General features: G+C 35.6%; 2 protein-coding genes and 1 long non-coding RNA gene across 4 annotated transcripts; all 3 read left to right on the top strand.

Annotated features, from left to right (window-relative positions):
• The first annotated feature begins 6,946 nt into the window (after window positions 1–6,946).
• On the top strand, window positions 6,947–10,510 carry LOC126715732 (probable alpha,alpha-trehalose-phosphate synthase [UDP-forming] 11). The gene is made up of 3 exons (XM_050416498.1): window positions 6,947–9,218; window positions 9,320–9,593; window positions 9,920–10,510. Exons 1-3 carry the CDS (start codon window positions 7,180–7,182, stop codon window positions 10,214–10,216), a joined length of 2,610 nt encoding a protein of 869 aa, XP_050272455.1. The 5' UTR covers window positions 6,947–7,179; the 3' UTR covers window positions 10,217–10,510.
• Window positions 10,511–19,855: 9,345 nt separating this feature from the next.
• LOC126715737 (uncharacterized) lies at window positions 19,856–21,839 on the top strand. 2 transcript variants are annotated; one of them, XR_007651905.1, is made up of 3 exons: window positions 19,856–20,350; window positions 20,546–20,609; window positions 21,596–21,839. It is a non-coding gene; the product is annotated as an uncharacterized LOC126715737 (long non-coding RNA). The 2 variants fall into 2 exon arrangements; XR_007651904.1 differs by lacking the exon at window positions 19,856–20,350 and having other exon boundaries at window positions 20,357–20,609.
• Window positions 21,840–23,945: 2,106 nt separating this feature from the next.
• Window positions 23,946–40,965, top strand: LOC126715734 (receptor-like protein 46). The gene is made up of 2 exons (XM_050416499.1): window positions 23,946–26,005; window positions 40,136–40,965. The coding sequence occupies exons 1-2, from the start codon at window positions 24,355–24,357 to the stop codon at window positions 40,888–40,890; spliced, it is 2,406 nt and encodes an 801-aa protein (XP_050272456.1). The 5' UTR covers window positions 23,946–24,354; the 3' UTR covers window positions 40,891–40,965.
• Window positions 40,966–55,789: the final 14,824 nt, after the last annotated feature.

Raw genomic sequence — 55,789 nt, forward strand, 5'->3', positions numbered from 1 at the left:
GCATGCTTCTTTTTGGTGTTTTGGTGGAGCTAAAATAGTTATATAACTATTTAGTTCCACTGTTGCAAATGCTCTAAGAAACAACATCTAAATACTATAACTAAGTCTTATCCATCTAAAATAATGCTTCAATTGATATACTAGTAAACTAGTACCGTAATAAAGCAATCAATTCATATATCTTATATGAGCCAATGCAACCAAAGATGCTCGACCGTGGTGTCAACAAGTGCTGGATATGTTGCTCCTATACAGGAGCAAGCAATAACGATACCCACTTCTTCTTGTTCCAACAAATGGAGTCACTGAGTAGATTTTTTTTGGGTGTGGTAACGATGGTGATATCAATGAAAACTTATGTTACCAACAATTGAAAGACAAAGTAAAGTCTATAGAATAAGGTGTTCCTCAAATACCGAAGAATCGTGAGAACAACATAGTGAATTGACCGTGGTGTTTCCATGAACTGATTGACAATATGAATTACATAAGAGATGTCTAATCAATTAACTGTGAGATAAATAAGACTCCCAACTAGTTTCTTGTATAGTGTAGGGTGTAGCATCATGAATACGTTCTTCATGAGCATGTAGAAGAGAGCAAACAAGAAAGTGAGAGAACTTGAAAGCTAGAGAGAGAGAGAGAGAGAGGTCCCAAAGAAACAACCAGTTCTTTCTCCTTTTTGCTCCTGTGTGTTGCAATCATGGCTCGTTCCTTTGCTTTTCTTGAGTTTATGTGGCGCACTAGTCTTAACTTTTTTTTAGGTCCTAGTGTTGGAACGATGGTTCATTCCGTGAGCCAAGAAAACTTTACCCAATTCATATTTTAGAAATGTATGATTTGAATCTCTTCTTAAAAAAAAAAAATAATAAAATGTATAATTTAAACCTTATAATTGTGATTGTTTTTTATTGCATTCATTCATATACATAAGTTTACACACTAGTTTCAAGGATAAGGTTAAAATTGAGGTGATTTTAGGACCAAAGATTTGTGTTCAATTATACCAATCCAATTGAAAGAAAACAATCACTACCCATTGAATAATTTTTCTATATTTTTTTAGAAGGCAACTAATTTTCTCTCATAATAAGACACCTCATGTGGACCTATACTTCAATTATTTCATTGGACCTATACTTCAATTATTTCATCCCTTGGTGTAAGTAATCTATTGTTGAATAAGTGACAAAAGCGATAAATAGTTAAATACTTCAATTATATATAGATGTGAATTTCGAACTAATCTGAAAAAAATAAAATAACCTAGAGCACCTAGGTCTTAGTCTCTTAGATGATCCCAAGGGCCAGATAGCTTTTTTTTTTTTGAGAATCCCAAGGGCCAGATAGTACATTATCCAAAGTACAAAATCTTACACCATTAAATAAAATTGAAAAAAGAGGGTTCCCCCTTTAAGCTAGCTCATAATTGTCTCTACTGCTTTTTTGAGAATTTGAATGGTTGATACGATGCTTTCGTTACAAATTGTAGCAAAATATTTTCTAGGTTCTTAAATGAATTCATTAAACGTAATTAAGTATAAGCTACGATTCTTTAAAAAAAGAAAGGAAAGTATGAGCTACAAAGATTGGTGTCACAGTACCATGACTCACTAAGTCTAATTAAAATTGCGTCATCAAATTACGTCACTAGGAGGTTCTAGAATTCAAATTACAATTTTCTTATTAAATGCATCAACAACTGCATTAATTTTAGCAGGACTCTCTTGTTTTAGCAAATGATTTTAGAGTTTGTAATTTTGTTTGTATCAAACATGTAGGTAACTCGGTTGCCCATTTTTTTTGTCAAATGTTCTAAGTCAAGCAATGAACTGCAGCCTGCAGGTCTAATTGAGGCCATTCTTGAGGGTATAGCTCCTCTTGTAAGGAGAAATTCATTGTAATTTCTCTTTTTCCTGTCTTATTATAGCTTGGCATCCATTCTCATCAGAGAAAAAAAAAAAACAGTACATGCATTGCGGCGTGTCATATTTGAAATTATGTAATTAATAGAAAAAGTTCTATAAAAAAATTTTAAAATAATAAATAAAAAGCAAGCAAGTCTATTCACTTTTAGGTGCATTTTTATTTTTATTTTTTTTTTTTTTATGAACGAAAAAATCAATAAATGGTGACTAAATGTTACTTTCATATTTGGCCGTAACCATATATAGTATCGTTCTATCTGCTGAATTTAATGAGTTATAATTATCCCAACCTCACCAAATATCAATTGCATACTTCTTTGACTATTAGAGCCAAAGTTTTTTTTTGGCAAGGGAGGTGAAGAGGAGAGGCCAGACAAACTCACCATACCAAGACTTGAAAGGGTTAGGTTTAACAAGGTACTGAAGGCTTTTTTATTTTATATATATATATATATATATATATATATATATTAAAGAAGAAGTTGCTGAAGACTTTAAACACCTCAATTCAGATTTGCTGGTGGTGCAATATTACTTTAGCCAAAGTTCACCCAACTATGTACCTTAATAGACGCCAAAGACTAAGGTTTATTTAAAAATTAAAAAATTATAAAAATTATTATAAAAAAAAAACTTAATCCTAAATTTCAAGAATTCTACCAAAAAAAGAAACGAAAAAATCTACATAAAGGCATTAATAGGTCATATAGAAAGTTAGAACATGCTAAGAAACTTTTTTTTTTTAAAGCTCAAATTCATAAATAAATTTAGCCTTGTACTTTAGAATCTATCATATTATCTAATGTGCCAATATAATTTAAGATTTTCTTGCCTCCTAAAAATACAATTTATTAGTGAGCTAATTCATTCTAATCTCTTAATGTGACAAAAACTAAAAGTGAATACCCAACCTAGACAAGTGTGTTTATAATATTCCTAATTCCTAAACAAATAAACCTTATGAAAAATTGAAATCTAAAATAATAATAATAGTAATAATACTTTCTAACTTTGTCTTGGTTTTATTTTTTTTTTCATTTAACCCTTTGATTTAATTTTTTTTTTCCAATTCAATCTTCTCCTCTAGTTTCATCCAATCTCGTCTTTAGTTTTGTTATTTTCACTTTTCAAAACGTAATCAATTTGATGGACAAACCAAGTCCAGTTGCATCAAAGGACTATATTAGAAATAAATAAAAATTATAAATTGAACTGAAAATTATAAATAAATAAAAAACTTGAAAGTAGAAATTAAAATTTTATTAAAATTTGAGGGTATATAATTGTAGGACAAAATTTAGTTACAAAATTGGTTGTAGTTTTATGTTACAACCTTACTCAATATCATTAACATTACTACATATTTTGAAAATCTAACGGTTGGATTGTGTGTTTTTTACACTCTTAATAAACATGTCAAATTTTATGCCAATTAGATATTATTTATTATATAATCTATAAAATTGTTATTTATGTATAATTTTAAATTACAAAAACTTTTAATTTAAATAATTTATTAATGACATAGTTATTGATCTTTAATTTCTTAAAAATTTTATAAGTATAGAGAATATAAAAAAAAAAAAAAAAGTAATCCAATATTAAATTTGTCAAAGTTAACCTCCAATTAAAATATATTGAGTAATGTTACGGTCTTAGATTATAACTAATTTTATAACCAAATTTTATTCAAATTAATAATATATATATATATATATATATACAAGAATATGGAGATGAATCCAATAAGGTGGGTCCTAATGCAATAGTAATACACGATTAAGATTGAAAGTTTAAAAAAGAAATTTTCAATATCAACCATTGAATAAAAAAAAAAGTTTAAAAAATTAAAGTTAAAAAATAAAAATAATAAAAATTAATGTAAGGGGATGAATTATAATTGCATCCAATGTAATACTAGCTATTGCACCGGATCCAAACCCTTTAATCCGTAAAGCGCATGGCATCGCAGTAAGAGAGATAACCAACTTGGCAGACATTTAAGACAAGAAGCCGGCCACGTTGTCGTCATCACAATAATAGTTAAACAAAAAAAAAATCTTGTGGATAAAGTGGGACCCACATGAACCCAAAGTGCCACGTAGCTGATTAAGTGGATAACCAAAGATTTATGAGATAAGTCCTTAGCTGTCTGCCTGTCTATCAGGCAAATTTGAAATCTGACTTGTGAGACTTTCGTGAAAAGCTATAAAAGCTATTGCACCCAATAGCCACTGTTCCAATCCCCAGGTTGACACGGTGGTCCACCAGAATTGCTCCACGTTATCCAGGTTGGGTACGCACTTTTTTGTCTCCTTAATGTCTACTCCAATAGTCCAATTCATTAAAGCGACTAACATACAACCTATATATTTGAGCAAAAAAGACCCTATGTATTTGAGCAAAATGTATAATTTTTCTTTTCTTCAAATAAAATAAAATTTGAGCCACTCAAACCTAAACCATCCTTTTTTTTTTTTTTTTTTTTATTAGAAAAAGGCATGTAGAAGAAGATAAAATAAGATTCTAATATAAATGCACACTTCGAAATTTCACCCAAAACTTGATTAGGTCATTGAAGATAAATCACTAATAATCTTAGCAAATCTCCCATTTACTGTTGTTTAAATAATAATTTTCAGTATTTAAACAATAATAATACTTTTGACATGTATTTCTATAACATTCAAATACTTATTTATACAATACTGAAAATTGAAGAGCAATACTTAAACACTGCTACCAAATGAGCCTTGATATCACAAAAAATGTTCTCTCATATGCATTTAAATTAGAAACCTTTGTTTATTTTCATTATTCATTTCTATTATTCTAGGAATTAAAAGGGAAATGAAAATGAAAAATTATTGATTAAACCCTATATTCAACCTAGAATTTGTTCATAAATTAATTTGATAGCTATATGATACACAGAGGAAGTTCTTTTTAGAGAGACAAAATCTCACTTAGAGATTGAAACTAATGGCCAAAAAATTGAAATTGGTTAAATAAAACACAAAGTTTTGCCAATGGTTTCCCATTTTCTCTGCTTTGTTATTGCCTAGATTCATAAAAATGAAATAAATAACGTGGATGGATAAGGAGAGAGTCAAATTGAAATTTCTTCATGAGTTTGGAACTTTAATTGAGAAAATTAAAATTTTGGGACCTAATCTAAACAATATTTATACTATAAAACTTTTAAGTTTTAACATAATTTAACCAATTATTTTAAAGCTCAAAGAATTAAAATATGATCTAAAATGAGTTAGGTTCAAGTTACATCTTTATCTAGCATAACACTGACAATGTTACGAGATTAATAACTTTATATAAGAATAACATTTTTTTAAGATAACTATTTATTAAAAACTATCTTATCTTATTATTATCTCACTTTAAAAAATAAATAATAAAACCTTCATTACTTAAAGAATGTTTTTTTTCAATGTTAAGAATCTACAAGATTTTTCCTCAAAAAAAAAAAAAAAAATCCACAAGATAAATGAGTTTGGATATGATAGTTAATGTCATTGAATAGGCATAAATAATATTTAAGATAGTTATTAAACTCTCTCTCTCTCACTCAAAAGTCAAAAACTTTTTATTTATTTTATTACTAGTTAATTAGTGTGATCCACTCAAACGTTTATTGAAAATATTTATAAGTAATATTATATCGAAGGATTTGTAAAAAAATAATAGTATATATTTAAATCGAAGGGTTTGTAAAAAAGATACAACATAATAAATAAATTATTATAGTTGTTTAAAAAAGACTAAATATAGTATGTTCCAGTTAGTTCAACTGGTAAAGTCTCTGATGGTTGTATAAGAAATCTGGGGTTCAATTCCCGCTTACACCAAAACTGATTGGTGTCTTGATCTAATAATAAAGAGCTATTATTAAGAGCGGATGTCATAGGTTGAAACTCTCTAAAAAAATAAAAAAAAATAAAAAGACTAAATTTGAGTATGTAACTCAATTGAACCACCGCACACCCTTGGTGTAATGGTCACTCCACAAGCACTTATACTTAGATTAGGTTAGGGTAGAATTTCTATCTTGTAAAAAAAATCTCAATTGAAATTTATTTAGTTTTGGGTTTTTTCATTTTAATGAAATCGTAAGTCCTGAACATGGGTAGAACGTGTGTAAAGTGATTTATATAATTTTTTTTTAATCATCAAAATTGTTATATAGTTTTTTTTTTTTTTTTGGTTTACTCAAGCATTTGTATGGAAATTCAAGAAAAATAATAATAATAACAAAAATGTTATATTCATGGAAGGTCCCCCTCGATTTTCACCCATTAGTATGATCTTAGCAATTTCATGAACCAAACAATCATTTTGTTACTTGTAATATTGACATTGTAGGCGTGATTCTAGCAATCTTATAATTATTGGGAGTGATTCTTTCCTGTAATGTAATTTGTATTAGTCAATTTACTGCAAATTCAATCTATATTATTATTTCACACTCCCAAAAATGTCAATCATAAAATATTTCACATAATATCCTTACTTTCATACTAAATATCCACATTTTATACATAAAATAAAATTATTTCACACGTAAGACAAGCAAATTCCATATATCACTAAGATTTAGTTTCGTATGTTGTCCAATATTCCAGTGCACTAGACAGCTTAACTCATTTTACTCATTCTCATGTTTTACTGATTCTCTGGTATTAGAGCCACAAAATCGGCCATCTTTTTTCTTACCTCCCTCTTGACAAGGAAAGCAAGTAATTTAAAGAACAATCTCAATATTCATGGGTTAATTTGTATTATCATTTTTAATTAAAAAAATTTCTTTAGATATATTCAAACTTTCCAAATGTAAAAGCAAAACTTGACACGTAAAGTTGAAAATGTGATACTATTTGTGTATAGTCCTCGACCTTATTATCAACGATAAGGACGAAGGCATGGTGAGTCAGTCAATCTCGAGCGTCCGTTCCAATCACTCTCTTACGTACCCCATATACATTAAATTCTATAGAGTAACTCGTTGTTCTTATCTGCACTATTTCAGTCACATTTTCTCTTCCTTTTTAACATAAAGCTTTGCAGACTCTTAAGGAAATAGTATCAATATCTTCCATTTCCTTTCCAAGTTGCTTATGATTTCAAAAACCCACCTTTATACACAAAACTCAAAAACCAAAACAGAAAAGGAGATTACTCAAAACTCAAAACTGTGTGTGTGTGATTTTTCCAAAACTCAAAAAGAAGAAAAAAAATGTTTTCTCAATCATGCACGGACCTTAGAAATCTCATATCTGTTGAAGACTTATGGTACATGAATCGGGTCCCGACGGCAATTCGGGTTCCGGGTTTAATATCCGAATTGGGAACAACATCAACAACAACAACAACAACGACAACGACGACGACGACGACGGCGACAACGACCTCGGACGAAATCGAAAACAACAACAACAACAACAGGGTTTCTCGGAAGAGGATCATCATCGTATCAAACCAGTTACCAATACGCGGAACGCGCGTGGAAGGCACGAACCAATGGTGTTTCGAGTACGACTTTAACGGTGGCCTGGCGTTAGAGCTGAGAGACGTTTTGAGCGCTGACGTGGATGTCGTTTACGTCGGTTGCCTGAAGGTCGAGATCGACGAGGATGTTCAGGATGACGTGGCGGCACAACTGTGGGAAAAGTTTCGATGCGTGCCGGTGTTCTTGCCGAACGAGATTCGAGACAAGTATTATCATGGGTTTTGTAAGCATTACCTATGGCCTTTGTTTCATTACATGTTGCCTATGATGTCGGTCCACGGACCTCGATTCGATCGAGAGCAGTGGACAGCTTATACCATCTCGAACAAGCTGTTTGCTAATCGAGTGACAGAGATTTTCAATCCTGATGACGATTACGTTTGGATCAATGACTATCATCTTATGTTGTTGCCTACTTTGTTGAGAAAGAGGTTTTATAGAGTGAAGCTTGGTTTTTTCTTGCACAGTCCGTTTCCTTCGTCAGAGATATATCGAACTTTGCCGGTACGTGAAGAGATTCTTCATGGTCTTTTAAATTGTGATTTAATTGGGTTTCATACGTTTGATTATGCTAGACATTTTTTGACATGTTGTAGTAGAATGATGGGTATTGATTATCAGTCTAAAAGGGGTTACATTGGGTTAGATTATCATGGTAGAACTATTACTGTTAAGATATTACCTGTTGGGGTTCATATGGGTCATCTTCAACGGGATTTGTCTCATGATGAGACGGCTAAGAAGGTTAAGGAACTTAAGGAGAGATTTAATGGGAAAATTGTGATGTTGGGTTTGGATGATATGGACATGTTTAAGGGAATCGGTTTTAAGATTAAGGCAATGCAACAGCTTCTATATGGGCAAAATGTTTTGAAGGGGAAGGCAGTTCTTATTCAGATTCTAAACCCGGCAAGGAGTCGGGGTCAGGATATTCAGGATGTTGAGTCTGAGATAGCTGATCTTGCTAAAGAGACTAATGAGATGTTTGGAGAACCCGGGTATGAGCCGGTTGTGATAATCAATGGCCCACTTAGCTCACAAGAGAAGGCTGCATACTATGCCATTGCTGATTGTTGTGTGGTGACTCCTGTGAGGGATGGTATGAATTTGGTGCCTTATAAGTATACTGTGTGCAGGCAGGGCAGCCCTGTGCTGGATGAGGCATTGGGGATTGACAAGGCTGCGCAGCCTAAAAAGAGCATGATTGTTGTTTCTGAGTTCATTGGGTGCTCGCCTTCTCTTAGTGGGGCGATTCGTGTCAATCCATGGAATATTGATGACCTTTGCTCTGGCATGTATCACGGAATCACGGCCAAGGATACAGAGAAGGAATTGCGCCATGAGAAACACTATAAGTACATTAGCACTCATGATGTTTCCTATTGGGCCAAGAGTTTTGATCATGACCTTGTGAGAGCTTGTAAATTGCATGATGACATGAGGTTTTGGTCCATGGGGATGGGCCTTAGATTCAGGGTTGTGGCTCTGAGTAAAAATTTTAAGAAACTTAGTATGGATCATGCCGTATGGACTTATAGCGGAATGAATAACCGATTGATCCTTTTGGACTATGATGGCACTGTGATTCCAGAAAATTCTGTGGACAAGACTCCTAGTAGCAAAGTTATTTCTGTCTTGAATTCTTTATGTAGTGATCCCAAAAACATTGTTTTCATCGTGAGTGGCAGAGGAAGAGATAATCTTAGCAAGTGGTTTTCTCCATGTGAGAAATTGGGTATTTCAGCAGAACATGGTTACTTTACTAGGTAATGCCTCAACTTCTTGGTTTGTGTGATTATTTAAGAAAGAGCACCATTTTTTTTTCTTCTTGATTTTGTGTTTATTTTTGCTTTTAAACTTGTTATAGGTGGACTAAGGATTCTTCTTGGGAGACTTGCAACTTAACAATGAGCTTTGATTGGAAAAGTATGGTATTACCTGTGATGGAGCATTATACAGAGGAAACTGACGGGTCTTTCATAGAGCAGAAAGAGAGTGCATTGGTGTGGCACCATGAACATGCTGATGTTCTATTTGGCTCATTCCAGGCTAAGGATCTTCTCCACCACCTTGAGAATGTACTTTCTAATGAGCCTGTAGTTGTTAAAAGAGGGCGCGGTATAGTTGAAGTGAAACCACAGGTATGAGACATAATTGAGATATTTAAGATTCTGTAGTAGATGCTAGTTGCTTAGAAACCAGGAAATTATATGGGAAGGTATTTTGAGCAATTTAAGAAAAATTCAAGAGGGAAACTGCTACGATAGTGTTATTTTTTTTTATATAAATAAGGGAGGGAATTGAATTTTCACAAATGATTCTGTGATTAGGCATAGTTATATAACTTATATAGGGGTTTGAAGTATGAAAAACATATGCAGAATACTATTCAATCAGTCATTATCTCATTGATCATTCCATTTTGGTTGTTTGGTTTGTAATGGATGGCCTTTTTAATGAACTTCAGGGCATTAGCAAAGGGACAGCTGTGGAAAACATTATCTCAACCATGATAAGTCAGGGGAAGGAGCCAGATTTTGTGCTGTGCATAGGGGATGACTACTCAGATGAAGTTATGTTTGAAACCATTGCAGCTAAGGTTCCCAACCAGTTGCCAGCCGCAGCAAAAGTCTTTCCCTGCAGTGTTGGTATGAAACCAAGCAAGGCAAAATACTTTCTTGATGATACTGATGAAGTCATCAAGTTGCTTCAAGGCCTTACCAATCCAGGAAGGTTAGGTGATCTCAAGAAATTGTTGACATGACGGAGGAATGACTGATTTGGTAAGGGGAAAATTACATGTATGTATTCAGTTTGCGTCAGAACCCAGAAAAAAGTGGGCCTTCGGTTTAGAATCATGTTCTTCTGGGATCTTACCACTCTTGGAGGGTCAGATTTTAATTTAGAACTAATGATACAGCAAACCTTGTATAGAAAACAGTTACCTCTGACAGGCCCATTTGAAAAGGCAATACATAGGAATTTACTGAATAGCTTGTTCATGTTAGAATATTAGAATTTGCAAATTGGATTATTCATGTTAAAGATTTTCAAACTAGCTTACTCGTGTTCTTTTCATAAGTTGGCTAAGTCTATCGTATTATTATAGGATAATTTAGTTTCTGCTATGTGCAATGAATTTTATGATATTTCTTGAATGAGAGCCAACATATTCTAGGTTCTGGGAGACAAGAAATGGTAATGCTCATAACTAGTATCTTTTTTCATTAACATTTCAGTTTGTCTGTTTTCACTGTGCTCTTGAGTCTCTGTCAATTTGAGAAAATCGCTAGCTCTTTATCTATCTTTGCTGGTACTACGTTCTTCATATTCACCTCAATCGCTTTGCTCCTAGAATCATGTCACTGAGAGACATAATCACTGCTGCTTCTGTAATTGGGCCAAATTAACATATGCAGTTGTTGTCTGAAATTGCTAGGATCCTTCTTTTGCTCTGCAAGTACGTTTCAATTTTTCGATGGGAGCTGTTACTCAGTACGTATGCACATGACAGCTCCTGCTAGATTCAGTCTGGAACCTTTTTAGATGAAATAATGAGTTGAAGGTTTCATGACCTGCAGGAGTATAAAACATTAACTTATAGGCTTCAAACTTTTTATTTTGTCATCTCAAACATTTTCTTTTTGGTTGAATGATAAAATAATCCATAAAGCCAACAATTCTTGCACCATGGATCAGATCCTTGACCCTTAGAAAAGCATTACTAGGAAAGGTCATCTGTATCTTAAACAGAGATAAAATGTTGGATTAATGCACATATGATCATAGCAGTTTATTTCCAATCAGTTAATGAATATCTACATTAGCTGGTGTTATAACTAGCAAATAAATTGCTACAGAAATTTCATGATGTCTTTGATACAACTCATTCATATTTGTTAAAAAGAAAAGAAATGCACAAGGGCCTGATGATGTTTAATGTGAAAGAATCTAACTTTTGGGGGGGTCATGGGAGTGAAAAAAAGAAACTTTCACAATTTGAGTTGAATACTTTGCATCTTCCTAAATGGCAAAGTGAGCTGGAGATATGGAAAGCAGCTTTGATGAACCAGGCTCCACCGGCTAAGCAATATTGGAGGTTTATCACAGATCCATCTCTTTTAATGCCTAAAGTAATGAAAGCTAAATACTTTCCAAATAATGAGCATATTGAGAGGAGCAACCATAAATGGCTCTTGGATTTGGAAACTATAGTGTTAGGCTACTCTTTGCTACTTGCTGCAAGTTGTTGCAGATTTAATTGACTGTAACACAGTTGGGAGTCTCAATAGCTGAGGCATCTCTAGAATCCAATGTGGCTGACTTGATTTTCTCCCTTCCCATTTATTGGCGTGCTGGTAATGATTACTTCGTTTGGCCTTCATCAAAATCTAGTAAGTATGAAGTTGAAAAAGAATACAAGATTTTCAGAGCGCATGATTTTGCAAACTCCACTAGTGGGGGTGTGTTATTTGATTTTTTTTCCAGGAAATGCAGAACCTCGGGAGCCTCAAGTTACAGTAAAAAATTAGTCTTGATGGAAGATTTGCCACAATGCTTTCTCATTGAAGAATGAATTGGGCAAAAGAAAATTCATGATTGCAACATCATTTTCTTTCTGTTTTGTAGCAGAGAAAAATTTGGAATGTATATTTTTGCAGTGAAGCCTCGATAGGGCTGAAATTTTATTCTGATTTTTGCCTGTGAACTGAATTCATTATCCCTGACTAGACTAAGGGATTGGATCTCTCTGGCCGAAGCATAACCAATTTAATAAAGAGGAGTTTACGTGTTTTCTATTAGCCTGGTTGCCATTTTTTGAACCATCATAACAAAGTTTTATTTGAAGGGACTATTCCAGCAAACTCTGTTTAATCTAAAGAAAAAATATATTGAAGCAGGTTTGATGCAGGACAACCTAGGCTTCCCACCTAGATTAGTCCTACTGTAGACCTTAGGCATCCCACTTAAGGTGTTTGGATTTACCACCAAACAAACACAATGCAATCTTTGCAAATAATCTCAATAATAATAATAATAATAATATTTTGTCTTACAAACTTTCAAGAATCACAAAGATAAAGATAAATTCTCCTAAACAATTTCAAATACTAATCTGATAATCCTAAACAATCTCAAATACTAATCCAATAATCCTAAACAAATGATAATGATAAACTACTAATCCTAACCAAACTCAAATACCAATCCAAACTAAACAAATAACTAAGTTACAATTTGAAATTATCCACTGAAAATCTAAAATGAAATATTGAAATAACTTTTGGTTATGCTCCTGCATTAAGGTTGCAGCAGCTTTCTTCTACAAGTGAATTTCAAAGCTTCAGAGCTGTTGCAGGGTGTCAGGCACTTCCACTGGTGAAGGGTATTTGGCATAAAACAAGGAGGAGAGGAGGTATAGCTTTTGTGGCATAATATAGTCTTTGTTGGTTGATATGGCTTTTTTGCCAATAATATGTTAGTTGCCAGATACTCGGCTGTAAGGGATGCAATGGCTGCTGCAGTGAGGCTTAATTCTGCAGAATCATTATATTGGTGGACAGAAAAGAGCTTCAATGGATATGTAGTTGCAGAAACCCATGCTGGCTGAAGTCCAAGAAACTGCAGCCTGGGCAACTAATTTCCCTGTGTTATTTTTTTTGGTCAGCTTTGTCTTGAATGTGGATGGTAATGTTTCTTTTTCCAAGTCTTTGTTTTTTTCTAATCTGGTGACGTACAAAGAAAAAAAAAGGTCCAAAACAAAGCACAATTTCAACTTGAAATGTTGTCATGTCTTAACATTTTTGAGATGTTTAGGAGATATTTTGTCTGATGTTGTCATTCCTGAAAGCCCCAATGTTTCTTAGATACATAAAAAATGAATGAAACTCCACGTATATTTTAAGGATTCTTCTACTTATTTTTCCTTAGTTGATCATTATTAAAATTTATCTGCTTTATCCAGTTGATGATATCCTATGTAACAATAGTTTGTTCGAGTAACTTGAGAGATGTGTAAACAATTGTTCAGGTTTGTTTATTCATCATCACTATATTCAACAGCAGTCTCATATGACATAAAATTTACATTTCTCTGTATTACATAAGAATATCTTAGATGCCTAGAAATCATTTTACTTTTGTTCACCAAACTCTATGTTGGGGAGATAACACCTTGAGAAGATTCCAATTGAGTAATTAATATTATATACATAGGGACACCACTTAACCCAAAAGGCTTAAACCTATGAGTTTGGTCTCAACTATGTTATATTAATTACTCTTGTCATTCTTATTTAACTAGATGATGTCTCACACGATGCGCAAATACTTTATAATTTCATTTTCAAATAATTTATAATTAATTTTTATGACCCATATAAAATATCTAATCTTGTGGTATAATATTTACATAATTAGCTTCAATTATCTTATTTATTAAAAAAGAGGAAAATAAAAAAGAAAAATAAATTAATAAGCATAACATAATGTCATAATCTATGGCCAAATGCTCTAAGAAATTGTCCTTTGGCACCAAGACCAAGTCTTCTACTTGAAACTCTCATTGTATATTTCTCCAGAATTTATAGAATACATACCAAGAACTAATACCCTAAAAATGTCCCACACATAAAGGACATTTTTGCCACCATGAATTTTCAATCCAAGTGTTGCAAATATGTCATCAGTTATAAAAGCATTGCCTATGTAGTAATCAAACGCTGTAGTTAAGGCCTAAATGAAAATTTAAAAAAGGAGACTGTGAATTTTCATTCATAGACCAACTTTATTGCAATCATTATCCAAGTTGGAGAACTAATAGATTCATAAAGAATTTCACATAGTCAAGAAAAGCAGCGGTAGTGACAAAATTTGATAGTAATTTTTTCTAAAATACTCAAAGAATGTCATATGCTAAGTTGCAACTATTGGGATTGGTTCATAGTCTAGAACTATAATAATAATATAAAAATTAAAGAATCAATACTTACACTAATTTTTTAGGTTGCTTGACAAAACTTAAGAGGATAAAAAACTAATTGAAGTGAGATAGGCATGCCAAGAGGATAAAAAATTAATTTTATAACAATCTGTGGATAGGCATGCCAACCCTCCATCTTGAGCAACACTTGATGCACAACTGATTGAAGTGAGATAGGTGCAAGCAATGCAATCTCTGGGAATTTGTTTGAGTCTTTGGGGACCACAATCCAACCAAGGTAAAATAAATAATAAATAAAAAAGTTCAAAGATTGAAAGGATAAGAACTAAGATTAATCATTTTAGTTTATAAAATATTTAGGGCCCTTTTGGTAAGAGACTTCTAGTAATGTTGTTTAAGTTTTGTAGAAATGTGTGTGGGTGAAAAAGTGTGTGGAAATATGTGTTGTGTTGTTACCAAACAGAGCCTTAAAGAGCATAAGTATTAATAACAAAATTGATAATATGCATTTGGCAAGCTCTAACATACCTAGAACAAAAAATTATGAAAATTTCTAAGGCAACCATAAAACACATGAAAATTTTGAGTAGGGAAGAGAATAGGCAGTAAAAAATAGATAAAAGGCATAAAACAAAAGGAATTTTTTTTCCTTATGGTGAAGGGCTCCAGAAATTTGGCTAAGAGATGAAATTTTTTTCCTTAAGACCAACTATAACATTATTTATGTTGGGTTCTACTTCTTGCAAAATAATGACCAACTGTTAATACACTACTTAACCTCACCTGCAGTAGCCATACATAATAGAAGCTTGACACTTAGCTTGGGGTTTTTTGGCAATTATGATGTGTAGTTATATATGATTTTGCAGTACTAGTTCTTACTCCGTTGCCATTCATAGTGATTATAGAGTCCTGCAACTCTGGGAATTGGTTCTTCTTGGTCTGAAGATTACTACTTCCTCCGTCCCACTTTGTTTGTCCTCTATTCCATTTTGAGATGTCCCAAAATATTGTCCTGTTTCTAAAAATAAAAGTTATTAGTTTACTAATGTTTCTATTATACCCCTAAACCTCATTAAGAATAACTTTTTAAAAAAAAAACTGATAAATTTATTTAAGGGTAGTTTTATAAATTTATACATTTTTATAAGGCAGACAAGACAATAAATGATATTCCCTTAAAATATTTGACTTTTCAAACAGGACAAACAAAGTGGGACGGAAGGAGTATGTATTTTAGGTCCATAAAGGTATTCTATCAGGGAAAGCCACTTTCAGAAGCTCAGAAGTATTATAACTCATTCATTTGATTTGTGGGATTTGGCTGAACCACCAGATATAAATTTACCTTGAATAACTACCATCAGAAACTCTCGTGGCTTCTTCAACATCCAACAAAAGTCATGAACACATACGCTTCAGCATGTGTTGTATTAAATACACTACCTTAGACTTCTAGTTATGTACCTACACTTATCTTACATGACTAATGTCAGGGACCCAAGATCACTGCCAACTACCTAGAGACTTGGACAACTCTACCTGCACAAAAATAAATAAATAAAAGAAAAGAAAAAGACTTGAGCCTTTACTTTCTTCTTGACACTGAAGTATTTGTTCCTCAAATTTTATATGTCATGAGTGGATTATGTGTTTGGCTTCAATCCTTGATCTGTGGGATCCATTTGTATGTACAGAAATCTGGATATGGATTAACAGAAATTGTGTTTCTTTGTTTCAAAAAAAAAAAAGTTTCTTTCTGATTTCTTTTTTAAAGAATTTAACTACACCATAAAAAATTTATAAAATAAAAAACCCAAACCGTTTTCTTAAAGAATATAACTACACAATAAAAAAATTATAAAATAAAAAACCCCCAATGCAGGTTCTCTTATTACCTTGACAGAATGAAAGGTCGACCGTTTGGCTTGAGGCTGATCTTCTGGGTCGGACCTATATTCTTGGAATCATTCCAAATATTAAAAGACCACATAGAAACCCAAAATTCAAATTCATTTAATTTTGAAAATTTGCAGCAAAAATCTTTGAGATGCTACAGGTAATAATCATTTTTTTTTTCTAAATAAGGAGATGAGAAAGAGAAAGAGCATAACAATTTAGTTTTAGAGAAACAGAGTGAGAGATTTAGGGACCTGTTGAAATTGATGGCATGCCAAGCATGGAGAACATCTCCGTAGTGGAATTGAGGCCCTTTGTCATTCACGAAATCCTTTAAGATTGAGATTCAACCACATAGTTTAGGAAAGACTCGTTTTTTAGTTGTCTAACCAAATGTATAGGAAACAGAGGAGATTGAGATGGAAATGAGAAGGGTCAGAACTCAGAACAACAAGAGGTAAAATAATTGAGCTTGTGTAATTAAGGAGACGTTTGGGTTTCGTAAGAGACATAGTTGAAGAGGGAATGTGCAGAATAGCACATTGAAGAGGGAGAATATCGTAAGTTAAGATTCGTTAGAAAGAATGATGGAAACTAGTATCTTGAGTTTTATAGACTCGATTTCAATCTATAGATCTTGAGTCTCAGAAACTCGAGTTCCAATAAGCAAAACCTCAATTTTCTACTTGGAGATTTGAAGAAAAACAGAGGAAGAACGATTTGAGGCACGATCTGAAGAAACGAAGAGACGATTTGAAGAGGAAGATCTGATTTGAAGAGGCACGATCTGGTCTTCAGATTTGCCGTCGAAGAACGAAGAAGAAGAACGAAGAACGATCTAACAGTCCGAAGAACGCGAGGAAGAAGAAGTGAAACTCGAGTCTCTAAAACTCGATTTCCACAACTCGATTTTTATCTTAACATTTGAGTTTTAGACCCTCGAAATGCTAGTTTTCAATAAAACGTGACAACTAACTAAATTTTTTAATATTTAATGTTATTTGAAAATAAAATTCCATAGTTGAAAGTTTAAACGTTATTTTATAATCAATTGAGAAAATTTAAACGTGATTTTGATCTTTTATTGTCAATTGAGAGAGAGGAGTGAGGTGTAATAACAGATAAGGTCTAATAAATTTTAACCAAACAAAAAAAAAAAAAAAAAAAAAAAGCTAGATAGCTTAAATAAAAAAGCTAACCATAGAAGGCGCCACTTGGCATGATCTCATACTATCTTGCATGAAGTTTATGTTTTTATATATACTAGTCGCTAACCCGTGTGATGCATGAGATAGTTTTTCAAAAATTATATATATTTACTTTAAGCATGCTACAAAAGTATAATTACATTTGAAATATAATCAAACATTAAAGGAAAATTCAACAATTGTATACAATTACTGCAAAATATGTAGCTGAAAAAAAAATTTGTAATAAATGAATGCTTCCTCTGTACAAATCATGATAGGCAAATATATCATTTTTTATTTAATAAATATATTTCTTATACTCTATAATCTAGAATATTAGATGATACTCATATTCTACATGAGCACAAAGAAGTTTAAAATATAAGAGGCATGTGAATGAATATTATGATTGTTTGTACCGGGTTCATACATAATTTAACATGAAAACCATACTATAAGAGGTCAATCATAAAAGTTTTAAATATACAATGACAATTATCATATTTAAACTCTACACATATGCAAATAATAAACTATAACAGGCCAACATTACTGGTTAGCAAATAATTTTAGATCTAAAATTGTTTATTTTGTATTTGAATTAAACCATTTTAAGTAGCCATTAAAACAAAAAGAATTTATGAAACTTCTATTTACAAAGATTCATTTTAACCATAGAAAATTAATCATCATTCTAAAAATCTTTCTATATAAAAGTTTCTCACTTTAAATATAGATTTGCAACACATGCAAAATTCTAAAATTGAAAATCCATCATCAAATTGAAATTTAAATTGCCCATAAATCATATAATTCGTACCTTGAATGTTTAATCATGAACATGACTTTCCACCCTCCTTGTATTTTGTCTTATCAACGAAGATGATTCACTCCTCCAAGTCTTACTTTATCAACCGGCCTGAACAAAAATAAAATAAAAATTCATATGTATATATATAAGACCATCAAAAAATAAAAAATTGCATACTTATAGTTTTACACATAGCAACCTTGAAGATTCAAGACAAAGTGACATTAACAAAGTCTTTCTAGTTTGAGCGAATGCTTCAAATACTAAAAAAGAATATTACTCGTGGTTCCTGAAAAATATATGTATTCCCCATCAACATCTCATGTAGAGAAGGCAACGTAATTGGCTCTTTGTTTCTAACCTCGATCTTCTCCTCCTTCTAAAGTTGACAAAGTAATGTTTGAAACATTATAGAAGACAAGTATTGGTTAGGAATCACATATAGTTTATGCTTTTCACCCACATGCATGGCCGTGAGGTTTTTCTTGCTCTTCATTCATAGATTTGCAAAGAGTTGCTGAACTTTTTCTATAACTTTCGTCATCTTCAAACCCTAGTACCACACTCAGCGCAAAGAAAATTTAGAAAAGATAAGGAATTCTTAAAAAGTATGAAGTTGATGAACTACGTTGGGATCGTGGGGACTATATATGTGTGTGTGTGAGAATACGTATTATAATAGGATTAGGTTTTGTGTTATACTTAAACCACTGCTAGAGCCTATATATTGGTTTATATCTTTTTTATTGATAATTAAGCTTGTTTATTCAAATTTGACCATATATGCAGTAGTATAGTATAAGTGTATAATTTAAAGATAGATTCAAAGACTGTTACAGAGTTCTCTACGTTGGAATTGGATGACTAATATAATTTTGTTTAAAACCGGTTTTATAGTAAAATCAGAATTATTGTTTTAATTATTTATTTAAGTAATGCTGATGTGGAAAATTGTGGAGTTGTTTAAAACCGGTTTTATAATAAAATCAGAATTTTTGTTTTTATTTATTTATTTAAGTAATGCTGATATGAAAAATTGTGGAGAAATCAGAGGCTTCGATTTTATATATATATATATAGATAAATGGAAACCACATGTCAGATTCATTTTTTCAACAGCTTTGCAAATATATATATCATTATAGGAAAGTATTGTCAATTTTATTTTGTATCAGTTAATGCATTTCATAGTTTGTTTTGGAGTAATATTGAATAATTAATTTTAGTGTTTGAATATATTTTTTGTAGAAGGATGGAATTAATTCTAGAAAAACTTATCAGGAAAGCGTAGGCAAATCTATATATATAATAATAGATGAACTTGATAGAAATTCAAATTAGAATTCCAAATTAGAATTCCAATTTTATATCGTGTGTCTAAATTTACGTGAAGATCATACCATAATTATCCTTCTAATTGTTCAATTCAAATCAGAAATTAGTCCAATTTTATGCCATTTGTATAAAAAATTTTCTTAATTTTGGTGCCAAAACTAATATCATGTCATAAATATCCATCCAAATATTCATGGTATTTACGGCAATGCAAATACCGAGGAGTCAAATGAAGCAGGCGTTAAATGGTTCTCTAAAGAAGAGAGAAAATTCTAGAGGGAAGAGACAGAGAGGGATAAAACTTAAGAGAGATGGTCGACCCACTCCCCCTCCGCCTAAACTTTCCACTCCTTATTTCCACGCAAAAAGAAACTCAATGTAGAGGAAATTAATGGCAATGTGTTAAGGATAGACCTCATCTACAAATTAAAAGTCCTACAACTATGGAATCATCTGTCAATGATCAACGCAATAACAGATAGTAGCAGATAATGATCAACACAGTAACAAATTGCCAACTCCACTGGTACTCCTCTCTCTCTCTCTAAATTTTGGCTTCAAACTTAATCTTTTATGCAATATTTGTTTCTTCCAAATATCACAAAATACTAAATTCCACTTCCAAAGACGCTAATAACGACTTGACTAACCATCCTTTGACAAGATTCTATTCAAAGAATAGAGAGATACATCCTCAAACAAGCTTTGGTGGTCCATCATGTAAGTGTAAATACTCTCTCTCTCCTATCTGTTACCCTTATTAGCCACATTAAAAACAAAGATAGATAGAGTTTGTCGACTAGCCATACATACTCAAAGGAGGTTTTTTTTCCTCACTCAAACGGTCCATCACCTTACCCAATTACCTGCCATGCCATTACAAACTCAGGTTTTTTTTCCCTATGAAAATTTCAGGCACCAAACAACGATTGGGGGTTCAAAAGCAGGGATGGATCTTTTCGATATTATTCTCACTAAGGTTCATCTCTCTCTCTCTCTCTCTCATATAGTTTTCATTCCCTTAAATATTTGAAATAGTGATGAGTTTGTCTCAATTATTGATCTTTGCAACTTCAATGGTTTAGTTTTATTTATATTGAGGTAATATAAAATTTGTTTGGGATTTGGTACTAAAGTGGTAAAAGGGTGGTGGATAATTCAAATTATTAGTGTCATAATATTGGAACTACCGGATAGATTAGAGTGTTTTGAAATGGATTAGGATTGGTAGATTGTCCATTTTATTCCTACCCATTAAATTTTAATGGAATTGTTTTGGATAGCTAGAACTCTAAATAGAATGGAGGATTGTATCACAGTTTTGTTTTATTTCATGTGAATTTCAGAGCATTTTAGAATAATAAAACCATCATAATATCGGAGCCACAATCATTAACTACAGCATTAGCAACAAAACTAGAAGTTTCAATTGGTTTGTCATTTGGCTACGTTCAATTGTTCTTCTTCCATGTGTTCACAAAAAAATTATATAAAGGTATCCATGGTTGAATTGTTAACTAACAGCTCCTACTGAAGATGACTTCAGAACATTCTCTACAGTCACACAAGAGGAGTAATAAAGAAGGGCTGGCAGCTAACATGCTAAGAATGAGTGCTTCTTGGTCTTTGTCGGATTCTTACTTTGGGTGTCCTCCTTAATATATAATTAGGCATATAAAGACAGAAAAATTACAAATTCCTAGGAATAGAAGCCTCAAAAGTCTTGCAAGAAGAAACTTAGGCAAGGAATGGTGGCAAGATTATGAAATTATAAGTTGCGCTATATAGCCCTTCTCTTGACATTAGAAGAGAACTTTAGAACTAATTCTAAATATACTAAGATCAAGTACTACTTTTGCTCCATTCATTTAATTTTGGGTCTCCATTTATTTTCAATTAGGGATCAATCTTGCTATAGAAAATTTCCAAATATAATGCTCACTTCTGTTAATTGATCCCCATCAGGCATGCTAAAGTTGGAGAATAAGGAATGAATGATCAATGATGTCTCGGATTTGAAGCTGGCTTGAATTAAGAAGAATAAAAATTGTGTTAATGCCAGTACCAATAGAAGTTTATATTGGGTTGTACAAAGTAATAACTGGATTCAAGTCTCTAATATCAAAGGAGAACATGACATTAATTAGTCTATCTCAACCCAAATAATGGGCTAAAAGTGAAGGACAATGAGGAGAGTACTGTTTTGTTTTGTCTCTTTTTACTTATTTTAAAGTGGAATTCTTATTAGACTATTTCCACCGTCTACTGATTAGTAATCCAATCCAATTATACCTATCATGTCTCTCTTGCTTTACCCAAAATGTAACAACTCTACGCATTCTTAAGAAAATAAAGCTTATTTATATCCCGTAGTTTAAAGAATGAATCCGAATTTGATAAGAATGAGGTATAAAATACATCTAATTAGAGATTGCCACATCAACTATTTACTTAAAACTCAATATATCCTGCCACATCAAATAACATCTCAATTAACTCCTACTTGAGTTGGATTTTCATATAGGTATTTGAATTGATTAAGTGTGGTTGTGTCTATTGTTTAATATGTGATAGATGTTGTGCCATGTTGGGATTGGAGGATGTAAAACTTTAGTTTTACACCACATCCTTCTAGAATTTAAGCTCTTATACTTCCAAATATGTGCAACTGCATGTTGGGATTGGAGGGTGTAAAACTTTAGTTTTACACCATACCCTTCTAAAATTTAATCTCTTAAATATGTGCAACTGCATCTATGGACTATAATATTTTCTGTTGTTACTAATTTCCCATCGTAGGTGATATTTGCAACACCATGCCTTAGTTCCATGATACATATTTGGAAGTATAAGAGCTATAAATCTACAACCTGATTGTATACAAATTTATGTTGTTAAAGATCCATGGAGTTAATATTTTAGCCATCGTAACACATGGGACTAAATAAAAAAAAATCATGCCAAAATCCATGATTGGGTTGTGATTTATCGTTTCTTTCTCCTTCTATATAATATATGTTTCAATATTTTGCAATAGTCAAAACATGTTAAGTATAAACAAAAGCCCATTCTCTCTCTCTCTCTCTCTCTCTCAAGAAAACCCTAACACTATTTTTTTTTTAATTATTCAAATCTTTCATTTTGAGGGCAGGTTGTACATTTAGGTGATTGTACTGAGGTGCTAAAATCCCCATATTGAAGTTGATGAGAACATAGATATAAATGTATAATTAAGAAGATGAAGATGGTATCATGATATCACATCCAGTGAACGTTATTTCCAAGAATTTTTTAAGTTGATGAGGACATAGAGATAACTGATAAAATTCTTCAATGTCTTTTTTATCCTTTTTATAAATATTGTTCAAATTCTTGCGCGTATGCATGAGTTACATGCCAGTATGTGTAAAGAAGAATGCTAATGAACTATATTTTTACAAATGTAATAATGAAGTTAAAAAATGTCAACCCAATTAAATTTGAGTCCAATTAAAGCGAGGAATCAATAGAAATTCGCACTAAATCTAAGTCAAATTTGGACTAGGATTGCTACCTACGCAAGTTTTAAATTTCACCATAATTCATTTCAATAATCTAACTTTGCTTTTGTTCGTTTCGGTCCTCTAAGTTTCAAGTTTATTCAATTAAGACATTTTCATCAACTTCGGTTAAATATTGCGGTTGATTGTCCAAATTTTAATTTTTTTTCTTCAAATTTTTTAAATGGAAAAAAATCCAATTAATGATTGAAAAATAATCCTTAATTTTAAAATAATAATAATTATAATAACAAAAGTTGACGAAAGGGGCTTAATAGACTAAACTTGAAATTTAGAGAACTAAAATGAACAAAAGCAAAATTAGATGACTAAAATGAATTATGGTAAAACTTAGAAAATGAGCTTAAAATGCAAAAAATATATGACATGTCGTATTTAATTGCATCTAGCTTCTCAGCTAAACACTTAAAACTACAAGTCGTCCACTCATGCATATTTATCTCTTAGTCTAGACGTGTTATTTTCCAATTGGTTAGTGTAGTTCGTTACAGGTAGTTGTTTTAGTGCTTCATTCTTCATTCTTCTTTTCCAGTTTCTTTCCTTTTCCCATCGATTATCCAAAAAATATATATTACTTCGTTCCTACTGACTTAGACTTTGGGTACACCGCGATTGGTGGTGCAGCCATGTGAACCTCTTTTTAAGGTAGCATTTCTAATGGGTATGATCATTGATCGATGATGACCTGCAAAGCATGAAATATATGAGTATTTTCAAACTCATAAGGATGCAATAGAACCCCAGTGATAGAGAAACTACTGTGCTAACAAACTAAAACTAAATCCACGAACAGTGATTCTTGCTTCTCCAATCAGTAATGCACGACTTGATGCAGTGAATAAAGCAAGAAATAAACCACAAGTCGTTTATGCGGAAACACAAAATGCTTTTCACGTTTTGCTTTCCAGCTTCCAAGCTTGCTTTATTCTTTAAAAGTCAAATTTTTGTGTAAACTCACTCCATGAAAAGAGATACCAGACTAGCCAAAATGCTTTCCAGTGATCTCTCTTTCCTTTCCACAGATTTTCAATGCTACGTGATCATTGAGTTAGACTTTGAGAACACCGTGATTAGTGGTGCAGCATGAAAACCTCTTCATATCACACTCCTCCAAACTGTTTATAACCATGACCATCCAACAAAGAACAAAGAAACACAACGATAATGGGCAACCTCAGCCTGCTACTAGCGCTTCTCATTCTTTTCACCCCTTCTCTTTGTTGCCCTGAATATCAAAAACAAGCCCTTCTCGAGTTTAAATCCTCTCTCATCAAAACTACTAGTTCTCCCTCATTACAAAGCCCAGTCGTTGAGTTCGAGTCATGGAATTCCACCTCAGATTGTTGCAACTGGAACAGGGTCATTTGTAGTACTCGTTTTCATTCGAGGACTGTGATTGCTCTGCATCTTGACTCCCTTGTTTTCATGCAATCTATGGAGCCCATGGTGGTGACTTCCACCATCTTGACGCCACTCTTTCGCATTAGAAGCTTGATGCTGCTTGACATGGAAGGGAATCAAATACAAGGTGAATTGCCAGGTGAGGGCTTTGCCAATTTAAGCAGATTGGTTTATCTTGATTTGAAGAATAATCACTTCAATGGCTCCATTCCCTCTCAACTTTTCCATTTGAGGTATCTTCGATATCTTGATATAAGTGGTAGTTTGTTCCATGGTATTCTTAGTGGGGAAGTGGGCTCTCTTCAAAACTTGCGGGTTTTGAAGTTGGAAGAAAATTTTTTTGGTGGAAATATCCCCAAGGAAATAGGGAACATGACAAAGTTGCAGCGATTGTGTCTTCGCAGCAACAAGTTTTTTGGTGAAATTCCATCTTCATTTTCGTATTTGAAGGGGTTGGAAGAATTAGACTTGAGGGATAATTCCTTGTCAATGAACATTCCTATTTTTATTGGCAATCTATCCAACATAACTATCTTGGCCTTGAGCAATAACATGTTGACAGGTAGAATTCCATCGTCTATAGAGAATTTGACGAAGTTGGAAACACTTCAGTTGGAAAACAACCGACTCAGTGGAGAAATTCCATCTTGTTTGTTCACTATCAAGGGCATGAAGCATCTTTTTCTAGGAGGGAATTATCTAACATGGAATAGCAATGCAAAGATAGAACCAAAGTTTATGCTATCTGAATTATCTATGAAGTCTTGCGGTCTGACAGGAGAAATCCCATATTGGATTTCTAAACAAAAGACTCTTGAAGTTTTGGACTTGAGTGAGAATAAGCTAGAAGGAATGTTCCCACAATGGCTTGTTGAAATGGAAGTTGGAAGCATTGTTCTATCAAATAACAGTCTTACAGGTTCTCTCCCACCTCGTCTGTTCAACTCTCAAAGTTTATTAGTTCTTTCCCTATCTCAAAACAACTTTTCTGGAGAACTGCCAAACAACATTGGTAATGCAACTTCTCTCATAGTCCTCATGTTGGCTGAAAATAATTTTTCAGGTAAGGTTCCTCAATCTATCTCTAATATTCATTACCTCCTATTACTAGACTTGTCAAGCAATAGATTTTTTGGCAACTTACCAGATTTTAGCTCCAATGAAGTGCTCGGGTTCATTGACTTTTCTTCTAATGAATTCTCTGGTGAAATTCCAACAAATTTTTCCCAAGAAATTAAACTTCTTGCATTGGGAAAAAATAAGTTTACTGGCCGCTTGCCTAGAAACCTGACCAAAATGAGCAAGCTTGAACACCTAGATATCCATGACAACAAAATCACAGGTGAATTGCCAGAGTTTATTAGCCAAATCTCCACCCTTCAAGTCCTAAATTTACGTAATACCACCCTCCAAGGTTCCATCCCTAATGGTATTTTCAAACTCAGTAGCCTCCAAATTCTTGACCTCTCAAACAACCATCTTGTTGGCAACATCTCTCCAAAGTTTGGAGATTTTGCTGGTATGATTGAAACATCAAACGAATTTTCATCACTCCCTGATCTTGTCACCATCTCAATCGAGTTACATTATCTGATAGTGATTTGGAAGAAGTCAAAACGAAGTCTCTCAAGCCGTAACCTCCAACTCTACTCTTTGTTAGACCTGTCAATGAACAAACTGTTTGGTGAGATCCCAACATCATTAGGCAGATTGAAGGATCTAAAGCTTCTCAACATCTCACATAACATCCTCTCTGGAAAGGTACCGATAAGTCTTGGTGACCTAGAGAGTCTTGAGACTTTGGACTTGTCACATAATAAATTATCAGGCTTAATTCCGCAATCACTAGCAAAGTTGCAAGAATTGTCTGTTTTGGATGTGAGTAACAATGAGCTCACAGGTAAGATTCCAATTGGTGGCCAAATGGACACTATGAATGACCCGAACTTTTTTGCTAACAATAGTGGACTATGCGGAATGCAGATTCAGGTTCCGTGTGCTAAAGAGCTATCACCAACAGAATCATCAAAGAATGAGAGTAAGGAGACATTGTTCTTATGGGAAGGAGTGGGCATTGGATACTATTTTGGCTTCTTTACAGTTGTGGGAATCTTATATCATACTAGGTATTTTGTTCCTAAACCACTTCCAAATCATCTCAGCCAATGAATTAGGCAAAGTGTTTAAGTTTCCAATCTCATACAAGTTATGTAGTTTATTTTATTATCAAATATCTAATTCTCGTCATGCAAAGACTTTCAATTAAACAATTATAATAAATAGTCATTCATAAGTATCTGTCTGACCGTAAGTTGTGCATTTCACCTATATATATATATATATATATATATATATATATTAGAATGATAACGTGAAAAGTGTGAGTTTGCAAAGGCTTAATGGCATATATTATATAAAAACTACAGAGGAAGCAAAAGAAAAACTTAAAAACTTTCATTTTACACTATAGAATATTTGCTAACTTGTGCAATGCATAGGAAAACTCAACAAAAAAAAAAATATATATATATATATATATATTAATATACATATTTAATTAATGGGTTGGATTCAAGTTATTTTTGGTAATACATACACTAAATAATTTTGTATTGAATTTGTTTTTTGACAAATCCACTATAAATTTAAATTTTCTTCTTGTACATTTCATGCTAGCAAAATTTTAAGATGATCAAATATTAGTAAATATCTAATCAATAATATTTTTAAATTTCAAGATTTTTGTATATTAAAATTATAGACAAAGCATGAGTTTATGGATCAAATAACAAATAATATCCAATTAATACAAAATTTAACATGAATATTAAGAAGAATGAGAACGCATAATCTAATGGTGGGAATTTTAAAATACTAACCAAAAATAAATTATTGGATGGAGCAACTGGATCATGTCCCATAATTTTGAAGCATAAAAGAACATACCAAATTCAATGAGAATTTGTTAGAATATATATGAAACCTAATTAAATCAAGTTTTATTTGTTACTGGATTTATTTGTCCAAAATAACGATAAACTGTAATTAATCTAATCACACATAGTTTAACATGATTTGTAGGTCTAAAAACCAAACTAAAGAAAATACATATTAGAATGATTATATGGGGAAGATTACACCAACCAATTGATAATTGTTACAATAAGTAGAGAGAAGAATTCTAATCTTTGTTTGTTAGTTTTTGTTTTTTCATACAAATATCAAAGGATGCTATTAAAAAATTAAAAAACAATATTCACTATTATAAACTGCACATTAGCTGCTTTTTAAATATTATCATAACTTCTTATGCTTGAAACATAGAAGTATCAAAAGTCGTTACCGGGCTATAGTATACGAAATCAACAAAGCCTGCTAATAACAAGTACAAAAGCAGCCATGAATTATGTCCTTAATCAGTGGAGTATTAAATTGGGCAAAAAAAATTTTCTTTTTTGATAATTCAATAGTAAGGTGGAGGAGGATATGAACCTTGGAAGTCAAAGATATCAGAAAGTGCTAATTAGTTGAACTAATAATTAAGTGTACTCAATAACGTGGGTTCCAGTTAATTTAACTGGTAAAGTCTCTGATAGTTGTATAAGAGATCTGAGGTTCATTTTCCGCCTATACCAAAAACTGATTAGTATCTTAATTTGATGATAAAGAACTATCATCAAAAGCGAACGCCATAGGTTGAAACTCTCTAAAAAAAAATTGTACTCAATAACTTTTTATTAATATTACACCATTCAATAACTTTTTATTAGAATAATATTTTAAAATTTTAATGATTTAAATATATTCTTGTTCTTAGCACTTAGTGAAAACTGCAGCTCTAAGGGGCCTCTCTCTCTCTCTCTCTCTCTCTCTCTCTCTTTTCTATTTTTCTTTTTTTATTTATCAAGATATAATATTTTTTTAAACAAAGTTTAGCTACAAAATTGGTTGTAACTTAAGGCTACAACCTTACTTAATATCTTTTTATTGAAGATGAATTTTGACAAATCTACCATTGGATTACATTTTCTTTTTATATCTCCCATGCTTGTAAAATTTCTAGAAAATTAAAGATTAATATTTAATAGCTAACTATGTTATCAATAAATTGTTTAAATTACAAGTTTTTATAGTTTAAAATTATATATAAAATATAATCTTATAGATTATATAGTAAATAATATTCAATTGGCACAAAATTTAACACATGTATTAAGAGCGTAAAGAATATGCAATTCAGTGGTTAGATTTTTGAAATATATATGTAATAGTGTTAATAATATTGAGTAAGGTTGTAACTTAAGACTACAATCAATTTTATAGCTAAACTTTGTCCTGTTTTTTTTTCTTAACAAGTAAAGAGTTGAAGGTGGATATTTAACTGTCGATATTGTTTTACCCCTAATCTAATAGCTTTATAATGGAGTCATCACTTAATTTAATTAAACAAGAAAAATTAAGAAAACCTATATATATAAAAAAGTATTCCTTCATTGATGGATAATGAAAATTACATCAATTGTTTGAATAAAAAAAATTTATATGGTATTGGTCTTAAATACAATCTAAGAAAAGAGAATTTTACTATATGACTAGTTTCCTAGTTGCATTCTAGAGAGAATGTTATATTTTTTTGATGTGCAAGAGTAAAGGATTTAGATATTGTTATGCCAATAGACAGTGTTCAATTTTTTAGAATTTCTCATGAGAAGTAAATTAGGAAACCAATTATATAACCTTAAGTATGTCCATGGTATGCTTTGTGAAGGAAGCAAACATATTTTCCTAAAAATATGATGCTAAAAAAATTTGATTACAATAGCTAGGTTTTTGTAAAACCTAAAGCACGGTCACTAGTTGGTTGGGCCAAACTTAATCAAATATTGGTGAAGTTGCTTAAATCTTCAACGACCTTATATGTGTGGTTGCTTTGGTAAACGAGTGAGGTAAAGGCTACTCGAGTTTGAAATGTCTTTGGGTTGCAACATGGTTACTTAACTTGAAATTATAATAAGGTTATTAGTTTGGATGGCGACTAAAGTATATTATGAGAATCTTAATAATAAGATGAAAACACTCATTATTTATTTGTAAATTACATATTAGATATTGATAATACACATGCTCCAAAAATAGATGTTTGAGTTCTAGGTGTTTTGTAGATGAGCATTGATGCAGATAGCTGCCTTTGCTCATGCATGTGATGTGGTAACCTAAATTGATATTAAATTGAGTTAGTTGAGTGTATATTGTGTGAGAATGTTCTAAGTTACCAATGAAATAGAGTATCAATAGTAAACTACATGACCGATTGCCCAAAAGAACAAAAGAATGTATAATTGATAAGAAACTAAGTATATTTGTTTAATAACAATGTAGTAGATATTGTAAATTAAGGTGTATTCTAGGAATAACTAAACAAATAATATTGATTTTTAATTTTTAAATGCACTTAGAAAAATTGTTAATAAACTATATTAGGAAAGTTTTGACATCACTTTAATGAAAAATATAAAAAACTGTCAAAAAAATTAATTGATTTATTATTTTCCCATAAAATATTTCTAAAAATAGTTTATAAATGAATACATTTAAAAGCATTCGTTAATAATTCTCTTTTTAAGTTCACTACTAATGTTATTGTTAGCTATCTTTCCTTATAAAGTATGTACTAGAATATAGCTTAATGGTGTGTATATTGATTCAAAATTAGATGCCAATAAGTAAAGAATAAAATTATTAGAATTTGAAGATAAACAACCTCATAGAACCTTGTTAGGGTTTTTTTTTTTTTTTTTCACATTTGATCTTTAAATTTTTGTTTGTCTTGCACTCTCACATGTTGACTATGTTGCAGCGATAAATTTAGCGTTTAAAAAGCATTTTATCGTAATACCAATGTACCATAAGCTTTTTAACGTATTTTAATAAAATAATTCTTTTTTAGAAAAAATAAGTTGATACACTCAGTACACATAACTTCCAGTCCATGCTACATAACTTTGTAAGCATGACCTATGAACTCTCACACTACGGCAAACTAAACGCATAGCGCATCCTTACAATTTTACTAAACAATTGAACTCGTTTATTAGTGAGAGTTTAATTTTGTGATCTATAATGTGGTTAAATATGCTACTTTATATATAATATATAAAAGGGAATGATTCGCATTTCCTCTATTCCTACAAATACAAAGTGTTTTAATAGAAAAGACATTGAGTTTATTCCTTGACCCATGTTATTCCCCTTAATTTTGGATTCATAAAATACATACATACGATGAGTCTTTTGGCTAAATATTGATAAATTTGAAGTTAATTTGTGTTATAGGTACTGTTCCAACTTATTTAGGAATCTGAGGAAAGAGAGTGAATTTCGGCAATACCATTGCCGAAATTCAACAAAAATAGGAGAGAGAAAGAAAAAATGTGGGAGAGAGAAATTTTTGATTTTCGGCAACACCATCACCGAAATTCCTTCTGCCCATACCTGCTGCCCGAGTGGGTGCTCGAAGTATGAGTGCGCGCAAGGAAAACCAAATGTGGCAATGGCATTGCCGAAATAGGAGGGGAAATTTTTTTTTTCCCCTCCTATTTCGGCAATGCCATTGCCAAAATTTCCCCTCCTATTTCGGCAATGCCATTGCCACATTTCACTTTTTTTTTTTTTTTTTTTTAAGAAATGATATGTGCACATAATTTTTACAATATTTTTACAATATTTTCACAACAAATCACAGGTAATTAGTTATTATTAGTTAAAATTTGAATTTAACACTGAGATTACTTTTTTAATCCAACAATAACAACCTGCCACTTAAAATTTATTGTAAAAATATTGTAAAAATTGTGTGCACATATCATTTCTTTAAAAAAAAAAAAAAAAAAAAAAAAAAAAAAAAGAAGTGAAATGTGGCAATGGCATTGCCGAAATAGGAGGGGAAAAAAAAATTTCCCCTCCTATTTCGGCAATGCCATTGCCACGTTTGGTTTTCCTTGCGCGCACTCACACTTCGAGCATCCACTCGGGCAGCAGGTATGGGCAGAAGGAATTTCGGTGATGGTGTTGCCGAAAATAAAAAATTTCTCTCTCCTACTTTTTCTCTTTCTCTCTCCTACTTTTGTTGAATTTCGGCAATGGTATTGCCGAAATTCACTCTCTTTCCTCAGATTCCTAAATAAGTTGGAACAGTACCTATAACACAAATTAACTTCGAATTTAGCAATATTAAGCCAAAAAACTCTACATACGATACCCAACCAAAAATAAAATAAAACAAAATAAAATCCAAGTCTTTTTTTTGGTTAAGAGGAATTTTTATTAACAAAGAACTAAAGCTCAAGCAGAGAAGCAGGGCAAAGCCTGTTCATGTACAATCCTTTGGAATCAAATTCCAACAAAACTGATATGTCCACAGGAGGACTTTCAAAAACAGTAAAATCATCTTCTAGAAGACCTCCCATCCTAGCTAGAGCATCCGCACAGCGGTTAGCTTCCCGGAAACAATGCTTGAAGCGAACTTGAGGAATTTGTTGTATCAAGTGTCTACAATCATCCAAGAGAGCAGAAGCAAAGATATTAGAATAATTGGGGTTCACAATAGCATCCACAATAGACTTTGCATCCAGCTCTACATCTACTGCTAAGATGCAGCGATTTACACAAAGACTAAGCCCGTCTCTAAGAGCCCATAGCTCAGCCAGAAAGCTTGTTGTAATTCCTATTTTCCGGGCAAATCCAGCTACCCAACCACCCTCTTCATTGCGAATCAAACCTCCTCCCCCTGCCAACCCCGGATTTCCAAGGGAAGAACCATCTGTGTTCAACTTTAACCAACCTGCTATTGGTTTAGACCATCGAATAGGCCTAACAATTTTGACAACGGGGTCCTTGGCTGGAGCAGCATAGAAGTAGTACTCAAAAGCCCTTTGGACTATTTCCTTAGCCAAGTGAGGGTTCGGCCCAAGGCTCCTAAAGACCAAGTGATTTCTGCGCTTCCAGATTAACCAAACAGCAAAAAGAAATTGAATACTCCAAGGAATGAGCAGCTGACCTGTGGGTTTCTTGTTAGTACTATTTATTTTTAACCACTCCTGAATGTCTCTTTCAAAGAAAAGATTGTCCACATCATGCACTCCCAACTGACTCCAGATAAACTTCACAGCTTCGCAATCCCTTAGAGCATGCAAAATGGATTCATTGGTTGAATGGCACAAGGGGCAGGAGTTCTCAGGAACAATTCCCCTTGTAAGGAGGCAATCTTTTACTCCTATACTATTATGTAAACAAAGCCAAACAAAGGATTGAATTCTGGGCAGAATCTTTACTTTCCAAATCCAGCTTCCCTCAAACTGAGCACTATTACCCACCGCAGAAGCTAACTTATAGGCAGACCCAATATTGAAAGAACCATGCTCTGAGTCTATCCAAGTTAATTTATCCCCTCCTCTCGAAGCCAAAGCAACCGAAATTGCCTGAAGCTCAAGTTTTGTTGGATCCGGAAACACAAAGGGGATTTTTGACAAATCCCATCCACCAACAGAGACAACATCCTTCACCCTTAGGTCCATTGCATCTCGGGGCAGGGGGCCCTGAATGGCTTGCCGGAGAGAGCCCATCTTGGTCCAGCTATCATTCCAAAGGCTAAGGCTACTATCCCTTCCAATGGTCCATCTAACTCCTTTTTGAAACACCTCAGCTCCCTTCTTCATTGCAGCCCACACCCTAGAGCAAGGCAATCTGTCTCTATTACTTGAATTAATTCTTCTAGTGCTACAATATTTGCCTTTAAGAACCTGAGCCCATAAAGAACTTCCTTTTGACTGATATCTCCAATTAAGTTTTGCTAGAAGGGCCAAGTTCCTACCCTTAGCCGACTGGATCCCTAAACCACCCTCTTCTTTAGTCTTCGTAACCTTTTCCCAATTCACCCAATGAGTCTTCTTAGCTGTTTCCGAGGAGCCCCACAGAAAATTCCTATTAACTCTATCAATTCCCTCAGAAATTTTTCCAGGTAAATAAGCGCATTGCATGACATAATTAGGGATAGTAGAGGAAACATGCTTAACTAAAACAGCTCTACCTGCCAAAGAGAGGAGGTTAGCCTTCCAACCTGAGAGTTTCTGCTTAACCCGATCCAAAACAAAGTTGAAATCATTAGCTGAAGGGCCAGAATGTTTTATGGGAATGCCAAGATATTTTCCAATATTTGGGGTAGATTGGAAACCCAAAATATTACACATAGAAGCTCTCATATCCCTGTCCACATTTGGCGAAAAATAAACTCTGGATTTCGCCTCACTAACTGTTTGCCCAGATCGATTACAGAACTCATCTAACACCTCACGGACAATGGTGCAATTGTCATGGTCAGCCCTAGCAAAAAGGACTAAATCATCTGCAAAGAAAAGGTGAGAGAAAGCCAATCCTCCCCTAGCTGATTTCACAGGATTCCAACTCTTAGAGCTACACTTGGCTTCAATGAGGTGGCCAAGAAATTCCATACATATGATGAAGATGTACGGAGATAAAGGGTCACCTTGCCTAATTCCTCTGGAAGGAAAAATTTGATCCAACCTAGCTCCATTTAATAAAATAGAGGTGTTAACCGAAGAAATACAGCTCATGATAAGCTTAATGAGCCCTTGAGGGAGATTTATTTTGGTAAGCATCTCCCTAATGAAGCTCCACTCGAGCTTATCATAGGCTTTCTCCAAATCTATTTTGATTGCCATATACCCAACCTTGCCCTTCTTTCTACTCACAGAGTGGATAAGCTCTTGAACTAAGATAGCATTGTCCGTACCCCTTCTACCCGGAATGAAAGCAGTCTGAAGAGGAGAAATAACTTGGTCAAGCAGCGGTCTCAATCTTGCAACTATTACTTTCGACACAATCTTATACACCGTGTTGCAAAGACTAATTGGGCGGTAGTTGTTTAAGGTTTCCGGGCCAGGTATTTTGGGGATGAGAGAGATGAGGGTACTGTTTAATAATTCCGGAACTTCTTTCAACATAAAAACCTTCTTAACTTCCTCCATGACAGACCTGCCTACAACAAGCCAAAACTGCTGGAAAAATCCAGCATGAAGACCATCAGGCCCAGGGGCCTTAAAGGCTTTCAAGGACCAAAGACCAGCTCTAATTTCCTCTTCGGTAACCTCTGCATCAAGGCTGTCCCGATCCTCATCCGTGATACAAGCATGCCAGGTGTTATCAGACAGAATAACACGAGGAGCGGAACAAAGAGACGTACTGTACAATTTAGCAAAACCAGTACGAATCACCTCCTTCACCTCATTCTCATCATGCACCCATTCTCCAGTGCTAGACATGATAGCACTAATAGTGTTTCTCTTCCTTCGTACCAAAGTAGAGATATGGTAGAAGGAAGTGTTACGATCTCCAAACATCATCCAATTCACTCTAGATTTCAGAGCCCAAAGTTCCTCCTCTTGGCTGAGAACACAAGCCAGATCAGCTTGGAGTTGCCTTTCCAAAATAACAAGATTATGAGACGGCCTAATAGCTAAGCTTCTCTGAGTTCCATCCAACCTAGCCATTATCCTTCTCTTTTTTGCAAAGATATTACCAAAATGAGCTTTATTCCAATCTGAAGCATCACGAGAAAATTTAGAAATGGCACCCTGGAGTTGAGAACCTTGACTCCAGGCTTGCTGGACAACCCTAGGAAAGGAAGGGTCTGAGAGCCAGAAGCTCTGGAACTTGAAAGACACATTAGGCTTAGACCACACAGCAGGACTGGTTTCCAAAAGAACCGGACAGTGGTCCGAGTGACAACGAGTAAGATGGGAAACCTTAGCTTCAGGATAAAGAGTGCACCAACTAGAGTTTACAAAAAATCTATCTATTCTTTCTTGGATGAGAATGTGGGCATCTCTACGATTGGCCCAAGTAAACCTTGAGCCTGAGAACCCCAGGTCTATCATGTTACATCTATCCAGACAGTCCTTTAAAAGGAGAGACCTCCTAATGCTAACATCTCTTCCTCCTAACTTATCAGCACTAGATAGAGGCTCATTAAAATCCCCTGCAATTACCCAAGGCATGCTATGCAGCTCCGCAACATTTATAAGATTATTCCACAAAATAGACCTTTCAGCAAACCTAGGACTAGCATAAATAGCTGAAAATAACCAGGACAGATTGGAAGTTCGTACCTTAATAGTAACATGAATTTCCTGCTCTGTTTTTTCCATAAGAGTAACTTCTACTTTGTCTGAATTCCAAAGAAGCCATAATCCCCCCGTACGGCCAATCGTATCCGTATGGATCGCTCCATCAAAAGGCAATCTATCTGTAATACCTTTTGCTCTCTCCCCTCCCAAACGAGTTTCCATTACCACAAAAATCGCCGGATCATGAACACGAGCCAAATCCTTAATATGACTTTGAAAATTGGGTTTTAACGCACCCCTGCTATTCCAGATGATGAAGTTCATAATTAACAAAACAAAGAAAATCGGACAAACACCAAGCGGAGGCAAACACTTATCAGCAAGAATTAGAAGCATGACCTCCTTCCTCAAGCTCCATACACTCTGTATCAGCAACTCCATGCTCTGCCCCTCCCATGAGCACCCCATCACACTCCTTTGAAACATTTCCAACCAGCTCACTTGCCGACTCCCCTGCATCTTCACTATACAGCATTTGACCATCGACACCGCCATCAGTATTGCTGGTACCACGAAACCCAACGCCTCCATCATCACACTCCTCTCCGCCACAGCTTCCTTTAAATACGAAGCCCACCTCCGGCTTAGTCGTGATTGAAAGCAGCGGCTTCCTTACCCGATCTGGCTTGCTCTTGCTCACAACCTGATGCCGATCTGCTTGAGGAAGACAACTCACGGACTGATTTTCAGAGGAGATATTTTGGAAGCGACCAGAGCTGGTCTGAGTGTTAACAACTTGAGTCTTAGCACGTGCTAAGGCTTTTTTACTTTTGACCGAAATTCTGTGGTCCACATAACTCAAACAGCCTTCATTTCCTACGCCCACTTCAGGAACCTTTGGGCTTCTTTCCAACGCAACATGGGCCTGATGAGGAGCATAACTACTTGCTGGAGGACCATTATCTGCTACAGGGGCTTCCATGTTGGGCTTCGATGGCACAAGCTTCCTTTTGAACTCCCTAGCCGGCCCATCACTGGCCTTAAATTTTTCCACCACACTACTGAATCTCGCTGCATTCACATTCTTCCGCAACTCCTGCTTTAGACGACCGTTATCCATAGCATTGTAGGCCCCTCCACTCCTCTGTAGCTTAATCCCATTCTTCCTACGTGACACAATAGTCCAAGATCCGTATGTACCTGTTTGTACCTCCTCACGCTCACTCCCATGCATGATCCTGCTGGACTCCACCTCTGGCCCCACATTGTCAGGCACACGCACCTCGCATGGATGATCATTTGCATTCCCATTCTCCTTCATTCCAGATGCCGGCGGCGATGACTCAGCTCGGATTGTATACGGGCAATTTTCTTTACGGTGGCCAATTCTTCCGCAAGAAAAACATAGACTCTGTAATCCTTCATAACAGATGTTTTGCTCGCATTTTCCGATTAACACTGCATTGGGCAGTGGTTTATTCACATCCACTTGAACACAAATCCTCGCATACCTCCCTCTCGTTTCCATTGCAGTGTGAGAGTCTACCCGCAAGACATTACCGATGGATTTTCCAATATGAATGAGAGCCTCAAGATTATAATATTCAATTGGTAGTTCCTTTAGCCGTATCCAAACAGTTATGGAAGTGACGTTCGCCGACGCCGGTCGAAAGTCAGGTTCCCAAGGCCTAATGGAGAGAAAGTTTTCCCCAATGAACCAAGGGCCTTTTCTAAGAACGGCTTCATAATCGTCTTTCAAAGAAAACCGAGTAAGATAGAAACCATGCTCCAAATCAACGCAGTCAAACCTTCCAGCCGGTTTCCATAAAGAAAGAAGCCTATTATGCAGAAAGTTGAGCCCCACCGATCTGCCATACACCTTAACTATAAGAGCTTTTGACCATGGCGTTCGGATGCGCTTCTTAAAATCTCTTGAGAACTTGACAGCAACAAGCCCCTCACGCAGGTTCTCTACTTCTTCGTCCGACTCCACTTCATCTTCCATGAGCTCACCAAAGCAAAAAGCCTCTGTGAAAGACTCATCGTATGTATGTATTTTATGAATCCAAAATTAAGGGGAATAACATGGGTCAAGGAATAAACTCAATGTCTTTTCTATTAAAACACTTTGTATTTGTAGGAATAGAGGAAATGCGAATCATTCCCTTTTATATATTATATATAAAGTAGCATATTTAACCACATTATAGACCACAAAATTAAACTCTCACTAATAAACGAGTTCAATTGTTTAGTAAATTTGAAGGATGCGCTATGCGTTTAGTTTGCCGTAGTGTGAGAGTTCATAGGTCATGCTTACAAAGTTATGTAGCATGGACTGGAAGTTATGTGTACTGAGTGTATCAACTTATTTTTTCTAAAAAAGAATTATTTTATCAAAATACGTTAAAAAGCTTATGGTACATTGGTATTACGATAAAATGCTTTTTAAACGCTAAATTTATCGCTGCAACATAGTCAACATGTGAGAGTGCAAGACAAACAAAAATTTAACTGCAACATAGTAAATTTTTGTGTAAACTCACTCCATGAAAAGAGATACCAGACTAGCCAAAATGCTTTCCAGTGATCTCTCTTTCCTTTCCACAGATTTTCAATGCTACGTGATCATTGAGTTAGACTTTGAGAACACCGTGATTAGTGGTGCAGCATGAAAACCTCTTCATATCACACTCCTCCAAACTGTTTATAACCATGACCATCCAACAAAGAACAAAGAAACACAACGATAATGGGCAACCTCAGCCTGCTACTAGCGCTTCTCATTCTTTTCACCCCTTCTCTTTGTTGCCCTGAATATCAAAAACAAGCCCTTCTCGAGTTTAAATCCTCTCTCATCAAAACAACTAGTTCTCCCTCATTAGAAAGCCCAGTTGTTGAGTTAGAGTCATGGAATTCCACCTCAGATTGTTGCAACTAGAACAGGGTCATTTGTAGTACTCGTTTTCATTCGAGGACTGTGATTGCTCTACATCTTGACTCCCTTGTTTTCATGCGATCTATGGAGCCCATAGTGGTGACTTCCACCATCTTGACGCCACTCTTTCGCATTAGAAGCTTGATGCTGCTTGACATGGAAGGGAATCAAATACAAGGTGAATTGCCAGGTGACGGCTTTGCCAATTTAAGCAAATTGGTTTATCTTGATTTGAAGAATAATCACTTCAATGGCTCCATTCCCTCTCAACTTTTCCATTTGAGGTATCTTCGATATCTTGATATAAGTGGTAGTTTGTTCCATGGTATTCTTAGTGGGGAAGTGGGCTCTCTTCAAAACTTGCGGGTTTTGAAGTTGGAAGAAAATTTTTTTGGTGGAAATATCCCCAAGGAGATAGGGAACATGACAAAGTTGCAGCGATTGTGTCTTCGCAGCAACAAGTTTTTTGGTGAAATTCCATCTTCATTTTCGTATTTGAAGGGGTTGGAAGAATTAGACTTGAGGGATAATTCCTTGTCAATGAACATTCCTATTTTTATTGGCAATCTATCCAACATAACTATCTTGGCCTTGAGCAATAACTGGTTGACAGGTGGAATTCCATCGTCTATAAAGAATTTGACGAAGTTGGAAACACTTCAGTTGGAAAATAACCTACTCAGTGGAGAAATTCCACCTTGGTTGTTCACTATCGAGGGCATGAAGCGTCTTTTTCTAGGAGGGAATCATCTAACATGGAATAGCAATGCAAAGATAGAGCCAAAGTTTATGCTATCTGAATTATCTATGAAGTCTTGCGGTCTGACAGGAGAAATCCCATATTGGATTTCTAAACAAAAGACTCTTGAAGTTTTGGACTTGAGTGACAATAAGCTAGAAGGAATGTTCCCACAATGGCTTGTTGAAATGGAAGTTGGAAGCATATTTCTATCAAATAACAGTCTTACAGGTTCTCTCCCACCTCGTCTGTTCAACTCTCAAAGTTTATTAGTTCTTTCCCTATCTCAAAACAACTTTTTTGGAGAACTGCCAAACAACATTGGTAATGCAACTTCTCTCATAGTCCTCATGTTGGCTGAAAATAATTTTTCAGGTAAGGTTCCTCAATCTATCTCTAATATTCGTTACCTCCTATTACTAGACTTTTCAAGCAATAGATTTTTTGGCAACTTACCAGATTTTAGCTCCAATGAAGTGCTCGGGTTCATTGACTTTTCTTCTAATGAATTCTCTGGTGAAATTCCAACAAATTTTTCACAAGAAATTAAACTTCTTGCATTGGGAAAAAATAAGTTTACTGGCCGCTTGCCTAGAAACCTGACCAAAATGAGCAAGCTTGAATACCTAGATATCCATGACAACAAAATCACAGGTGGATTGCCAGAGTTTATTAGCCAAATCTCCACTCTTCAAGTCCTAAATTTACGTAATACCACCCTCCAAGGTTCCATCCCTAATGGTATTTTCAAACTTAGTAGCCTCCAAATTCTTGACCTCTCAAACAACCATCTTGTTGGCAACATCTCTCCAAAGTTTGGAGATTTTGCTGGTATGATTGAAACATCAAACGAATTTTCATCACTCCCTGATATTGTCGCCATCTCAATCCAGTTACATTATCTGAAAGTGATTTGGAAGAAGTCAAAACAAAGTCTCTCAAGCCGTAACCTCCATCTCTACTCTTTGTTAGACCTGTCAATGAACAAACTTTTTGGTGAGATCCCAGCATCATTAGGCAGATTGAAGGATCTAAAGCTTCTCAACATCTCACATAACATCCTCTCTGGAAAGGTACCGATAAGTCTTGGTGACCTAGAGAGTCTTGAGACTTTGGACTTGTCACATAATATATTATCAGGCTTAATTCCGCAATCACTAGCAAAGTTGCAAGAATTGTCTGTTTTGGATGTGAGTAACAATGAGCTCACAGGTAAGATTCCAATTGGTGGCCAAATGGACACTATGAATGATCCGAACTTTTTTGCTAACAATAGTGGACTATGCGGAATGCAGATTCAGGTTCCATGTGCTAAAGAGCTATCACCAACAGAATCTTCAAAGGATGAGAGTAAGGAGACATTGTTCTTATGGGAAGGAGTGGGCATTGGATACTCATTTGGCTTCTTTACAGTTTTGGGAATCTTATATCATACTGGGTATTTTGTTCCTAAACCACTTCCAAATCATCGCAGCCAATGAATTAGGCAAAGTGTTTAAGTTTCCAGTCTCATACAAGTTATGTAGTTTATTTTATTATCAAATATCTAATTCTCGTCATGCAAAGACTTTCAATTAAACAATTATAATAAATAATCATTCATAAGTATCTGTCAGACCGTAAGTTGTGCATTTCACCTATATATATATATTAGAATGATAACGTGAAAAAGTGTGAGTTTGCAAAGGCTTAATGGCATATATTATATAAAAACTACAGAGGAAGCAAAAGAAAAACTTAAAAACTTTCATTTTACACTATAGAATATTTGCTAACTTGTGCAATGCATAGGAAAACTCAACAAATATATATATATATATATATATATATATATATATATTAATATACATATTTAATTAATGGGTTGGATTCAAGTTATTTTTGGTAATACATACACTAAATAATTTTGTATTGAATTTGTGTTTTGACAAATCCACTATAAATTTAAATTTTCTTCTTGTACATTTCATGCTAGCAAAATTTTAAGATGATCAAATATTAGTAAATATCTCATCAATAATATTTTTAAAGTTCAAGATTTTTGTATATTAAAATTATAGACAAAGCATGAGTTTATGGATCAAATAACAAATAATATCCAATTAATACAAAATTTAACATGAATATTAAGAAGAACGAGAACGCAAAATCTAATGGTGGGAATTTTAAAATACTAACCAAAAATAAATTATTGGATGGAGTAACTGGATCATGTCCCATAATTTTGAAGCATAAAAGAACATACCAAATTCAATTAGAATTTGTTAGAATATATGTGAGGACACGATTTGTAACGAACCGTAACAGTGTTGGGTTCGCACGTAAAAAAGCCCAAACAATATAATTTGTAGAGTGTGGGTTTGAAAGGCTAGGCCTTAGTCACCAGACAGCGGGTTTTTCGTGGTGTTCATACATGGTTTAAATCGTGTTCGCCCTGGGAGTCTTTCTCCTGGAGGCGGGCTGGGAGGTTCTAGTTTTTGGCCATTTTTCCCAGCCTCTTTCCCCGGATTGCTTATTTTTCCTTTTATACTAGCCTGTCTTCCTTATCCAACGTCCACGTGTGGGGTTCGATTTTCCAAGACTGATACTTGTCCTATCAGCCCATACCCAGAGTGGTTGGGGGTGGTTGTAAAAGCTGAAGGGTATGGCTCTGTCAGGTGCAGAGTATTGAATGGCAGTAAGTGCAGCTTTCCCTTTGTCCTTGGTCGTTAAACTATCCAGGGTGTCCTTCCCTATTGACATAGATATTTTTAGATTTTTTCCAAACTGTTTCTGTTCCGTTTTTGTCCTTCCTTCCAGGGGGACCTCGGACATACCGAGGACCGAATCGTCCTCGGCTGTGTCCCAGGACTATTTTGTACTTGTATTACCTATCCTTGGCTATAACCTTCCTCGGCTCGGGTTTTGGGCCCCAATGAATAAATGGGCCAAGGCCACAGATTATCGGGCCCTACAATAGCCCCTCAAAATCCTGCTGTCCGACCTCTTGGTCGGAGAGGAGGGTTTTGGTAATGCCAAGCCTTTATTACGGCTCGTCTCATTTAACTCTGCCCTTCATTAATATTGGTATCTTTTCATCTACCCAGGAATCATACCGGGCTACGAGACATTCCTTCTGAATTCATTCACAATGCGTTCCTGCCGTTTCGTTATCCAAAACGCGCCTTTAATGATTTCCCTTTACGAGACCATTTAAATTCGACGGTATTTGACGGTGTGGGGAAGTGGAACGGGTATATTCTAATTTACAGGTTTTCTTGGAAATCTGAACAGATTAAATACCTCTCGTTTTGCCCTTCATATAAGAAGAAAGGCATGGGGTTATTTCTTTCATATAGAGACCCTTTTAATTCTTCTGAAACCAGAAACCCTTAGCCACCTCCAGAGTTTACTTTATCTGCTAGTTACACCTTAAATTATGATACGTTCAAGATAGGAGTGAGTAATGAAGGGACCATACCCTTCTTAGAAATACCATGTTTTTATGAAGCTAAAAATGGCTCGGTCAGGGCAGGGATGACAGAGACTCAAGATACTTCTCACCCTCCTTTCAGCCAAAATCCGAAACAGGGGCTTGTCGTGTCAAACTTTCGGCGTGACTGAGTTGGGGTCACCCATTATCAGTACCAGCCGCTCTCTCATGAGCATAGCTAACATGGCACCAGCGTGTTAGGAGTCAGGACTAACGCAGGGAATAAGTGCCCCTGCTTCTTCTTCTCTTTGTTCACTGGTGCCTCCTTTTACCTCTCTTTTTTCTTCTTTCCACCACCAGATTCATCCTGGTGCTTTTCCTTCTTCCTCTTCTTCTCCTCCTTCTTTCTCTTCTTCTCCTCCTTCTTTCTCTAAAGAAGGTCCTCCTCTTAATATGGGCGCTACTGGGGCAGAGTTTGGAAGGACTTCGGAGACGAGTTTAAAAAGACATCTGACTGTTTATTTGCCTTATTGTTGTTGTTGTTTTTTTTTTTTTATTGTTTTTGTAATCCACCTTCTGTATAGGCTTGTTTAAGCCCTTCTTTATACGTTGTAATACCTCTTTATATTAATAAAAGTCGTTATTGCTTTATTTCACATGTTCTATCTCTTTATTTCTGAAATGGTTACGCCGTGAATAGACATACTATCTTGTGAATTCTTTTTATTTTTACACTTTGACCGATGCCTAGGACCGAAACCCCCATTAATAAAAAGAGCTTGCTCCGTGCTTATCGAAGTTAGTCGGCGTAAGAACGCCGATTTGAACAAATGACACTTAAGGCAGAAATCCTTACCAGGAAAAAGAAAAGTACATTATGATGGGTTTATTAGAGTTATCTGGCGTAATAATGCCGACCCAAGAAAACGATACTTAGGGCCGAAAATCCTTACTAAAGATAAAAGATACTATTATAAACGCATTAGAGGTATTGTATACAAAGAGACTGACCTGAAAGTGGGTTGCATGCCCCAAACTTAAACGAGGTGATGGCGGAATGCCCGATGCCGTGTAGAAAATAATCACCCGAGGATACCCAAAATGAACAGCACCTGCAGGTTGTTGAATAATAAGGTGTTTTGCCATCTTCCTAATAACTTTCGTAGCCTTAACCTTTTTCTGGTGTTTGGTCCGAGGACTGAGTAATTTAAAATTCTCCTTGAGTAGTTGGTTTCCTCATAGGTTTGAGTCCGAGGACCATGCAATACATTGGTTCTGTCCAAAACTTGATTTTGATAAGTAGTTGGTTTCCCCATAAGTTTGAGTCCGAGGACCATGCAATACCTTGGTTCTGTCCAAAACTTGATTTTGATAAGTAGTTGGTTTCCCCATAGGTTTGAGTCCGAGGACCATACAATACCTTAGTTCTGTCCAAAACTTGATTTTGATAAGTAGTTGGTTTCCCCATAGGTTTGAGTCCGAGGACCATGCAATACCTTGGTTCTGTCCAAAACCTGATTTTGATAAGTAGTTGGTTTCCCCATAGGTTTGAGTCCGAGGACCATGCAATACCTTGGTTCTGTCCAAAACTTGATTTTGATAAGTAGTTGGGGGAATTAACCCCTTGGCTATGGCATGAGACCTTGGTTTTGGGGGGAATTAGCTCCTCGGCCAAGCCCCTAGAACCATCCGTACGGCTGACGCTTCAAAACGTAGCCCCTAGTAAAGAAACATAGCCCATAGTGGAACTTTACACTAGAACACTACAACCGAGTGTTAGAAATGATAAGGGAACTGTCTCGACCTACCAACTATGCCAACACACAAGCCTTTCCCACAGACGGCGCCAATTGTGAGGACACGATTTGTAACGAACCGTAACAATGTTGGGTTCGCACGTAAAAAGGCCCAAACAATATAATTTGTAGAGCGTGGGTTTGAAAGGCTAGGCCTTAGTCACCAGACGGCGGGTTTTTCATGGTGTTCATACATGGTTTAAATCGTGTTCGCCCTGGGAGTCTTTCTTCTGGAGGTGGGCTGGGAGGCTCTGGTTTTTGGCCATTTTTCCCAGCCTCTTTCCCCGGATTGCTTATTTTTCCTTTTATACTAGCCTGTCTTCCTTATCCAACGTCCACGTGTGGGGTTCGATTTTCCAAGACTGATACTTGTCCTATCAGCCCATACCTAGAGTGGTTGGGGGTGGTTGTAAAAGCTGAAGGGTATGGCTCTGTCAGGTGCAGAGTATTGAATGGCAGTAAGTGCAGCTTTCCCTTTGTCCTTGGTCGTTAAACTATCCAAGGTGTCCTTCCCTATTGACATAGATATTTTTAGATTTTTTCCAGACTGTTTCTGTTCCGTTTTTGTCCTTCCTTCCAGGGGGACCTCGGACATGCCGAGGACCGAATCGTCCTCGACTGTGTCCCAGGACTATTTTGTACTTGTATTACCTATCCTTGGCTATAACCTTCCTCGGCTCTGGTTTTGGGCCCCAATGAATAAATGGGCCAGGGCCACAGATTATCGGGCCCTACAATATATATGAAACCTAATTAAATCAAGTTTTATTTGTTACTGGATTTATTTGTCCAAAATAACGATAAACTTTAATTAATCTAATCACACATAGTTTAACATGATTTGTAGGTCTAAAAACCAAACTAAAGAAAATACATATTAGAATGATTATATGGGGAAGATTACACCAACCAATTGATAATTGTTACAATAAGTAGAGAGAAGAATTCTAATCTTTGTTTGTTAGTTTTTGTTTTTTCATACAAATATCAAAGGATGCTATTAAAAAATTAAAAAACAATATTCACTATTATAAACTGCACATTAGCTGCTTTTTAAATATTATCATAACTTCTTATGCTTGAAACATAGATTTCCGTCACGAGTTTATTCTAAAAGTATCAAAAGTCGTTACCGGGCTATAGTATACGAAATCAACAAAGCCTGCTAATAACAAGTACAAAAGCAGCCATGAATTATGTCCTTAATCAGTGGAGTATTAAATTGGGCAAAAAAAATTTTCTTTTTTGATAATTCAATAGTAAGGTGGAGGAGGATATGAACCTTGGAAGTCGAAGATATCAGAAAGTGCTAATTAGTTGAACTAATAATTAAGTGTACTCAATAACGTGGGTTCCAGTTAACTTAACTGGTAAAGTCTCTGATAGTTGTATAAGAGATCTGAGGTTCATTTTCCGCCTATACCAAAAATTGATTAGTATCTTGATTTGATGATAAAGAATTATCATCAAAAGCGAACGCCATAGGTTGAAACTCTCTAAAAAAAATTATATTCAATAACTTTTTATTAATATTACACCATTCAATAACTTTTTATTAGAATAATATTTTAAAATTTTAATGATTTAAATATATTCTTGTTCTTAGCACTTAGTGAAAACTGCAGCTCTAAGGGACCTCTCTCTCTCTCTCTCTCTCTCTCTCTCTCTCTCTCTTTTCTTTTTTTCTTTTTTTATTTATCAAGATATAATTTTTTTTTTAACAAAGTTTAGTTACAAAATTGGTTGTAACTTAAGGCTACAACCTTACTTAATATCTTTTTATTGAAGATGAATTTTGACAAATCTACCATTGGATTACATTTTCTTTTTATATCCCCCATGCTTGTAAAATTTCTAGAAAATTAAAGATTAATATTTAATAGTTAACTATGTTATCAATAAATTGTTTAAATTACAAGTTTTTATAGTTTAAAATTATATATAAAATATAATCTTATAGATTATATAGTAAATAATATTCGATTGGCACAAAATTTAACACATGTATTAAGAGCGTAAAGAATATGCAATTCAGTGGTTAGATTTTCGAAATATATATGTAATAGTGTTAATAATATTGAGTAAAGTTGTAACCTAAGACTACAACCAATTTTATAGCTAAACTTTGTCCTGTTTTTTTTTTTTTCTTAACAAGTAAAGAATTGAAGGTGGATATTTAACTGTCAATATTGTTTTACCCCTAATCTAATAGCTTTATAATGGAGTCATCACTTAATTTAATTAAACAAGAAAACCTATATATATAAAAAAAGTATTCCTTCATTGATGGATAATGAAAATTACATCAATTGTTTGAATAAAAAAAATTTATATGGTATTGGTCTTAAATACAATCTAAGAAAAGAGAATTTTACTATATGACTAGTTTCCTAGTTGCATTCTAGAGAGAATGTTATATTTTTTTTGATGTGCAAGAGTAAAGGATTTAGATATTGTTATGCCAATAGACAGTGTTCAATTTTTTAGAATTTCTCATGAGAAGTAAATTAGGAAACCAATTATATAACCTTAAGAATGTCCATGGTATGCTTTGTGAAGGAAGCAAACATATTTTCCTAAAAATATGATGCTAAAAAAATTTGATTACAATAGCTAGGTTTTTGTAAAACCTAAAGCATGGTCACTAGTTGGTTGGGCCAAACTTAATCAAATATTGGTGAAGTTGCTTAAATCTTCAACGACCTTATATGTGTGGTTGCTTTGGTAAACGAGTGAGGTAAAGGCTACTCGAGTTTGAAATGTCTTTGGGTTGCAACATGGTTACTTAACTTGGAATTGTAATAAGGTTATTAGTTTGGATGGCGACTAAAGTATATTATGAGAATCTTAATGATAAGATGAAAACACTCATTATTTATTTGTAAATTACATATTAGATATTGATAATACACATGCTCCAAAAATAGATGTTTGAGTTCTAGGTGTTTTGTAGATGAGCATTGATGCAGATAGCTGCCTTTGCTCATGCATGTGATGTGGTAACCTAAATTGATATTAAATTGAGTTAGTTGAGTGTATATTGTGTGAGAATGTTCCAAGTTACCAATGAAATAGAGTATCAATAGTAAACTACATGACCGATTGCCCAAAAGAACAAAAGAATGTATAATTGATAAAAAAAACTAAGTATATTTGTTTAATAACAATGTAGTAGATATTGTAAATTAAGGTGTATTCTAGGAATAACTAAACAAATAATATTGATTTTTAATTTTTAAATGCACTTAGAACAATTGTTAATAAACTATATTAGGAAAATTTTGACATCATTTTAATGAAAAATATAAAAAATTGTCAAAAAAATTAATTGATTTATTATTTTCCCATAAAATATTTCTAAAAATAGTTTATAAATGAATACATTTAAAACCATCCGTTAATAATTCTCTTTTTAAGTTCACTACTAATGTTATTGTTAGCTATCTTTCCTTATAAAGTATGTACTAGAATATAGCTTAATGGTGTGTATATTGATTTAAAATTAGATGCCACTAAGTAAAGAATAAAATTATTAGAATTTGAAGATAAACAACCTCATAGAACCTTGTTAGGGTTTTTTTTTTTTTTTTTTTTCACATTTGATCTTTAAATTTTTGTTTGTCTTGCACTCTCACATGTTGACCATGTTGCAGCGATAAATTTAGCATTTAAAAAGCATTTTATCGTAATATCAATGTACCATAAGCTTTTTAACGTATTTTAATAAAATAATTCTTTTTTAGAAAAAATAAGTTGATACACTCAATACACATAACTTCCAGTCCATGTTACATAACTTTGTAAGCATGACCTATGAACTCTCACACTACGGTAAACGCAAAGCGCATCCTTAAAATTTTACTAAACAATTGAACTCGTTTATTAGTGAGAGTTTAATTTTGTGATCTATAATGTGGTTAAATATGCTACTTTATATATAATATATAAAAGGGAATGATTCGCATTCCCTCTATTCCTACAAATACATGATTCTCAAAAAAAAAAAAATATATATATATATATATATATATTCCTACAAATCCAACCCATGTTGAAGGGTGGGGGGGCCATGATTGTGAAATTTTTTTAAATATATATAAATATATATAATTATTTTAATGGTTTCAAAATTTAGTCTACAAAAATAAGAGCTGGCCCTCCCTAAGTATTTGTATTAGTCCAATGATAGTTTTAAAAAAAATTGGTCTAATATTTATAGAGACAACTTTATTTTTCACAATTCTATATTTTATTGTAAAACGTACTTTTATATCTGTTAAATATTTGAAAAAATTGGCACCAAACATGTTTGAATTTATCTTTTTCAACCTGTTATGTGGCGATTAACAAGTTATTGACTCATTAAAAAATTATTGTTACTAAAACTACACATGAAATATCTCTTTAGTTACCACATAATAGATCAAAGCAAAATAGTTTCAAATATGTTTTGAGCCTAATTTGTTCCTCCAAATTTTGGATCATTCTTGTTTTTGAAAATTACATTAGTTCACTTGAATAATTTTACTTACATTAGTGTAGGGACACAAAATCTTTAGCGGCCCAACAACGATGTTGGGCTCGCACACGGAAAGTCCCTCACAATAATATTTGTAGAGAGTGGGCTTTAAAGGCCAGCGTTGGATCACAGGGCGACATTTCGGGCCGGACTATAGGTGAACCAATATGAGAACGAGCTTTGGGCTGGACATTCAGGCCCTTCAATCTTGTATCCAGGAGGATTTGGCTCCTCGGATCATGTCCGAGGAGCGATGGTGCTGTCCCCGGTTACCCGTCGGCGGGTTTTTATGTGGTGTCCGGCGTATATTATCCAGACATTCTCTTTCATCAAGTCTTTCTCCCGAAGCTAAATGGATCCGTCCCCCTTGGTCACATAACATTCTCTTTTATACTAGCCTACGTTCGTTGTCCTTCGTCCACGTGTAGGGTCGATCTTTCCAGGACAGATACCTGTCCCATCAGTCTAATCCCTGAATTGTGGGAGATGGTCCATAAAGCCTAAAAATCCGGCTCTGTTAGGTGCGGTGTCATGTCAATGAAGGGTATTAAGGACTATTTCCCTGAGATATTTTTTGATCTTTCAAGTTTGCCTGTATCCCATTTTCGTCAATGGGGTTCTGGGTTTTCCGAGGACTGAGCGGTCATCGGACGCATCTTTGAACCACATCGGGCTCACTATTTTTGGGCTTGGGCCCTGGCCTCCTTTAGTTTGGGGCCTGTGGACTCCCTATAAGCGAGCGAGTCGGGCCCATAGACTATTGGGCCCCACAATAGCCCCTCAAAACCCTGCTGTCCAACGTCTTGGTTGGAGAGGTGGGTTTTGGTAATTCCGAGCCTTAACTGCGGCTCATTTAATTCGGCCCTTGATCAACGTTGGCGACTCTTCATCTCCACGAGGAATGCGCCGGTCTACGAGCCGTTTTTCCTGGATTTGCGTGCGTTGCCGTTATGCCGCGTGGTTATCTGCAACGTGTCTTTAATATCTTCCCATTTACGAGACCTCCCAGATATAACGGTTACTGATGGTGTGGGAGAATGAAGCGGCGCGTTATACTCTGGATTTCCCTGGGGATCTGAATGTGTCACATACCCTATCCTTCGTCCCCTATATAAAGAGAGAAGACAGAGGGTGACCTTTTCATATCCGAATCCCTCACGTTCTTCCCAGAATCCACTTCCTCCATCCGGTTACTCCCTATTCAATAATACTTATCTCATAGTAATCCACCATGAACAAATCCTTCCTTTCCCAGAAACGCCATGTCCCAACAAAACTCGAGATGGCTCGGTCGGGGCAAGGATGGTGGAGGCTTAAGATTTGCCTCCCCATTCTTTTAGCCAAAATCCGAAGCAGGGACTCGTCACACCCCATTTCTGGTGTGACTGAGTCGAAAACCTCCCTTGTCATCTCCATCTGCTCTCTCATGAGCATACCTAATATGGCTCCCCTTCTCCCTCTTTTGCTCCTTTTACTTTCTTTTCATTGCTTCCCTCTTCTTCTCCTCCTTCCTACTCATGTCCTCCATCTTCTTTTTCCCTTGCTTTCTTCAGCGACAAGAGCTTGCTGAAGTGCTTCCATTTGTTCCAATTCGTCTTCCTTCTCCTTCATTATTTTTGTATAAGGATCTTCTCCTAATATGAGCAGTACTGAGGCATAGATTTCAGAGAGATTTTGAAGGCGAGTTCAGAAGACACCTGATGATTTACTTATTTGTATTACGGATGTTGTTACTGTTTTAGCAGTTCATTTTTTGTATAGGCTTGTTTAAGCCCTTCCTTGTACGTTGTAACAAATTTTCATATTAATAAATGTTAGTGTTACTCTATTTCGTATGTCTTGTTTATATATTCTAACAAATGTGAAAGCGCTGCTCGGCATAATAGTATAGCATTTGAATCAATAATAACTAAGGCCAAAGTAATCGTTGATAAAAAGATGCCACGATAACTTTAACAAAATTATTATTCAACGTAACAATCCGACCAGTGAGGAATGAGACTTATCTTAAAATTAGCCGTGATGGGTGTTAAATGCTCGATAAGGTGTAAGAAGTAATTATCCGAGGACATGTTACCCACCGGATGAATGGCCTCCTTAGGTTGACGATCATTAGGTTGTTCTGCCATCTCCATGATACGCGAGCCTTAACCTTTTCCAGTATTTAAGCCGAGAAATTTCTTCATTCGGGCAGTTGATTTCCCAAGAAGCCTGAGTCCGAGGACTTTGCAAAACCTGGGTTTTGTTCAGGACTTATGCGTTTTATCTTATGTACTTGATTTTTCCCTTAGGCTTGAGTCCGAGACTTGTGTCTTTATCGGTACTTGGTTTCCCCTTTTAGCTTGAGTCCGAGGACCATACAAGCCTTAGGTTCTGTCCGAGACCCACGTCTACATCAGTACTTGGTTTTCCCTTTTAGCTTGAGTCCGAGGACCATGCAAGGCCTTGGGTTCTGTCCAAGACTTGTGTCTTTATCGGTACTTGGTTTTCCCTTTTAGCTTGAGTCCGAGGACCATGCAAGCCTTAGGTTCTGTCCAAGACCAACGTCTGCATCAGTACTTGGTTTTCCCTTTTAGCTTGAGTCCGAGGACCATGCAAGCCTTAGGTTCTGTCCAAGACCAATGTCTGCATCAGTACTTGGTTTTCCCTTTTAGCTTGAGTCCGAGGACCATGCAAGCCTTAGGTTCTGTCCAAGACCAACGTCTGCATCAGTACTTGGTTTTCCCTTTTAGCTTGAGTCCGAGGACCATGCAAGCCTTAGGTTCTGTCCAAGACTTATGTCTGCATCAGTACTTGGTTTTCCCTTTTAGCTTGAGTCCGAGGACCATGCAAGCCTTAGGTTCTGTCCAAGACCAATGTCTGCATCAGTACTTGGTTTTCCCTTTTAGCTTGAGTCCGAGGACCATGCAAGCCTTAGGTTCTGTCCAAGACCAATGTCTGCATCAGTATTTGGTTTTCCCTTTTATTGAGCATTTCTCGAGGTGCCAAACAGGGTGTCCCTGGGCCTTCACGCCAAGCGGGCTTGGGCCGCGAATTCAATGAATCCGCGGATTAAGAGATATTTCTGCAACCTCTGGCCACGCAGTACTTCTCTGACGCCCCAAGGATCGAGGCGCGCCTTTACGAGGCTCCTTGAGTCTCTTGGCTGCAGTTGATGTTGGAAGTTGAGCCAAGACTACTTTGTCTGTAGTGCTCCTTGGGACGCCGCGTGAGTTGACTGCCATTATCTTGTCTTTTCAAATAAATAGGAGGGAGAGAGGGTTGCTTTATATATACACCCATCCTTTTATTTTTCTCTCATATCACGCTTCCCATATCCGGAGCTCTCCTTTCTTGACATAACATGTTGAAAGCGAAGGTTGGGAAGAAAGAACTTTCTCCGCCGCAGAAGCGCCGTGTCCTCATGAGGCTTATAACAGTAAGGTATGGGCACAGGAAGCACAAGTTCAGGAGAGTACTCCAGTTCCACCGAGGGGGGACGGCGTCTCTTCCTCTTTTAGTCAAAATCCGAAGCAGGCTCTGTTCATGCCAGCACTTTGGTATGTCAGAAGAAAGATTCTCCGCCATCAGCGCCTCTGCTTAGCAGCAGGCGAATATTTAGAGAAAGCCCCTCAGTTTCCCACTCCCTGCATCTTTCCTTCAACGGTGCCAGGCTCAAGTTGGGTTTCTTTGGCTGTCTGAGTTATGGGCATGTAGGAGCGCGGGGGAAGAATAAGGTCTCGGAGCTGTAGCCAACCTTTCCTCCGACATACCTCCTCGGCTTTCTCCAGCTTTCTTGTATTTTTCTTTTTCTTGCTTATGTAGTAAGCTTTGACGTAGACTGATTCCAGCTTTTCATTGTACACTGTACTATTTCTTCGTTGTAATAAAAATGGAAATTTCTTTACTTGTTTTGAGCACTGTTTCTTTGACAACAATGTTTCTTGAATGGGTGTGCCCTATGTGTGCGTTTCTTCAAGAATATTTAGAGCAGAATGGCTTGAAGCATAATTCAACTAACTCCAATTTACCAACACTACCAGGCATTATATCGATAATTCATAATAAATCAAACTTAAGAAAAACTAACCGAGATATCAGTTGGATATTCTGTGATAAGCGCGTGAATATCGTCCAAGGCTGATGATTTCTAAGCAATCCATCTGAGCAATCGACTGGGATATAGGGGACTCCGATGATGCTTTTTTGTAAGATTTCTTTTTTTGTACTTGGTTTCCTCATAGGCTTGGGTCCGAGGACCATGCAAGGCCTTGGTTCTGTCCATTACTTGTAAGAGTTCTTCTTTGTACTTGGTTTCCCCATAGGCTTGGGTCCGAGGACCATGCAAGGCCTTGGTTCTGTCCATTACTTGTAAGATCTCTTTTTTGTACTTGGTTTCCCCATAGGCTTGGGTCCGAGGACCGCGCAAGGCCTTGGTTCTGTCCATTACTTTTAAGATGTCTTCTTTGTACTTGGTTTCCCCATAGGCTTGGGTCCGAGGACCATGCAAGGCCTTGGTTCTGTCCATTACTTTTAAGATGTCTTCTTTGTACTTGGTTTCCCCATAGGCTTGGGTCCGGGGACCATGCAAGGCCTTGGTTCTGTCCATTACTTGTAAGATCTCTTCTTTGTACTTGGTTTCCCCATAGGCTTGGGTCCGAGGACCGCGCAAGGCCTTGGTTCTGTCCATTACTTTTAAGATGTCTTCTTTGTACTTGGTTTCCCCATAGGCTTGGGTCCGGGGACCATGCAAGGCCTTGGTTCTGTCCATTACTTGTAAGATCTCTTTTTTTGTACTTGGTTTCCCCATAGGCTTGGGTCCGAGGACCGCGCAAGGCCTTGGTTCTGTCCATTACTTTTAAGATGTCTTCTTTGTACTTGGTTTCCCCATAGGCTTGGGTCCGAGGACCATGCAAGGCCTTGGTTCTGTCCATTACTTTTAAGATGTCTTCTTTGTACTTGGTTTCCCCATAGGCTTGGGTCCGGGGACCATGCAAGGCCTTGGTTCTGTCCATTACTTTTAAGATGTCTTCTTTGTACTTGGTTTCCCCATAGGCTTGGGTCCGGGGACCATGCAAGGCCTTGGTTCTGTCCATTACTTGTAAGATCTCTTTTTTGTACTTGGTTTCCCCATAGGCTTGGGTCCGAGGACCGCGCAAGGCCTTGGTTCTGTCCATTACTTTTAAGATGTCTTCTTTGTACTTGGTTTCCCCATAGGCTTGGGTCCGAGGACCATGCAAGGCCTTGGTTCTGTCCATTACTTTTAAGATGTCTTCTTTGTACTTGGTTTCCCCATAGGCTTGGGTCCGGGGACCATGCAAGGCCTTGGTTCTGTCCATTACTTGTAAGATCTCTTTTTTGTACTTGGTTTCCCCATAGGCTTGGGTCCGAGGACCGCGCAAGGCCTTGGTTCTGTCCATTACTTTTAAGATGTCTTCTTTGTACTTGGTTTCCCCATAGGCTTGGGTCCGAGGACCATGCAAGGCCTTGGTTCTGTCCATTACTTTTAAGATGTCTTCTTTGTACTTGGTTTCCCCATAGGCTTGGGTCCGGGGACCATGCAAGGCCTTGGTTCTGTCCATTACTTGTAAGATCTCTTTTTTGTACTTGGTTTCCCCATAGGCTTGGGTCCGAGGACCGCGCAAGGCCTTGGTTCTGTCCATTACTTTTAAGATGTCTTCTTTGTACTTGGTTTCCCCATAGGCTTAGGTCCGAGGACCATGCAAGGCCTTGGTTCTGTCCATTACTTGTAAGAGTTCTTCTTAGTAGTCTTTTCTCTATACTGATTTATTTTTCGAAGGTCAGCCCCTAGGCCAGGGAGGGAGGAGTTGGCTCGAGGCCGCAAGCCCCTAGAGCTGTCCGCTCCGTTGGCAGTGCAAGGCGTAGCCCCTAGCAGAGGCTTATGGCGGAGCGTCAACTGTACGTCGCCGGAGATGGGAAAAACTCGTGAACCTCTACTTGCTGGAGAGCTGACTCATGCGCCACCCATGCCAACGCGCAAGCCTTCCCCACAGACGGCGCCAATTGTAGGGACACAAAATCTTTAGCGGCCCAACAACGATGTTGGGCTCGCACACGGAAAGTCCCTCACAATAATATTTGTAGAGAGTGGGCTTTAAAGGCCAGCGTTGGATCACAGGGCGACATTTCGGGCCGGACTATAGGTGAACCAATATGAGAACAAGCTTTGGGCTGGACATTCAGGCCCTTCAATCTTGTATCCAGGAGGATTTGGCTCCTCGGATCATGTCCGAGGAGCGATGGTGCTGTCCCCGGTTACCCGTCGGCGGGTTTTTATGTGGTGTCCGGCGTATATTATCCAGATATTCTCTTTCATCAAGTCTTTCTCCCGAAGCTAGATAAATCCGCCCCCCTTGGTCACATAACATTCTCTTTTATACTAGCCTACGTTCGTTGTCCTTCGTCCACGTGTAGGGTCGATCTTTCCAGGACAGATACCTGTCCCATCAGTCTAATCCCTGAATTGTGGGAGATGGTCCATAAAGCCTAAAAATCCGGCTCTGTTAGGTGCGGTGTCATGTCAATGAAGGGTATTAAGGACTATTTCCCTGAGATATTTTCTGATCTTTCAAGTTTGCCTGTATCCCATTTTCGTCAATGGGGTTCTGGGTTTTCCGAGGACTGAGCGGTCCTCGGACGCATCTTTGAACCAC

The sequence above is a fragment of the Quercus robur genome, chromosome 2 (genome assembly GCF_932294415.1).
Source record: "Quercus robur chromosome 2, dhQueRobu3.1, whole genome shotgun sequence".
NCBI lineage: Eukaryota > Viridiplantae > Streptophyta > Magnoliopsida > Fagales > Fagaceae > Quercus > Quercus robur.

Bases quoted from the DNA above. Each gene is read 5' to 3' on its own strand.
- LOC126715732 (XM_050416498.1), top strand. From the start codon at position 7,180: ATGTTTTCTCAATCATGCACGGACCTTAGAAATCTCATATCTGTTGAA. The intron at 9,219-9,319 runs GTAATGCCTCAA...AACTTGTTATAG, and splicing joins GAACATGGTTACTTTACTAG to GTGGACTAAGGATTCTTCTT. The intron at 9,594-9,919 runs GTATGAGACATA...AATGAACTTCAG, and splicing joins TAGTTGAAGTGAAACCACAG to GGCATTAGCAAAGGGACAGC.
- LOC126715734 (XM_050416499.1), top strand. From the start codon at position 24,355: ATGGGCAACCTCAGCCTGCTACTAGCGCTTCTCATTCTTTTCACCCCT. The intron at 26,006-40,135 runs GTTCCATCCCTA...CCACCCTCCAAG, and splicing joins ACGTAATACCACCCTCCAAG to GTTCCATCCCTAATGGTATT.